The sequence below is a fragment of the Pezoporus flaviventris genome, unplaced genomic scaffold, assembly GCF_033815535.1.
Source record: "Pezoporus flaviventris isolate CSIRO_AGI_PZ_B2104156 unplaced genomic scaffold, CSIRO_AGI_Pfla_v1 ptg000036l, whole genome shotgun sequence".
NCBI lineage: Eukaryota > Metazoa > Chordata > Aves > Psittaciformes > Psittacidae > Pezoporus > Pezoporus flaviventris.
In genome coordinates this window covers 42378665-42438838 of record NW_026892584.1, presented here as the reverse complement: position 1 = coordinate 42438838, position 60174 = coordinate 42378665, and the positions used below count along the sequence as shown (strand labels likewise).

The 60174-nt window shown below is 40.6% G+C and overlaps 2 protein-coding genes across 2 annotated transcripts; both read right to left on the bottom strand.

The window, feature by feature from the left end:
* Window positions 1-11463: 11463 nt before the first annotated feature.
* Window positions 11464-13229, bottom strand: SIVA1 (SIVA1 apoptosis inducing factor). Its single transcript, XM_061464149.1, has 4 exons — window positions 13096-13229; window positions 12747-12944; window positions 12178-12328; window positions 11464-11707 (listed from the first exon to the last, which is right to left on the bottom strand). The coding sequence occupies exons 1-4, from the start codon at window positions 13211-13213 to the stop codon at window positions 11650-11652; spliced, it is 525 nt and encodes a 174-aa protein (XP_061320133.1). The 5' UTR covers window positions 13214-13229; the 3' UTR covers window positions 11464-11649.
* Window positions 13230-27687: 14458 nt separating this feature from the next.
* Window positions 27688-54008, bottom strand: ADSS1 (adenylosuccinate synthase 1). Its single transcript, XM_061464153.1, has 13 exons — window positions 53703-54008; window positions 40649-40751; window positions 39203-39265; window positions 38399-38449; window positions 37997-38063; window positions 36810-36917; window positions 36372-36453; window positions 35299-35425; window positions 33972-34126; window positions 32677-32801; window positions 30658-30755; window positions 29363-29512; window positions 27688-27866 (listed from the first exon to the last, which is right to left on the bottom strand). Exons 1-13 carry the CDS (start codon window positions 53883-53885, stop codon window positions 27814-27816), a joined length of 1365 nt encoding a protein of 454 aa, XP_061320137.1. The 5' UTR covers window positions 53886-54008; the 3' UTR covers window positions 27688-27813.
* Between the last annotated feature and the right edge of the window lie 6166 nt (window positions 54009-60174).

Genomic DNA, 60174 nt, shown 5'->3' with positions numbered 1-60174 from the left:
AGGATCCTTTGGCTGTTCCGGAAAGGCTGCAGTAACAGTATCACTCACTGTCAGGCACTTTCATCTCTGCTTGGTTTTGGTGGTTGAAGCTTTTGCTTTCCACAGCGTCATTCCCAAAATAGATTCCTTTAATGTTCTTTTCACCTGTCTGACACAAGTCACTCAGAAGTTGTTTCTCATGCAGACTGGAGCTGCCAGCTCCCTTAAGGTGGCTTGCACCTGGAGCTGCACATCTGTACCCTGAGGATTTGCATATGTTTCCAGTTTGCCAACTCTTAACGCCGGGTTGACTTGGGTGTCCTGACAGAACTGAATCCAGCAGCTTGCCACACGTCAGCTGTGCCTGAGCGAGAGCCTCAGCATGGCTGTGGGCACAGTCTGTGCTGTGGAGGCTCCTTACCATGAAACTGGCTTTTTAATTCAGTGAAGTGCAGCTCTGACTTTCGAGAACTGCAACACCTTTTCCAACAAACACACACAGGCCTGGAGATGATACAGCATTTCAGTGACTTTAGCTAATGATCTTTTCTAATATATTTGATAAATTCCTCCAATGGTTTTTAAAGACTTTATGGATGTGCAGAAAGATAAAAACATAAGCCCTTTAATGACCCTTAATAATGAAAAATGGAGTGATACTATTTTTAGGCTCCTTACCATGGTTGCAGCATATAGTAAGCTTTCCATAAAATATGTTCAGCTGCAATTGTTCCTTATTCCAATATTATTAGGGGAAGTGAAACAAAACAGGACAAGAATACCTGTTGACTGTCCAGTCATGAGTATAAAATGAAACTGCAAAAACAAAGTGAACAAGGTCACTTGGTGTAACTGCAAAGTTGCAGAGGAAGGGAACTATAAGCAAGCAAGCAGAACAAAATGTACTTATTTACACAGGTGATGTTGTCATAAATTTGATGTGTAACTAAGATAAAGGGATTAAACTTAGTACCCCTTTACTTGATTGTAAAACTTGAAATTGTGTTACCTTTCCAAAGTTTTACTTTCTGTGCTCATTTGCTCAGCTGTTAAGGAAGTGGAGATCAAAGGTGGCTGCTTGTTGTTTAAAATGGATTGACTGTTTCTAATTCTAGTAAGCAGCTGAGTTGTGATGAGGGTGATGCTTCCTGGGCAGCCCAGTGGTTTTCCAGGTAACACTGAAAAACACCTGTGCTATGTCAGAGCAGGGAGAGGTATCCTGACATAGGATATCACCAATGAAGTTAATGTGTGTGATGCAGTGTTGCCTGGGGTTCTCCTCTACAAAGGAGTCACTTCAACGTGCTTTTCAGATCACTGCTGGCAACTCTGTTTTTATTATCTATCTCTGAGTAACGAAAAAATGCAGGTGCATGTTACAAGAAAGGAAAAGTCAACAAGGATACTTTTGGAATATAAAGAAAGCCCTAGATGTAAATACGCGTATTTTCCTAACGGGTTCAGCTGAATTTTCACAGCACGGAGATGCCTGTGTGCACAGGTCTGAGGAGCATATGATATGGGTGCGCAGGCTGGTGGAGGCCACGGACACCCGAGGGCTGCTGGAGAGGAAGGCTGTAGCAACACAAAGAAGCTTCCAACTCCCCATCTGGAAAAATCCCCCACAGGAGCACAGGCAATAGCAATGCCATCTGTCCGTCTTCTGCAGAGCAGATCTCTCCTGGGAGCAGAAAAAAAGCTGGCACATGAAGGTGGGCTTTCACTTCCCTTCTGCATGGAGGTTAGATGCAGATTGATGGGTGTTACCTGTAGAGACCAGGCTGCTCTATTCTGTCCCCTCTCCCTTTTTTTTGAATCAGTTTTGTCTGAATTCCAGCTCTTTATTTTGCCTTACGACACTCCTTTCCCTGTCTCTTCCCAGCAGCCAAGGAACAATGGATACTTTCATCTGCTTCTCCCCTGCCTTCTCTGATTCTTTTTTATGCCACCTTAGCCTGTTTCTGGTCTTCTGCAGTCCCTTCTAAAGGGTGTGTTATAAACTGACATAATATCCCTTACAAATAATTATTTTCTCTTGGGTAGTGTCCTGATGCTGAATGCTCATTGGAGACTTCAGAGAACCAATATACATCGAAGCTCCATTTTAAATAGTGCAGGGAAGCTGCAAGACCCTCTTTCCTGGGTGTCTCAGACAAATGCAAATATAATGAGCAACAGGAGGTAGGGAAGTCTCCCATCAGCATGCAAATGTCCTGGCTATAGCCTCCAGTAGGGGCCAGAATTGTGCCTGCTGCTGGCCTGGGTGTGGTGGCAGTCCTAGAAGAAATGAAACACTAAAACCAATTGAGTATGTGACTTCAGGGATGGATGGATTATCTGTACTCAATGAGATGTTAGTTCAGATACTAAAGCTCCTTAATGTAGTAAAGCTAGGTGAGTTTAATTTTTTCACCTGATCCAAACCTATAGGATGACTTCACACTGTCTGTATACATTCTCAAGTTTTCTGTATTTTTGCATGAAATGCTGGTCTAACCAAGGGAAAGAGCATGAGATTTGAAGTTATTTCCTATTCCTATTTTTAGTATCAATCTGCTGCAGAAGCACAACTAGAAATCACTAGGGTAAGAAGGAGATAACTGCCTAGCACCTTTCATCACACACTCTTATGTCTTTGGCAGAACTTGAGGGGAGCCAGTTGCTTAAAAAAGTCTTGCCAGATGTCTGGCATTTATTTCCATTCCAGGGTATCCCTGAATTTGCATGGTTTTACCAGCTGATAAACATAAGAAACCTGGGGAAAGCAAAACAGACCATTTCTCTGTCCTTTCTCTAACTTATCTTTTCATCATGGATTATTAACCTAGCCAGAGTTCTCTATAAAACTACAGTTAAATCCCTGATAAGACTAAAAATTGCTGATGGAAGATGTTTACAAAGTCTTTTCAAAACTCTTAGACAACTCTTTAAAATATGGGGAACTAACACCAACCTTCAGCATCCTCAAGTTCACTACCTCAGCCTGTACATCCCAAGACCTATTTAATCCACTTTTCTAGTGGTGCAGAACACCTGCAGTCCAACTCAACAAAATTGGCTAAACTCCTGGAACACAAGACTTAACCATATCCTTTCCCATCCTACTCCTGCTGAACCACTGAGGCTTTCTACCCCTGGCGCTCATCCCTCGTTATCCCCTGGGTACCCACTCATCTGATTTTCAAAGAGGAACTGGGGGGGAAGTCCTGCCAGGCAGCTCTATGGAAGTTGCCCAAGAAGTTTCAACACCCTACTCCTGGATGATACCGTCCTATCCTACAGTTACCCTGCTTGGCTCCAGCTAGTCTGCAGATGCAGCTTCCAAATACAATGGAGACAATATAACCTCCATATTGCTCCCTTCCCCTTATTTAGGCAGCTAAGTGAAACACAAACATGGACTCCAGAAATTCTTTTGTAATGGCCTTGTGTTGAACACTCAACCAAAGCAATGGTTATCATTAAATAAGGAATGACAACACCAAAGCATAACATATATTCATATGCAGGACAAGTTCCTCAACTGTGTAGCTCAGTTTGCCCACTGACACTAGGCTGATTTACACCAGTGTAGGGCTTGGTGTTGGTGCAATCAATCAGCTAACTGCTAAAAATCCAACAATGAAGCGACACAGTCGTCTATTCAGTGCTACTGCAGCTTGCTAAAACTCTGAATGAAACGTTCTGTAGAGTGTGCAGAAGAACAGTACATGAACATTGGAACAGGCTGCCCAGAGAAGTGGTGGAGTCCCTGTCCCTGGAGGTATTGAAAATATATGTAGATGTGGCCCTAAGGGACATGGTTCAGTGGTGGACTTGGCAGTGCTGGGTTTACTGTTGGACTCAATGATCTTAAAGATCTTTCCCAACCTAAATGACTCTATGATAGCAAATCTTTCAATAAACGTATTCCGTTGTCAAGAGTATATCCGCAGCTAAACAAACCAGACTTAACCAGCTGAAATGAAATACTGCTAGAGATGGGTTTAAATATAGACTGGGTCAAAAGCACTTGAAGGGCAGTTCTACTGCTGTGGCAAACTGACTCTCAGTAATATGAAATGCCATAGGGAATGTGTCAGGATAGTTTGCTACAACAAACACGCACACAGCCCAGCCTACTGAATTTTTCTGGTAATTAATGGTAAAAACTTATGTGCAATCTAGATATTCCAAAAGCTTTCTGCACAGTAATGAAACTTTAGAGCACATGACATTAAAATAAGTATCAAAATAATTATCTTAAATTTATGTCACACCTTCCAAGGAGCTCAGTTCATAGCACTTTTGCTTGTGTGGCATCTGACCAGATTGTCAAAAACCATTCTTAGAGGGTACTGCAGGGTACTATAGCTTAAGTGATTCATGCATGCAGCTGTTGGAACTGCTTGTTGGGTTGTGAAAAAGCTCAGGGTGCCAAATGCTGATCTAAGAGAACTCAGATCTCCATCAGCCGTCTTGGCTTCGAGTCGTTACTGAACAACAGATGGCAGCATGAGTTAAGCAAACTAAGAAAATATTCTAAGTTAAAAGCCTCACAAGAACTGAAATTCTCAAGAAAATACAGAGAACAAGTGCTGAAGTTTGAACTAGTTTTCCTGTCTAAGGGATGTAGGCCACTAGACTTTAAAGGGTTGTCTCATTTCTAAGTGTTTCTGAAGCATTCATAGTTATGAAAGCTTTCATTTAACTTGGGCAGAAGAGACTACGTGTGAAATTAGTATCACAGACATCTCAGATACAGCTCAAAGCCACAACATTTGTGTATTAAGCTATACTTGCACTGTAAAACACAACCGAAGACAATACCTGGCACTAAGGAAAACATGAAAGAATGCCAAAACACAGCATTTTGCAGTAAATTACAAGCACCAGCAGTGATGAAGGGACAGCATCATGAGTTTCTACCACCTCTTCAGCAGAGCAAGGCCAGCACTACTACAAAGGCAAAACTTTTGGTTTGGTAAGGTGAACAGAACTGCACAACCTCTTGCTGTATATCCATTACAGGTAGCATCAGAAGGGACAAAGTCAGTACAAGATGTAAGAAGAAAGGTTACAGCAATGATCCTTAAAACAAATACATGGATACATGAAAGTGCATGGAGTAAACAAAGAGTGGAATACTTGTACCAGTGAAGAGGGAAAGTCCCTCTAACTTGGTTTACAGTAACTTCTAGATCTTGGTCTCACTTAAGACAGTGCACTCCAATATAGGATAGGTGAGGAACAGATGTTTTCAGGACTTGGAGATGCTTGTGTTCAACAGTGCTGATATGACCTCATATTAATGAGGCAGTTTTCAATAGGATAAGAAAGCCCTTGCATTCATGTGAAAATCTGACCTTCTTAAATACACAGGCATCTCCAACTGGCTCTGTTAGTAGCAATACATGCTACTACATGCAACTGAGACCAAGTTCTCTCATTTTCAGAGAGGTGAGTCCCAAGTTTCTAAGCTTGTTTTTTCTGGGTTTAAAAATATTTCAAAATCTAGTTTCGGCAGTAAATAATCTCGCTATTATAGAAAGTGAAATCAGAACAATCAGATTACTCATTTAGTGAGTTATTACTCAGCGCCAGAAAGTGGAGCATCAAGCTCCTAAAACAAAACTTGCTGGGACTGAGATACAAAATTGATGCACTTTTATGTAACCCACTTGTTTGAAAATACTTTTTTCTTTAGGCTGAGAAATCTATATTCTGCAAAGTGCTGCACTCTACAGCTCAGCCCACCAAAACACTTAAGGATATGAGTAAGTTCCATCATATCAGTAGTTCTAGCAGAATAAACAGGATGTAAGAGTGGACATACTCAGACCACATATCCTTTTGCCAGTTCCTCATTTCATGAGAAAAATCAATGCTTAGGAGAACAGAAGATTGCAGCAGGTGTAAGTGCTGAAGAGTTTCAACAGTACTATAAATTCCTAAGTGTGTTCAAAAGCACCAGCCTTGCAACCCCAAGAAACATCATAAAATACTTTTGCTTTTGATAAACTCTGAAGGCCACAAACATGTCCCATGTGTGAACTGAAAGTCACCAGACTTTCAACCCAGCATCATCCAGGGATTGGCTAAGGGTCTGCTCTGTCCCATTGTTAAGGTAATCAGCAGAGACATCCAATAACATCAAATTCCAGTCACAGTCCCTGAGCAATGCTACTGGTAATCAGGAGCTGGCTGAGTTAGCCCTTTGTATCTGACAGTCCAGCAAAGCTTCTACTCACCTTACAGTTCACTTGTCCAAATCACACTTCACCAGTAGAGCTTCTACAACAGCACTTTTGGGTCTGTGTTTAAAGCCTTGCTAATGTCAAGGTGAATGAGATCCATTTTTCTCATTTCACCCAGTGCTGCTCACAACAGTTAGCTTGGTCAGACATAATTTGCCTTGATAAATCTTTGTTGACTGTTTTTAATTATGGTCTTGCCCTTCATGTGCCTGGATGTACTGCTGGACACAGCGCTTGTGAGAATTCACACTGTGATCTTCCTGCAGCCTGTAGTTCCTCAAATTGTTCTCATCAAAGAATAGCATAACCCTCATCTTCTCTCAGTCACCATGACCATCCCCCAGTTGCTATGGCCATTCAAAGGTGACGGACAGGAGCCTTCTACTGACCTCAGCCTGCTCCCGCAGCACCCTCCAGCACATTTTAAAGTCCAGCTTTACAGTCCTGCTATTGGCATAGCAATCACCAGACTCTTCCATATCCTTACAAAAAGGAAGTTGTGCATGATGTATTAATTCAATACAACAAAATGTGGATGTGGAATGTGGGTGTTTTGGTTTTGGGAGCTTGGGGTGGGGGGGAAACAGTTGTTAGAGATATTTTTTTTTCCTTCTTCAAGTGTGATACAAGTTACACATTGCCTGGCATATAAATACCATTGTTTACAATACTGATACCTTAAAATTCAAAGACAAAATTATGTGATCAATTTGTATTTATACATATGCTTTACATTTTGCTTTTGTCTCCATAGACAGCAAAACGTTCCATTTTGAATTTTAGGCTTTATTTTATGAATGGTACACAGTATTTTAGATAAAAAAAAAATTCTGGTTTGGAAACATCTGGTTTGGACCCACAGACTTATGAACAAGGGGGATAGTTAAAACACCCCCACCCACCAGCTGTAAGAGTACCAATCAAGCTGTGAGGTCTGGAAAAAAATAGGAACTTGCGTAGCAATCTACACAAAACTAACCTAGCGATGCCACCCTGTGGCTATAAAGTGAAAATTCTACTGAAAAGCAGGATGAATGGTTAAGTTTTATATTAAGTCTTCTGCACAAGGAGCTGCTGGCAGGTTTTGGAACTTTAGTGCAAGTTTAAGAGTATATGTATGTAGGATAGATCAAAAAGCAGTAGCTGGTGGTACTATGTGTTTTTTTGACGTTGCTGTGCAGGTTATCAAGCGGACATCTACCCCTACTACTTACAACTGTGTGCATCAGGGAAAGAAGAAACAGAAAAATACCCATATTTTAAAGTAACTAACAACTGAAAGAAAAGGGATCATGATTTCAACTATTACATTTGAGTAAAACAATGTAAGAGAATACAATTAAAAAATCCTAGTTTAAAGTAACTCCTACAATCGCAAAATGCTTAGAGAGAAGCAGTAACATCTGTCACTAGGTTTTAAGAGAAATCATAACCATGAGAGCTAAAAACTTATAAAAGTGTAAACTATAATAATTTGATTCCAGCTGAGACTTTTCCTAAAGGAAAATACCAAAACAAAAGCCCAGAATACACAACACTAGCAAACACCATGCAAACTTGTATTACAATGGTAGCAGTTCAAAATGTAATCAACTATAAAAAATACAGTACTTTAATATTTTTCAAAATAAAGTATCTATACAAGAGTTATGTATGTAAGTTGAGATAGTCATTAAAATATAGTGTCTCATCACTTTCCCTCTACTGCAATTTTATTAATGTAAAATAGAAAGTATGATTTAGAATTATTTTCTTTCAATTTTCTATTCCCAAGCAGCACTGGCCTTTGAATTCCAGAGCTCCTATTTATTTTTTTAAAGAAGCATTAACATTTTCTGAAGCCTTTTGGCTACTTTTTATTGATTAGCCAATTTGCTTCAGTACGAACAACACAACGTTCAAAGCTCTTTTATCTTGTCCTGAAAGATTCAGTAATGAAAAATCCTAAAGAGAGTGCGAGAAACAGCACAAGGACACTCAACAACAGGGTACACATGGTCTTTCTCAGCCTCATCTGCTCTCATGAAAAAGCTTTCTGGAAGAAAGATGCTGTCTTGAAAGAGCCTCCCACCAACCCCCTCATTTCACATTTGCAAACCTACAATACCCAATGTTATGCTACCCAGTCATGCTATACAGTCTTTGTGCAACTGTAGCAGTTTTGTTCAGCCCATCTGTAGAGTGTTTCCCTTCGGTGGTTTGAGGCTTTCCTTCCTCTGCTTGGACAGCCCCACATATTTTTACAACAGTTTGGGAGTTAAGCTTAGTCTGACAATCAGTGGCATCTCTGTAACCATACATTTCTAGTGTTTACTTCCATATTAGGCTTAAAAGAAATTGTTTTATAATGACCAGATCAGTGGACTTCCTTTCAGGCATAAAACTGTGCTCTTTCAGTCTTATTTCACCAGTAATGAATGATAAACAGGCCTCAGAAGTTTCTTATCCATCTGTAAAACCATTACTATAGAATGTTTTCACCCCTCAATATGCTGGCTCCTCAGATGACCTCATTCCCTCTGAACAGCAGGCAAACTTTGATTTTTGACACTCTGAACTGAAAATAGGAAGGGAAAAACATATGATGATAACAACAAAGCACAGTATAAAAAAACAATTTCCTTCTCAATTAATAAGCCAGACAACTTCTCTGGCTCCCCTATGCAGTCCTAGGAGTACCCAATGTACAGCTCTATGACCCGCGGCAAAGACAAGGCCTTGCAAGTAAAAGTTAACTAGACAAAGAGACCTCTTCCCTTTCATCAGTTTCTATTTCTGCAGGCCATATAAAGATTTAAAATCGTTGCCAGTCTTACATTCCATTGTTTATCTAAGAACTGCAGGACTAGCACAGGAACTTTCCTCAATAATATTTGAGTCGTTTGGGAGACACAAGCACATAAGAAGCAGTTTTTCACACCTTCTGAAGCCAGAGAAACAAGTGAGCTGGTAACCAGTAAAAAACATTTCTTACAGTACGATGCACCACCCCTATGCAAGAGTTGACAGCTGTTTTGTGCTCCTCCTGCTCTGCTCCTCCCAGCCTCTAACCTTTCTCTTCCAGCCCCCCTGCACCAGGCATCCTAATGAACAACCATCTTTCAAGGGGCAGGCTAGAGGATAACAAATAAGAACTTTAAGCCATGGAATCCATGTAATTGAGGACAGCTTTCTATGAAATACAGCAGTGACTAAATGAGCCAAACATCTATCAACTTCTTTGAAACACAAATTATTTGTAAACAACATGTCTCATCTCCTTGGAAGCCTAGAAGCAAAAGAATATTTTCAGTCTCTCACCCTCGGGAGAGAATGAGAAAAAGCAGACACATACTTAAAGGCTTCGGTTTGAAATATATGCTTCACTGAAAAACATTTCTGTTCATTGCTTAAAGCTTCAAATGAATCAAAGCCAATTTTAAAAATTCTTCTCTAAAATTAACATTTAGATTCAGTAACTCACAGATTCTTCCCATTCATAAAATTCAGCTTCGTATTTTAAGATGATCACCACTGGAATAATGTTTTTATATGCCCTATGATAGCTGACAGCTGGGAACTGCACAAGAGATCTGCCACCATCCAGACTTGATCTATTAGCTTTGAAAAGACAGACAATACTGTGGAATTACTGCACACTCTGAGTAATACTTTAGGCTCACTTGACTGACTTTGACTTTCTGTTTGCCAGTTTTAAAGGTGGGGATAAGATACGTTTTACAGTTACTCAAAATCAAGACTTGAGTAAAAACTAGTAAACTCTCCCATTTCAAAAGGCCAGAAAGCATGCAGAACCAGGAAACAAGCCAGATCCATCAGTCAGAGCAGGCTAGCACACAAATGGCTGACCCAGCAGCGATGCAACCCCTCTTCCCTCAGGAAATCCTGAAGTGCAAAAATGCTTTTAAACTGTTGCTGTATAGTTATACAAAGTATTAAACTGGGGCTAGAAAGAATGTCAACTTACACCTCCATTGTGGCAAATACATTCAAAGCCATCAAATATGCAGCTATGAAGAGGTACCAATAATCAGCAATAGCTATCATCGTACTCTGCTAATGCATTTACCGTTCCATCTTGTTATAGCTGCAGTATTCTGAAACGTAAAAAATACCCGCTGTGCTTCCAACAGCATGCCAAGTAAAGATGTTGCCACAAGAGAGGTCAGTCTCTCAACTTGCACTGCAAGGACCTTTACCACTTCTTCAAACAGAAATGGCTACAGTAGGGGGAAAGAGGTAAAAGGAAAGAAGTTACTCCACATAAAACGTACTCACAGTTGAGAAGACTGGGAAGCATACATGACAAGACTTGACTTTGGGAATTCAGGCAAATAATTTTGGAAAACAGAGCATTAGCCACACGTACCATAAGAATTTCTATTCCCCCTCTCTCCCCAATCTGTTCTTTTCCTACAGTGTGAAATCAGCCATTTAAGACATTTTCCCGAGGTAAAGATGACTGCAGTTGTCTTACACATGGTTGGCTTGCAAGATGAAGAGTCCAGTGCTTTTATTTTTAAAAGCATAGGAAAAATAATAAAAGAAAATTATTTTGAGAGGCTTTCCAGTAGTACTTAATGGTTGTTACTCCTACAGCACAAACAATACTAAGCAAACCTGTCTCTGCAGTGATACAAAAGGAAAATAAGGAATGATCTAGTTTATGCAGATGTACACTGAGTGCTGACCATCTTTCAGACCAGTCCAGGAGCTACCTCTGAGTGAGTTTTCAAGAAAAGATGAAGTTTACAATGTACATAATGAACTTATCAAACAAGCTACTTTCCAAGAAAGTCCTTGCATAAAGTGTATGGTAAAATTAGTCTTTAACATTCAATTATTGAGAAAAGATATTTTGTTGCTCCAAGCCTGGTGTACAAAGTTACCATGGAAAGAACAAGCAAAACTATCCAAACTTGCAATAATCCTAAGTTGTTTGTGACAGTTAAAAAAATTCTAACCAGAAACCAGCAAATTTTCTATTTGAAAAAGCCTGGCTGATTTTTCAAGCTCACAAAGAAAGTGGTGTGTGTCCAGAACAGATTTACCTGCAAGCACAGAAGGAACAACGGATTTCTATTCTGATCCCACAAAAGTGGGTCCTAACATGACCAACAAATGGAGAGACACTGGACAAATATTCTGAATTCTGTATCACATAAGGTGTATCACCAGGCATGAGCACAGAGTGGCCCCTTCCAGATAAGCACATCAAATTAGGAAAAAGGAGAAAGTTGACTCAAAATAATTTGGAAAGCCTCAAAATATAAAACTTTATTTAGCCACAATATAAAGAAGTATAGTATAAAGATATAAAACATAGAAATTTCATAATTAATTCACATGCTAAAAGGATTAATAGGCCAGCGGCAAGGAGGAGACTTCATAAAATGTACAAACATCTCAGCCATAAAGGCCATTTCATCAAGATTCAGACTTGAAATATTGAACAACCACTGCAGAGAACTTGCTCTCCCACATCACCATAACTAGGAAGGAAAAAGAAAAAAAAAGGGAAGTAAAAAGAAGCAAAGTCAGTGTCTCTACTGTTTCTGGAACATCAAGAATGCCATCCTATTCCATTAACACTGTAACAACAGGACTCCCACACATCACACTCTGTATTTCTTGATATTACAAAACTTAACAATGATGGCAAAAATTAAGATTACTACTTGGGAGTGCACTCATTCATCACTGGCCAGCATACCATATTGCTGGTGGGAAAGCAGATTCTCAAACATTTAAAGGAGAAGCTAAACTTGACTTGCACCAAGGCTGATCAGACCATTTCACAAAGACATTTTATTTCCCAGAGTTTCAGAGTTTTACTGCTTCATGAGAAGAGCTCAAATCCTTTGAGTGGATGAGCCAGGTATCTGCCAGGTCCTCATATGCTACAGACAATTTTCAGAGCATATATAATTAAAATTAGCTTAAAGATTCAAAAGGCACTTACTCAAGAGTAGAGCACAAAGAGCAGATAACTGTGTTACAGCAGCTGCAGAGGCTGCTGCAGTTCTGGCAGACAAGCTGGTCACATTGCGTACACGTTTCCTTGGCATCAGTTCTCACACAGGATGAGCAGGCTTTGGAAGCTCTCACGGGTGCTTGGGAAAGATACAATTAAGACAAGATGTACTTCACAGCAAAACACAGAAAGCACCTGGAAGTTCTAAGGACTGCAGAGCGTGGCGTTTCCACTCAGCGTTACAGCTACAGGCGGCAGCACTCTGCAGAACACACCTGGAGGCACCAGCACAGCGCTCACTACTTACAACTTTGTGAGTTCCTTTCCTGCTCAACGGCAAGACTGCTGAAAAATTCTCAAGCGCTCATTCTCAAGCAGTCAATGCAACAGCCTCCAAAACAGTTAGTGAAGCTCAAATTTAACAATTTCTTTTTAATAAAGGACCATAAAGAAAAATAACGGAGAGACACCCTCCCCCCAACTCCACGACAGCCCAGCTCACTCAACATCACAGCGCAGCGCAGCGCCGGACGCCTGTCCGCAGTGGGGCCACTCACCTTTCCCGGCAGCTACAGAGCGCCTCAGCAATTTCCCGTCATGGCCGATGAGCAGCTGCCCGCTCCAGCGGCGCCCCGCACTATCGTGCTGGGCCTCTCCGCCCGGCTCCACCGGGCGGGTCACTGCAGCGGGGCTGGCGGGCCAGGCGCCTTCCATGTACGCCTGGGCGCCCCTGAAGAGCAGCCGCCGGGTCCTCTCTGTGGGGGGAGAGGAAAGGAAAGTTAGGAGCGGCTTCTCCCCATCACCACCCGCCATCAGGCCCGAGGGGAGGCGGCTGGAGGCCTGCGGGTACAGGCCGGGCCCCGGGGCCGACAGCTCCGGCGCTCTCCCTCAGTGCCGCCTCCTCACCAAAGATCTCCCGCCGATACTCTTCGCCCCGCACGCCGCGGCTCAGCTCGCGCAGCCCCACGCGGGTTTTCAGCTGGACCGGGGCCGCCTCCCCGAAGGGGCAGGAGCGCTTCGGCATGGCGGGCCCGGCCCAGCACGGCAGGGCACCACCTCCCACGGACCGCCCCTCTCCGTCGCGTCACGGCCAATGGCGGCGCGGCAGCGGGCGGGGCGAGAGGGCGGGCGAGGGGCGGTGGAGCCGCCTCAGGAAGCCAAGACCAGCACTGCGCTGCCTGAGATATTCAAGGGTCGGCGCCGCTCGGATCTGTTCCCCCGGAATTTTCTGTTCGCTTTTCTGTGCGCCCTGTCCGTGGTGTAGAGAATCCGGCTGGACAAAGCAAAACATGGTTTTGAAACTCGGTTTTGTCAATAAACTTTCTCCCCCCATAGGTGTTTCTGAACTCGTCTTCCTTTCTGCAGATCCTGAGGGTTACGCCTGTGTTCAGGCTCACCTAGCTCTTCCTAAACCACCGGTCAAAGTTAGAGCTGCCCAAATGCCACAGAACCAGCGAAAATGCGCACAAGTGGAAGAATTCATTCACTTTCTCTAAAGCCAGCGAGGAGGCTGGAGAAACTCCAGCTGGTCAGGTCTCCTCAGTACCTGCCAGCAGCGGGAGCGGGTCCACCACTCAGTGCGCAGTGAGGTTTCAGGGACTGATGCCCGCATTCCACTACACCACGGGGCTAAACCCCGAGACTTTCTGCGGTCACTGTGCGACAGGGAATTACTGCAGTTTATTGGAACTGTCTCCGCAGTGAACTGGTGGATTCCTCAATGTCAAGCCACTTAAGACTTGGCTGGACAGGGTGCTGGGACATGCTTTGCCTAGAAAGGTTGGGCCAGATAATCCTTGAGGTCCTTTCCAACCTGGTATTCTATGATTCTGTGATACAATTAAATGGCTATTTATAAGTAAGCTTTCTATAGCAGTCTAGGCATTGTTTCATGGATTAAAAGCCTCACGTTCAATTCCAAGTCACAGTCAGCCTGGTTACTGTGCATATTTTGAAAATACACAGTTTTTCTCTGGGCAAACAACCTTTAAAACTGGTGTTGATGTCCCTAGTGCGATATTTTGTGTGATTTGAAGAACACAGTAAGTCACAACATCTGTATTTCTTCCAGAGAGGTTTCTGAATTCAAACCTTCACCTGAATTCAAACCTTCACATGTATGCATGTAAAAGTCACAAGCAAATACAGGAGTGATTTTTCCATCAAGGAACACCAAAACCACATTTCATCAGCACTAACTTCTGAACTGCTACTAGTTTGCAGGTAAAATCACACCGATTTCATACAGGTTAATGTTATTTTATGTATTTTCTTTTTTTTTCTGTAGCGCCTCTCAGCCTAGCCTTGTGGTCTGTGGAGTAGAGTGGAAGCTCATGCACAGCATTGACAATCCTTTCTGAGCTCCAAGTCTTACTCCTTCCACACTTCCTTTAGCTGTGAAGATTTCTACTTCAACTTTTTCTGCATGTACTTGCAAATGCATGCTTAAAGATGTTCAGCAGACAGCTTCCCACTGAACATTGAAAACTCACAGTCGTTTCGTCCTCTCTAAGGAAATGTCTTTGTGAATATTCATTAGACATAAACTCTGCTCTCCCTGAAGCTCTCTCGGGAATATGCATGAATATGAAGGGAATCTCAGTAAAGACAGAGGGCAGCAGATCATGTGTTTCATTAACAATGTCTAAGATAAATGTGGATGGAACTCGCCTGTCTGAGAGCTGTATGAAACACAAAGAAAAAAGTTGAAAGTGCTGTTCTGCTTGTGAAGAAGGAGTGTTCTAAAACACTCATCTCAGAATATGAAGTAGATTTGAAAATGAGAAGCACATGCTGCAGCAGTGCTGCTGGTGCTGTCACCAAAGGGTAAATTTAAGGTAAATTCCCTGAGGGATGACTACATTTACATGTGCCACCACCACCCCACTGCAGGGCAGGTGCAGAAATCTGTTGTAGCTGACTCAGCCTCAGGTGGTGACATCTCTCAATCTTAACATCTGTTACTGATCAGCTATTTCCTATTTGTAAGATATGAGGGCAAAATAATTCTGTCTAGTCTGTACCAATGTACCTCAGCATTCTACAGGGGGGAAATGGCTCATCTGCCAGTCTGTTGACTTCTTACCCAATAGAGTGATTCTGAGTATTTTATTACTTTCATAGCAGTAAGCCTTGAGGAAGATCCACTGGTGATTTGGAAGCAGAAGAAAGGCTGAGATGTGATTTGGCAAAGCTTGCTGGCATGGAGAATTCACGAAAATTAATGCTGACGATTTCCCAGGTTAGTTAATGAGATTGCATGTTACATTGCACAGCTTCTGAATGGGAAAAAGTAACCCCCAAAACCCCAAACCAGTAATAGTAATTGTGAAATACGATGATTTTGGTTTATCCTTGAAAATGCCTTTGTGAAAAAAAGCAGAGAATAAAAATTACAGTCTTTCTCTTGCCACTTTGCTTCTCTTGTGCCTGTGTGAATGTTACAGACAAATTACCTGGTTGATAGCTTTGTCAGTCACAGAACAAAGAAAAATTAAATTTCATTTTTTTCAATAGTTTCTACTTCCAGTAAACAAATTTAAAGAGCAAAATGGACTGTGCTCTCTAAGTCTGTCTTTCCTTATTTATTTCTATCAGCGCCTCAAGAAAGTCAGGGTAGACATAGAAGAACTCTGGCCATAGTTCAGCTTCATCACTTTTAGCAGTTTAGAGCTCAGAAGTTCTCCAAGCCAAAATTTCTGTCTAGATCTTAATATTTAATAGTTGCCAGTATGCTTGTTCTTCACAAATTTGTCCAGTCCCCTTCACAAAACTGGTAACGTTTCATTTCTTTTACTAGCAAGGTCTGTAACTGTGTAATGTTATTATTAAAAAATGCTTCATCAGGTTTTCTTCCAGTTTGACACCTGTTAATTTCCTTGGGGGCCTCCTATATCTAGTTTTATAAAAAGTAGCAGGTAGCAATTCCCTATTGACTCTCTGCATAACATCCATGACTATAAAGATCCCTCCTGTAACATCCTCCCTCATATTTTATTCAAGCCAAAACATTTTATTATGTTGAAGCACTCGTTTGCACTCTGTCCCACCTCAGATCCCCTGTGCTACATCCCAGTGCATGGCACAGGAAGCCTAAGGCATGCACTGGTGCTCTGGAGAGCGACTGGGGTGCATGGGAAGGGATAGAGGGTGCCCTGAGAGCTCTGGGCAGAAGGGGACTGGATGTCTGAGAACTCCCTGCAAACGTAGGCTGCAGGGTATAGATAGCCTCACTCCTTTTACATACCTCCCATGGTCTCTTAACATCCTTCCTGAAGCTAGGTGGCCAGTGCACTGGCTGTGGGCATGCTGTGCTGGTGGACCACACAAATCCAAAGGTGTTTTCTTCTTGGTCCCTCCCGTAGTAATTCCTAAAATTTTGTCATTTTGATTACTACTGAAGTACCAAACCGGTGTGTTCAGGGGACTATTCATACATGGTTCACAGCATCACTCCCCTGATCACTTAGTTCAGAACTCATCACTGCATGTATATAACTGGGGTTATTTTCCCCCCATGCATACTGCTTACTTACACTGCCAATTTATTGCCTGCTTGGTATTGTAAGAGCCTTGAAAACACACAGCTGTAGTTCATCCCAGTTGGCTTTCAGATTTTACTTTTAACAATAATGCAGCAAATACTGATACCTCACTGCTCATCTCCCTTCCTCAGAGTACTTTATGCTGAGTTGCCAGCAGCTTTCCAAGTTTACCAATAGTCAGGAGTACACCAATCCCTTCATAAGAACTGACATCACATTCCTTTTGCACTGAGACCAAGTTAATTAAATATATCACATTCAGACCTGAACTACAATAGAATTTGCCTACAAAATTTAGAGATTTACATTTTAAGTACTCCACTAAGTGATTACAGATGTTAAGATTTTTTGTTTCTGAACCATCTGTAAGACAATTATAATAAATGTTTGCCTGTCAGCCAATGCTTCCAACTACTCCAAAATATAATCAGAAGTAAACAAGCAGACTGGAGTAAAAATCACAGACAGTGTAAATCACAGGCATGGCAAACCAAGACTGGATGCTTTCTTAAAAGGAAAAGAACTTGCAAGCTTGTAAAAGAGCAAATTGAGGAAAATTATGCCTTCTGGTTTAGACAGGGTCAGACAAAATATCCACAATGGCAGATTTGTGAATCTAAATATTCATCAGTCTCACTTCTTCCCCTCTATGCCTGGCTCAGCAACAATCTTTCTCTGCTTACTATAACAAGTGTTCCATTTTAGGAACAGGTGGCAGATAAATAGCAACCCAGGAGATTATACCAGGTTTTAAACTGCTCAAAATGCCTAATAGTAGGTTCTCATAAGCATCAGAGGGGCCTTAAAAATCATTTACCTTTCTCTCCACCTTCACTTATACCAAAGCTCTCCCCTCCCTGTGCTTGTAGTAAAAATTCCCCATATATTCTATTTTTTCATTATTAGGCTATTTAGAAAAAAATCAAAACACCATGCCTAGATATGGGACTGTTTCTCACACCACTTCAAGTAAGGCATTTCCTTAACAGAATCATAGATTCATAGAATAGAATCACAGAATAGTTAGGATTGGAAAGGACCTTAAGATAATCTAGTTCCAACCCCCCTGCCATGGGCAGGGACACCTCACACTAAACCATCTCACCCAAGGCTCTGTCCAACCTGGCCTTGAACACTGCCAGGAATGGAGCATACACAACTTCCTGGGCAACCCATTCCAGTGTCTCACCACCCTCAACAGTAAATAACTTCTTCCTTACATCCAATCTAAACTTCCCCTGTTTAAGTTTGAATCTGTTACCCCTTGTCCTATCACTACAGTATCTAATGAAGAGTCCCTCCCCAGAATCCCTATAGGCTTCCTTGACTGGGGAGGGACTCTTCATTAGGGACTGAAGTGATAGAACAAGGGGTAACAGATTCAAACTTAAACAGGGGAAGTTTAGATTGGATATAAGAAGGAAATTCTTTCCTGTTAGGGTGGTGAGCCATTGGAATGGGTTGCCCAGGTAGGTTATGAATGCTCCATCCCTGGCAGTGTTCAAGACCAGGCTGGATGAGGCCTTGGGTGATATGATTTAGTGTAAGGTGTCCCTGCCCACGGCAGGGGGGCTGGAACTTTATGATCTTAAGGTCCTTTCCAACCCTAACTATTCTATGATTCTATGATCTTTATAGTCCCCCTTCAGATACTGGAAGGCTGCTATGAGGTCTCCACGCAGCCTTCTCTTCTCCAGGCTAAACAGCCCCAACTTTCTCAGACTGTCTTCATACGGGAGGTGCTCCAGTCCCCTGATCATCCTTGTGGCCCTCCTCTCAATTTATCTCAATTTATAATGATTCCTCTCAATTTGTATTGATATAAAAAGAGTGGATTTTGGCCAACTCACTGGTTATTTTCTACTATTTTAATGCTAAAACAGTTAAAGGAATGTTCTAGAAATTCTTTAAAGCAGAATATATTATATTTGCTGATGAATTGGGCTGTGGAGCTACATGCAGGCTGTGCTAAATCAGACAGAATACCAGGACACACACACATGCTCTGTCACAACTAGAGTAAAGCACTGCACCCCATGTTCTCAGTCCCACTGTACTCTTTTTTTCTATGCTCCGCAATACGGATTCCAAGATTAAAAAAAAACCAACTCCTTGAATAAACCTGTTTTTCCTAGAATGGCTCAGGGCTGTTTTGTTTCTTCTGTACCCTTTTCCTATAGTGCTGTAGCTTGTCAGCCTTAAGAGACAACATGTTTATAACTCAGATCAAAAGACTGCACCCAATTTCAGATGTTATCTGTTTGCAACTGCATGTCATTTCACCCTGAATCATTAGCAACAGAGTTTGTGCCTTCATCTTGATGAGTTGGTTCACACATCAAAAAATATTTGGTAAGCCAGTGATGTGCAGGTTTAAGGGCTGGCTTTTGAACTATGCTGCTAAGCCAAGGTTCTGCCATCCTGGCATGGCAACCCAGTGCTCGCTCTTAAATTAGCACGATGTGGTTGGATTTCATAGCATGTTTCTACTCTGTGAGCTATGAGATAGACCAGTTCTGCTCACTGGATCAAAACTCTCGACGGTCCTGCTCACACTAGAGGGCACTCTCAAGACTATAAATTGTTTTTCGCTGTTGCAAAGATTTTACTGTTTTGACAGCAATGTGCAGGGTTTACCAACACGCCACTTTCTCCAGGCTTTTCTTTTATGGTTGTTGTTCCTGGCCTGTCCAGTTGTTTGCCTTCATTTCTGCTGCACACAGGTTTCTCTTATTTTGCCTCTTTCCAGATTATTTTAATCTATCACACACACATCCCACACCCCCCAAAAGGAAATAGAGCTGACAGTGTTAACTGCCATTCCTGACCTAATGTGGTGCCTCAGTGCTCTGGTTTCTTTCTCTGCAGGGTACAATGTTTTCCATTTAATACTAGGCAGTTGTCCTAAGAATTCTTATAATCTGTGTCCGAATGGTACTATTCCATTATTCAATGTAGATTTACCAGGGAGAGGCTGTAGGTACCTCTGCCCTTTCACTAGCCCCACACAGTACAAAACATCCTCTCCCTCACATGGCATGGAAGGGGCTGGGTAAAACCTTCCTCCCTTCACACCGCAGCTGCCTCCAGCCCTGGTCTTGTTATTTTGCTGTTGAAATGAATCATTGCTTCTAGACAGCTTTGCATGTTGTGCCTCGCATGCTTACCTTAATCCATCCCCTAAAGAATCTCTTTAGGTGGAATTAACTCAGGATACATCCATTCAGCTCAAGGGGACTGTGTAAGTGTATGCTGGCAGAGGACTTGGCTCTCTACACTCACCATGTCTAACAAACAATTCCCCAGCAGAAGCCTACAAAGTGTGTTTATTTTAAGTATGTGTGGCTGTATTGTCAGTCCTGGATAAGGAAGGTATCTGTCCAGAAAACAGAAACTGCACAGAGTCAAAGCACGTTCCCAAACACTGCAGGAGAACATACCACAGCTACAGGGACCATCACTAGGGCTATGTGGGAATTTTCTTAGAACAGCCTTTTTGGTTGAAATCTATTTACACTGAAAGTCTTGAAGGCACTCATTTTCTTTGCTGAGCAGTTCACATGAGTGGTGTGGTATAAGCTATAAAAGTAATGTTCAGTCAAGGCCTAACTTCCAGGGTGTCAATTAATACAGTGAGGCTTTTTTATGCTGCAGGCATGTATCCCCAAATGGAAATCATCAATACATTTTCCGTAGGGCTCAGACTTCCATCAGCACCAGCTTTGGTATTTTAATTTTGTAGTCTGCTGCAAATCAATCTCTAATATACAAAATGTCTTATGCCACTTGTAATGCCTTAACTAGCTAACATCTTTTATTTCTCTCACTTAAAAGTCTTTTTCATGCATATTAAAATGCATTTCAAGGAAAGACTCACTAAAAATATGGAGGTAAATGCAAAATTGGGTAATTTTGCATTTTACCCAATTTTGCATTTATGCAAAATGGATGTAAAAACAGATTGCTCCTGAGTAGCTTGGATAATATCTGATTTTATGGACAAAGGAAATGCAGTGGTTATAATCTATTTAGGCTTCATTAAGCATTTTATATAGAAACATACAGGAAATAATTACTTATTAGTTAGGTATTAGTATAAATTAAACAACTGGATAAAGGGAGATGGAATAGCTGATGCCGATGCAAGCAGTGCAGCACTACAGAAAGAAATACAGAAAGCAGTTGGTGATCAGGACCCAATATCCACACCACTGATGGAGGGCTGTTTCTGACCAGCTCTTGTCTGGTCCTGTGGACTCAACTCATATTACCATCTGGAGCATAACAGGGCACTGCTGGAGAATGTCTCTTGCTCAGTTTCATCCAAAAGGAACCCAGTTTCCACTAGGTGCACTACTTCATAGTGCGAACAAAGCATGGAACAGTGACAGCAGTCATTGCAGAGCAGGATGAAGCCACCACAAGGGCATAGCCTCAATGACTGAACAACTGGAGGAGAAGAAAATTGGAGTACAAAATGCAAAATTCAAAATTTGAATTGCATCGCCTATTTTTGATGCTATAGGGTGCTAATTAATCAGTAAAACTGTAACCGTAGTACTGACATACATGTGTCTGTGCACTGGGACAGTAGCTGGTTTTATCTGTAGCAAGGAAGATTCTTGAAACAAGATTGTCACACCATCTTCCCAGTTCTCATTTTCTTCTTCACCCATTCACTAAGGACACAATCACAATGGATGCTAGTGGACATTTAACATGAATCAGTGGTACTACTCACCAATATGAGTAGTGGAAAATACCTTCCCCTCCATTTCCTGGCCATATCCTTCTGGTATAGGCCTGCTTTATTCAAGATGTAAATGTATCGCTGCCTTATATTCACCCTGGCATCTGCTATAAACCCAGGTCCTTTTGAGCAGAGCTGCTTATAAGCCAGGTGCTTCTGTCTGTACTGGGACATGGGGAACCCTGTGCTTTTTCCTGAGTTTTGTGAGCTTTCCACTGCCCAGCCCTCAAGCTTATCAGTGTCTTTGCCATTTCTTGTCAGCCACTCTGGAATTCAGAACTCAAAGGACAGGTTTCCATTCATGGCAAAGCACTGCACTATTTTAGGAATCTCAACGGAAACATAACTTTAAATACAATACATTTGTAACAAGGAGTTTCCTCATCAGAAACAAAGAATATCATGAAACAGCTTTTCATGACAGTGACTGGTAATACACAGTATCTCCAAGTTTATCATTTTGTCAGACTTCCCAAAGATTGACACCAGGAGCCCTTAAATAGGACCATCTCCATTTACAGGCCAGATGGCCTTCCACAAACCTCAGCGGCAAGCACCATTTCTATACATTTAAAGAATTAGGCCCAGTTAGGATTAGAAGTTTTGCTCATATAGGGGAGAATGAAGGTAGATACCACCACTGTAAGGGCACATATAGCTGATGTATTCTGCAGTCCTTAAGAAAACATGACTCCAGTGCTCCTGCCGAGGGTATTTTAAGGATTTCAGCAGCCACCTCAACTGTATGAAGTGCTCTGCCACTTATCAAGCACTATAAAGGTGCCTCCTGAAAGCTAACACTGTTGTCTGAGGCACTGTTTACAGGCCTGTAATGTAAACTCTGGTGCATGTATTCCACTTCTAAAAGGTGATGCTATGTCAAAGGAAGGGTGCATTAGCTCAAGGCTGCAAAAATATTCAAATAGAAGAGTGTTATTCTTTTTTTCATGACAAAGACATTTCCTCACCACAGACATTTTTACAGACAGTGTTAAAACTGGTACTGTTTCCATCCACTAAAAGATGCAGCTGCTGGCCAAGATCTCCTGTGTTAAAGGAAGCCATAAAGTATAGACAAGATCTTTTTCCCTGTCTGTTTTGGGGGTTCTGGTATTGGTTTGTGGCTTGGTTTGTTTGGTTTTTGTTTTTTTTTCTTTTTTCTTGCAGTCACATAGAGCTGATGGGCAGTCTCTACTCCAGAAATGAACAGGTATTAATAACACCTGAAGGCATTTTAAAACAACTGATTTCCTGTTAGTATACAAGAGATTAAAATGCAAAAATCTTGAAATCCTTATATACACTTTAATGCCTCACTCTATGGCTGACATCTACATGAATAAATTTTTATGTTAAATCTGAGCAGTACATAAGGGTTCAGCCAGCCTGATTCAAGAGTAAAAAGCACTCCTTACCAAAGCTTGTGATGGACCTGTGATTTGGGAAGGAAAGGACCATCTCCTACCTCCCTGAAGCAGGCTGTACACCACCACTTCTCCCACACCATGAATCTCGTGTAGCACTGTGGCAGTCAAGCAGGCTCCATGCCTCTGGCACCCTTTTTTTCACTGGCAACACAGATCTAATAAAGAGACAAAACCACAACTAACAAACTCACTTGAATTAGTAGCCAACAAATCTACTCCCCTGACAGAGTGTCTATACAACAAACAGGACTTTTGTAAAGGTAAGATAGCTGGATGGATACAAAGGAAAATAAGAAATACTAGTTAATTAGCAGAACAGTTCTCCTACAGCTCTCAGACAATGCCCCGAGTTGTGTATTAACCTGCCATCATTTACTGGGCAGTGTGTTCCAGGCTCCTTCTAAAATGGATGAGAAAACCAGTGATTCCTATAATGGCTTCTGGAACCCAGACAGTATTTGTCCGAAGTCCAGGTTTTGGAGGTGGCAATTATTTATCTGAGCCAGTATCTACCTTTTCTTTCTAGCCTAGTGCTAGTTGATAGAGTTATATGGAATTCACATCAGCTGTTCTGAGCCAGCTGATGTGGCAAGAACATTTTTGCATCAATTAGAAAATGTGTTTTTTTTTTTAATCAGAAAACCACTGTTCACTCAGGTGAGATAATGACAGACGACTAACCATGAATTTCCAGTGGTAGAGTTGCATTCCTGCTCCATTTGTAAATGGGAAAGTGCGACAGAGTTTATAGAACATGTTAAAAAAATGCCAAACACTAAGAATCTGTAGACAGAAAGAAAATACCCATTCATTCAGTAATGCTGCTAGGTCTTTTTTTTAAATCTATGAAATACTGAATCAGCTTTTTGTATTTAAAAAAAAAGAAAAAAAAAGAGAGAAATAGAGAGCAAGCAGTTACTTTAAATTGGGTTTAATATCTCTTTCAGGACAAAATAAACAGGTGTGGATCCAAAATTCATCTGAAAAAATCTGCGTAAGGTGTAATTATAGTTTGCACATTACTATGGAAATGCTTAGTTTTCTTTCCGTTTATAAAGTGCATTATGCCAGAACTGTAAGACCATATACAGCAAATTAAAAATTACAAAAGCTTCAAAATCCTATACTGCATGTATTAGAAAGCATACACTTTACTATGAAGGCCATACTGCAAGGGTAAGTGTGAGAAAATATGTCAAACACATTAATGTGCACGAGTGAATCAGTAAATGCTAGTTTTAAAAAACTATAATCTTTACCACAAATTATGCCACTTTGGTAGAAGTTTACCCTTATTCTTCCATCCTGATATTTAACAGGATGATGCATCAACTGGTTTTAGTTGTTATTATTATTGCATTTGGCTGTGGAGAAAGAAGAAATCAAGTTTATCACAGTGATTGTTATTAAGATAAAATTCCAAACAATACAAAATAATACACACGGGAAATCGCAAAAATGAAAGCAAATTTACATAAGAATATTCTTATTAAGCACTGTGTCACTCAGTAGATTAAAGAGGTTTTTGATAAAAGCCTAAACTTACCCCCATTTAACTCAATGACAACACATAGGAAATTCAATAGGAATAGAGCTTTCATTAAAAAAATCTATGCTATGAAATGAAATGCATAATATTATTTTTACAATAACAGAGTAAGATAATTGCCTATTACATCATGGCCACTGACAATGTTACTGGGTTTTTGATGAATCCTTGAATGCAAAGCAGGCAACATGGACTTAATGGAAAAATTACTTAATAGAAAATAAAAAGATTAGGTGAAAAAGAACAAATAATCCTGTGAAAATTAAGCTATAAAACCTAATATTTTCAATATGCCAAATACTTCATTTAGAGTTGTTCATTTATTCCACTTACTCAGCACACTGAGTGGCTTGTTAGTCATTGCGGACTTTGCCTATAAATCAGCCAGAGCTTAAATATAGTGGCTGCCTCCTAGCACAAATGCATAGATGAAGATGGGGCCAAGAAAAGGAACATGTCTAGATCATCCTGTAAACAAGTGTCACAAGGTTAAGCCATGTGAAAACAAAACTTAATTACTGTACCTCCAAGCATCTTTATGCTTAAATAACCTCAGCAAATGAAGCACATTTCACAGTGCTTGTAGCAATTACCAGGCACCTTTCAGAAGTGCTTTGCAAACATTAAGAAAGGTCAGAAATCTCATTGCTCTTTCATTTGAACACCCATAAATTCGAAGCAGACAGCTTCCTCCATGTCAGAGCAAGGACTGCAGGGCTTGACCTGCAGGCCTCCAAAAAGCAGTGCAGAAGAGGTGAGGGGGTATTCCTAATTGCTATTTTACAGATTGAAAAAACAGTAGCAGAAAGATTAAACCACTTGTCAAAGCTGAACAACAATGGAGTTGTAGCTGAATTTAGATTCTTAGCTTTGGGCTGGGGTCTTTTTGTGTCTTTTTTTAAGAGATAAAGGTATCTCCTTGTGGCATAAAGCCACAGCCTGTGCTGAACTGGGGTATAAAGAGACTGCTCTGCAGCTGGAGAGTGTAAGAATTCTGTGTTACAAGCAGCAATACATCAGTTAAATGTAGTGCTTGTACCCTTACTTTTGTAATTACTCCTTGGCACAAATGGGTTTGAATATTAACTGTTATTTAATACTGAGTGAGAAAAGACAAAGGGGATGAGTATGACAGAAGATATTCCAGGTAGGTTTTTCTTTTTCCCCCATCTTGGATGCAAAGAATGTCACCACTTTGTACCCCTGGAGTTATCATCCAAGAAAAAGGGTATTTTCACATACTACATAATGGCATTACTGCGGTTGTGATGCCATTTCCACAGCCCCTGGGAATGATACAAAAATATTGTTCTAGCTCTCTGAGACACATACAGGAAAAGAACATTTACTGTGAAAATTCCGCAGTTAAGGAATAACTCTATTTCTAGTGTACTCTTTTCCTTTTACAAGAGATAGGCCTCTTTTGAGAGCTCTTGGTGTATGACTAATATAAATTAGAAGATCCACAAAGAAATCCAAATGTATTCTTGACAGGTTGGGCAGAGAACAAATTCAGAGCAGCCCTGCGGAGAAGGACTTGGGGGTGTTGGTTGATGAGAAAATGAACATGAGCCAGCTTCAGTGTGCGCTTGCAGCCCAGAAAGCCAACCGTATCCTGGGCTGCATCAAAAGGAGCGTGACCAGCAGGTCGAAGGAGGTGATCCTGCCCCTCTAACTCTGCTCTCATGAGACCTCACTTGGAGTATTGTGTGCAGTTCTGGTGTCCTCAACATAAAAAGGACATGGAACTGTTGGAACAAGTCCAGAGGAGGGCCACGAGGATGATCAGGGGACTGGAGCACCTCCCGTATGAAGACAGGCTGGGACAGTTGGGGCTGTTCAGCCTGGAGAAGAGAAGGCTGTGTGGAGACCTCACAGCAGCCTTTCAGTATCTGAAGGGGGCCTATAAGGGTGCTGGGGAGGGACTATTCATTAGGGACTGAAGTGACAGAACAAGGGGTAACATGTTAAAACTTACACAGGGGAAGTTTAGATTGGATATAAAGAAGAAGTTATTTACTTTAAGGGTAGTGAGGGACTGGAATGGGTTGCCCAAGGAAGTTGTGAATGCTCCACCCCTGGTGGTGTTCGAGGCCAGGCTGGACAGAGCCTTGGGTGATATGGTTTAGTGTGAGGTGTCCCTGCCCATGGCAGGGGGGTTGGAACTAGATGATCTTAAGGTCCCTTCCAACCCTAACTATTCTACGAGCCTATGATTCTGGGACCTCTCCATGGCTTCTACGTGTCCCAGCCCTGGCTGCCACATGTCATCCCCTTCTATAAATAGGCATTGCGTTTTCCTGAGAAAGGTCAAAATGTGTGAGGGGTGTAAATACTGCAGCAGTCATCATTAAGCCATGCATTGATTTATTCTTGGAAACCTAGATGCTGTGGAAACAAGTGTGCCTTAGAGCCACAAGTCCTGTGCCCCTCAACAGAGAACTACAGTAAAACTTCGGAAATTACAGTCACTCCACTTGCAGGAAGGAAAGCCTCAGGTTGGCTGAGGAAACACAGAGTACTGCCTCAGCTCCACCCTCCCATGTGTTTTGTACCCAGAGGAACTCTTCCTTCCACCTTCACTCAGTCCTTCCCTACTGCATAAAGACTGCACATCTGGCAGTCTCCATAGGGACTGTCTGTCAGCGCACAGCATATTTGAAAGAATTATTAGACAGGTCAACTTTCCCCAGTTTGGCCCCTCTACAGATGTTATTTCAGATATGGGGATAGGCTCTGTGATAAAAATACTTCAGCTGCACTCCATTCATTTTAGGGCTGTTAAAAAATCATGATATAAAGATTACACATAACTCTGCTTTGCTTTGTGCAGTCAAAAATTAGAACACCCATAAAGCTCTCTAACAAACTTCACTGTATTTTAGGTACTGAAAATCTGTAAAATTCAACAGTATCTGTCTCATTACTGCCAACCTAGATACAGAGACATTTTAACATCTGAAGTTGAAGAACAAATCCAAGCTTCACAATCCTAAATTTACCCAAGTAAGTACTGGAAAAAGGCTTAATACTGGTTTCAGCAAGAAGAAATAACTCTATATGGATGTAATATACTTTCAAACAGCAACATGACTCAAATTTTTTAAAAATATTTTTCCTTATTTTGTTAATAATATTTATCCATTTTGTTTTAGGTGATGGCCTCCAAGGAGATTTTACACCAAATTTACTGAGAACTTAAGTAAAATGCTACAATACAGAATATGCGTTTTGTTTCTATTTAATTCCTAGAAGAACATGTTGGTTTTAAATAGCATCTCCATTTAAAGAGGAACCAGTAAGGAACAGATGAACTCCAAATTGTTCTTCTCATCGCAGAAGTTCCTTCTTTGTTTAAAATAGCTGGATCATTGACTCTCTTGATTTTCCAACTCCGACCCATTTAACTAGGGAGCAAAACACATTTATTAGAACAATTACTGAGAGAAAATATTATAATCAATGAATTGAAACAATTTTCACCTTTCATCACGCTTCACTACAAACTGTCCAGTTTTGTGCTGAAACAAAACACTAGGAAGTTTTACTGTCAAAAAACACTTTACTCCTGCTGCAGTACCTGACTAGAAGTGCAATACTGAAGTTTGAAAGCATGAAACAATTGTATCATAAACACAAAGCATTGCAGATGGAAGACCTAACAGAAGGTCAAGCATGTATTTTGCAGGTTTCACTGTCACTGCTTTGAGTGATAGGATGTCTATCTAAATCCCTGAAGAGAAGAAATCGAGAGCTCTGCCAGGATGTGAAGTTTTCTTGATATGGAGAAGGAGATAGTGATGCACATGTAGTATAACATTGTTAAATGTAAGGCTGCAATTAAAAACATTATCCAGCCTGAGCAGCCACCTCAAATATCATACTATAACTGTTTCACTACAGTTCGTGTAAGTGGAACATACTTTAGTTTCTATAATATAGAAATTACATTATAGAATACTATAGTTTCTCTAATCAATTGCCCATTGATACTATAGAATTGACTGTAGGCAGGTCTCTTTTAGCCATCAAACCCACCAAGGTACCCTGCCTTCACACAGAAAACCAGAGAAATAAAATAAGGGGAGCTTTATTTTCATATCCCATTGCCCACATCTGTGTCTATGATCACACACGGACTATTCACCAAGTTTCAGGCTTCCTAACCCATGAACAAGACTGGAATTGCCAGAGTTGTCAGTATCCTGTACTCCCTAAATGCTACCTTTGAGTGCTTTATGGAAAGCAAAAGCACACATGCCATCTTTCTAAATTTGCTGCTGTGGAAATTCCTACTATTCATGCCATACCTCCTCGCACCTCTAGAACTCCAGCAATTAGGTTTGAAGAAAACTGGGTGGCTTAACCTTTGGAGTTTGATTATGTTAAGATTCTCACTTTTCCAAAGTGGCAGAAGTGGGCTAAACAATCTTACACCCATTAAGCAATAATCTCCTTATATGGGTAAGTATGGAAAAGAGTTGGGAAAAAAAAAAGAAAAAGGGAAGTCTGATTCTATGTTCAACAGGGATGCAAGTGCAGGAAGTGAAATTAAGAGATTAAGACATTGAACTAACTGCACTGAAGCATGGTAGGCAGATCCCTAAGTTTTCACTCACACAAGGCAGCAGTTTGCCAAGAACAATACATGTTTATCTTTCCTCTGGTTAAATCCTTGTCAGACCATCTTGGAGCTCTCTGCAACACTGCAGACCTGCCTGCAAAACACCCAGCTTTGCTACTTTTTGGCAAGCTGTCGTTTACCATCATCAGCCCATCCATAGGCAGCTACATTGCCCCCCTCCCAAACCAAGCCACTCCCCAACTAAGGACTTGAGCACTTTTATACAGCTGTTCCCAACTGCTGTGGCATCCTCATATATACATCTACAGAAAGATCTACCTGGCACTCCAACATGATTTTCCACACAGCGGATGTAATTCTGGGCCTTGGGTGGGAGGTCCTCCCACTTTCGTGCACCAGTCGTATCCGTCTTCCAACCAGGCATTGTTTCATACTCTACTTCCACCTTCTGTAGTATTTCCTGATTAGCTGTGGGAGAACATTTTTGTCACAGCTGATTTTAGCTACTTCACCTTAAAAGAACATACCTAAGGTACTTGACCAACAAAGTCTTTTGACAACATTTAAAATCTCATATATGAATAAACACTATTTCTACTGGTCAGTTCATTCATTCATAATTTAAGATTAATTTCTGTTACTTAGGAAGGTAACTGTGACTCAGGAGGATCCAGGAATACAGTTTTCTTTTCTAAAAACTGTAGGATGCACTCTATGTTGTCATAAGATTAGAGTCTCATTTTTGAAGAAACAAATTATTTGAAGTTTACAGGAGTTCCACTTTTTGGTTCAGGTTTGCACATAATAAAATATAAGTCCTCCTGTAGACAAGGCACTACTGTCTCAAATGCTTTTATCTTTTTGGAACAGTAGTAAATCAAGGTTGCTAAAAATTTAAGTATCTGCAAGCTTTTCCATACAGGAATTGCCCACAGCCAGGAACCACCATGAGTGGTGGGAAAGCCAGCTGCTGCCAGCCCTCCCCATGCCCCTAGAGTCCACATCCTAGCAGGACACACCCTTTATCTTGGCACAGTCTGTTACAGGTATCTTGAAAACATCATTAATGTAAGAAAATTACATATTGCCACATCTTAAAAGTTGTGGTAATCATGTTGATAGGCAATATATATTTTCATTTACTACACTGTTGTTGCTGTTAATTACAGTTATATGATGGTATACCATAAACAGCTTTATTCTGCTTGTATCTGTCTCATTTTTGCACAGCTTAGTCACTGCTTTTGATTTTGCTTTGCTTCATTCAAAGCTTATTGCCAATAATACACAGTCACTGATTCAGTCTTGCTGACTTTCAGATCCCTGGTGTTGCAAATAAAAAAATCTAATAGGACAAGGCACAGAGCCCCTAACAAAAGATTTCATTTGCTCTGAACTTCTTGTCAGCATATGTACAGATGGAAGGTGAATGGAAAATACTAATGTACTGATACAGCACCCTTTATACTCATACTACAGTTCCACAGATTTCTACAGGAGGTCTAACATAAAAGAAATCAAGACTGATTTTAAAAAGCAAACAGGTCTTACCCATCAGGTGTGACTTAACAGGCAGGAGAGAGAAAAATGATCATAGATACCTAACAACATACCTGGAAAATAAGGAATTCTTTTTCCACCCAGTTTGTAAGCAACACCGATTTTAATTTCATCAAGGACATCAAGAATATCCAGTTTTGTTAATGCCAAACTGTACAGAAAACATAAGTTAGTTACACCCATGATGGAACGCCTCTTTAATCCTTTACACCTGTCTTTTTCATATACATACCCTCCCCCCCCCCCCCTTCTAGTTTTGTACTCACAAGTCCAACCAAGGCAACCCAGCAAGCAGAAACACACAACTAAATTAAATTATGAATGCTGCTAATTGAATTAACACCTCTGGAACGAATACATATCTGAGTTACTAAGAATTCCAAATGCTTCGCTGGTCATACAGGTGCGGTGTTCAATTCAGTGCATGAAAATGCAAGCCTATTATGTAAAGTGGCACTTAACTGCACTTGGTCTGGGTGTGTATGACAGCATGTCACTTTACATCACTACTAGTGATTATTTCTGTTACTCCTACTGATTCAGAACAACTTTAAGACAGACTTATTTACTAAACTGCACTTTCAAAACAGACTTCACAAGCATAAGCTGGCTACTAAATCACATACATAGTTCAATAGGAAGGACCCCAGCCTGACTTTCAGTGCCTGGGCTGTGCTACCAAGGTTGTCAGTTTAATGAACCTTTTCTCATCTTGTGAATGAACACAATGGAACACAACAATGGAACCTCAAGAAGACAGTGCAGTATTCACTGATCAGAATAAAGCTGCATTTTAAAACTGGTCAAGACTAGTGCCTGATAAAAATATGAGTAGCTAAGGATTTTGACAGGTAAGTGCATAACAGCCCATGCCATATGTGCTCAATAAGTATATGATGAATGCAGTGATTAAATGAAAAGACCTTTTGGGAAAGAAGCAGTCTCTCCATGTTTTTTAACTGTCACAGTTACCAGAGATGACATAGTTTTGTTGACAGAAGTGCAGTAATAGAACTGAAATGGGAGGAAACATAATGCCTTCCTAACACTATTTCCACATAAACTAGAGCTGTGAAAGTTAAAAGTAAATATAAACCCAAGTAAAAAAAAATATTTCCTTTCTTCTGACAAACTAATGAACAAAGACCTCTATTATTTTGTAACATGAGTAGCATAAACAACTATTAAGTCTCAGTTTATAAGATATTTAAATGCCTAGGCTCATGTGTTTGCATAAATAAACAAGTTTGCCTGAATGCATGAGTAAGTCTACACTTCATGTGAACAAAACTGCAATTAAAGGTTTGCAACTTTCTCTGAAAATATAGATTGGTAATTAGTTATAAATAAATAGCTTGTGTCAATTATTAGCATTAGACAAAAGCTAGCTTGCTAGCATTACGGTCTTGAACAGTTCCTTTTAAAGAACCACTTTTCCTTTAAAATGTCAATTTAATATATAATTTTAATTACAATAATTTATCAACCAAGTAAGTCACTCAGTCCCAAAGAATATAAATCTCAGCCCATTAAATGCATAATTTATAATATATTATATTATAACTTTGCAAATAAATAAACCTGTCAGGACCAGAACGAAAGCTGTGCCACCTGCTGTACACTTTGTGTCATCCTGCTCACGTAACTTAAAGAGGTAGTGGTTCCAAAGGATGCAGAATTGTTCTAACAAGTATGCTACATTTCAGGCAACCAAAGCTCAAAACCAGTAGGTTTTAAATCACGACATAGGTCAGTATGAATGCACTGTATCAAGAACACTGACAGAAAACTGATACATTGACCCAATCTACATCAGCCATCTGATATAAGCAAAGTGAAAACACATTGAAAAAGAACTGCTGCTATGATGTTGTAAAATCACTTCATTTGAAAAAAGTCAAAGGAATTAAATCACTATTAGCATTAAAATAATTTGCAGTTGCCCACTGTGAATTATTTTATTGCTTAAAATGCAACACTTTACTGGACTTATATTAATGTTACCTACATATTTATTCTGTGAAGCACAAAATTATCGCTTCCAAATGTAGCGCAAAATCAGTGATGCTTACGCAGTGAATCCGTTGATCATATGAACATATTTCAAACTGACAAGATCTAACCAGCCACAGCGTCTCTTTCTGCCTGTAGTTACTCCCCATTCATGGCCACGGGACTGTAAAAGATCTCCAATTTCCTAAAATAAGACAAAAAGAATACTGATGGCATTTCATTGAAAAATAGCAGAAAATGAATATAAACAATTACGGATGAATAGCAAGAAAAATATAATTGTTTAATTCCAAGGCCTTTTTGTAGGAAAAATAGAAAAAAAATGAAGTTTTATTAAGAGGGGACTAAGGTGAAGAATAAAGCCCTTCATCCACAGGACTTATGTATTTCAGTCACTAGCATTTCCAAAATACTTATTTAATATGACTATTTCATGTTCCAAGGAGATATGTTTCTTCCTTCTTCCTCTGATTGGAAGATTTCCTTGATGGTACAGCCCTGGTTTTAATTTTGTTTCCATGTCCCTTCTTCATCTGTTTGGCAACTACTGTTTTTTTGTGAGCAAGACTGTAAATGCTTGGGACAAGACCAATGCTTGTACAATGTCCAGGTCAACAGACTCCTTGACCACACCTATGGCTCTCAGGTTCTACCACAGCATGCAACTGCCAACTGCTCCCTTCGGATTGTCAGTGTTTATAATGTGTTAAAAATGAAGAAGAAACTTTACATTCATGATTCATAAAACTAAAAGGTATCACCAATTCACTTGAGCCACTAGAGAAAGGATTTTCATAACTAAATCCTTAAATTAGATTCAGATCACTGACCTAGCGACTGTTGTGTGCATAGCTCATAATCAATACCCTGAGCTTTCTAGTTTCTTGAAAATATTGGACAATCTAAAAGAACCAAAATCTCTTCCCTTCTTTGTATTGACCAATTTGTGATTGACTGGCTGAAGCACACATCACGCTTATTCTACAAATCACACAGAACACAGGCTATCAAGCACAGAAGTTGTATATTGTAATTTAAGATTTCCTGTGATGCACTGACAGTTCCACTCTACAACAAACTCTTACCACTGAAACACACCTAACAATATTACATAAAATGATGAAATCTGGTTTCACATCATTCATTACAACAGAAGTGTGGTCACTGTAATATAACATCATCACACTCACGTTTCTCTCCTCTGAAGAAAAATACCTTAATGTAATTCTCTTCTTGAGTGACTACTCGGCATTATTATTATGGTACTTGTTTATCACTGGTTTACCTTTACCCTATTCCACTGTCCTTATTTTTTGGCTACTGTATATATCACATTTTATAACATTAAACCTACATTAATCTGCTCAGTGGGAAATGCTCCAATTCCCACCCGAGTAGTATATGCCTTCACCACACCGTAAACATCACCAACATGCTGGGGAGGAACACCAAGTCCAGTGCATACACCACCTACAGTGCAGTTCGATGAAGTCACAAAAGGATATGTGCCTGTCAGAAAAACACAAGAGCACAACCCTGTTTCAGCAATGACAAGAAATAAAGATTGCTTTTTCCTTTGTGAATTGAAAGGAGATTTTCACCTGCATGTTTGGCTTTAAAGCTAAACTGAAACAGCAGCCAGAGAGTAAAACGAGATCTCCTTAATACATGTACCCATTTTGCTTTTAAGAGAACATATAAAGCTGTTCTTCCCCAAATTGCTTCCTCTTGTTGTGAATAATACATACTTAGTTTTCTAAAGCTCCACAGAAACCCTTCAAAATGAAGGAGTTTTTCCATTCAAATAGCTGAGTCATCCTGGCAATATGTATAAGCATATTATTAGTGAGCAAGAAATTCACACAGACAAATAAAACACACTACTTTCCTACAGTTTCTTACAATGAGTTTTCAAGTATGCGCTATCTATTCCAATGCGAAAGCTTTTCTGCTTTCATCCTTTGCTACTCTCACTGAGGACTGCCCAGAAGGGAGAAATTTAAAAGCATCTGAATACTACTTAGGCACTGGATCTATTATAGAACACTGCTGCTGTGTAAAGCTTTTTTCACTGTCCTGTGTATCACAGAAAGTATTTCTGCTACATCCACAGAGAGCCTGGTCACAGGCTGACATTCCCAGCGCCCTACACAAGCAGCTCTGAATATCTACAGCAAATTTTCTAAGTCTTAAAAGGCTATTCACATTCTCTACACTGTGACTCTGGGTTGGAGAACCTCTCCAGGTCTTAATTTCATTTTCATGGAGACCTAAGTGGTTTAATTAGACTCTGGGTAAGAAAGCAGAGATCAGCTGAAGAAGCTAGGCTTACAGGTTATCTGCACCAGTTTAATCCTCCCTCCACTGCAGAGTAATTATCTCAGCAGCACTGCAATGGGTGACTGGAATGTATGGCAATGTGAACACACATTTAGAAGTAACAAAGAACATCTGGAATGCAATTTCAACTCCACCAGAATAAACTTCAGTAAAAAACAATATCTAAGCACTTAATCCTGTTAATGATACAATCTGTGGCTTACTGTGCTTTACTTCTGGGTAGATCTGTTCCTATTAAAGACTATTTTGTTGCTGTATTTTCCTGCTCTTTGCAAAGCTGATATAAACACAAATCAAAACCAATCTCCTACAAGTTAAATTAAGTTTAGAATTTAACATACCAAAGTCAATATCAAGTAATGCTGCATTGGCTCCTTCAACAAGAATCTTTTTTGGGGAGCCATGAAGAGCTTCGTACATAAAATAAATGCCATCTCGAACCATGGGTCTTATTTTTTCAGCATATCCCTGCAAATTTAAGTAGAAATGTTAGTTTCCCCAGACAACGGCTGGATGCAGAGAACACTGCTCACTTTTGAAATGCAAAACATACAAATAACCCTAACACACCAGCCTCAATTAACTATGTTTTACCTGAAAAATACAACCATTAGCTTGTATTTCACTTAAAAACCAATAAATGTATTGAACAACTCACATAAGAAAACATGACTTGTAATGGCATTAGAATCCTGTAATTTCTGTACAATTTCTATTCACAGAGATGTTGTAAACCTACCTCTTTTTGTTAATAAGACTCCATGTGTTTACAGTCTAGACACAATGAGAGTGGACTTAGAAATAGTTCAAGATCCAGAAGAAAAAAAAAGTCAAAACCGCTACTCACAAATACTAAAAAGTATCTTTAAATGTAGTACCCTACAACAAGCACCAGCAAAACTTGGGAAAGGTAAGACTTTTTTTAGCATCCTCCTTTACTACATATTCATGAAAGATGTTTTACGAGTGGCTCTTCAGAATTCATTTATAAAAACACATTTTTGAAACACAGCTTCCACAAACAATTCTTCAGTAAGCATGGAAGTCTCTCAGACAGACTACATCAGTCATGGCTGGAGACTGTTAACCAAGAGTGCCACCCTGTGCTCTCTTGGCTACTTTAATACAACAGTTGTTTCATGTCAAAAAAGCAAAGTATTACAGGGGAATTAAATAATAAAAAAAAAATCATTTAAATGCACACATTAAGAGAACATTCTATTACAATGCACAGGTACTGCTTATTAAAAGGCTTTGTTATAGTGAAGATACACATTTTTCATTTAAATTGATTAATTAGTTTAATAAATAGGAGTTCTGGTTTTCATAATTTTTACTTTTAAAATTAAGTATTACTGTTTTCTTCTATATTTTCCCTGAAACTGAACAAATATTACAAGTGTTAAATCCTTACCTTTAGCTTTTTCAATTGTCCTTCTATATCTATTTCCAGTGTGGGAAACATTGACTTGTACTGTTGTGCCAGATTTTTAAATCTGTAAAATATTGAAATCATATCTATGAAGAATATAGTTACTGCTCATAGCACCTTTGGCAAGAACTCAGTTTATGTTATATAAGGATATACTCGGAGCTATACAGAGAAAACACCCAGAACTTTGATACCTCAACCACAGCATTACCTAAAGTACAGAATTACATTTTAAACTGTAAGAAATATTGTGAAGTACAGGAAATAAACATACACATTCTTTCCATTTTTTTTTGCTCCTTTTAGACAATTTATATACAAAATTCAGACACATATTTAAAAAAATCTTGTTAAAAGCAAGTTTGTCAGCCAAAATGTATCACTCTTTGACATAATATTTAGAAAGTAAAACAGTTGTACCTTGAAGAAAATTCATCAAAGTCAGAAAGAAGGTCACAAATTCGAAGGCCTGTGCGTGCAGCTTTGGAAGAATAAGTTGGTCCAATTCCCTTCTTTGTTGTGCCAATACTAATTAAAGATAAACCCCAAACATGTAATAAATATATGCAAAAATACGCTTTATGTTAGGTAATACTATTAAAGCTCTTCAATATACCATACACTGGGAAAGAGGTCTAAGAGAGAAAAAAAACCAACTAAAGTTCTAAATAGTAAAAGATACAGCCATTTTCATGCTTCAGTAGATTTGCATAAATATTGCTAATGTTCATTGTATAGAGTAAAGCTTTAAGCCTTGGGTCTGGCTAACACAAGCTTAATTGAAGCTGTTTGTATATCCACATATTATAAGGTCATAATGGTTATTACACTATCCTGTGGTATTGTACATCCCTTAACACAAACAATAGGAAACAGCGGTCATTTTCGTATTTCCACAGTTGCAGCACTGCCTATAGTTGTAAACAACAACCAGTTGAAACAACAAATCAGTTGCAACAATTAAACTGTTTCCCTGTCCCGTGCCTATCTGAGAAATGCATTTTAGAAATACAGTAATATTGAGATCTTTATTTGTATGCTAAGTTTGACTGAAATTGTTCAATGGATCAAAAACTAATAGGTTAACAGAGAGAAAAAACACAGTACGTTCAGGTAAACCTTCACTCTTTCAGAAACCAGATTAATGAAATACGAGGTTACACACTGCGCTAAAGTGTAAGATTAAAATTAAAATAGGAACCAGTATCTCCATGAAGCACAAGTGAATATATGATAAAAGATTACAAGCACGGAACCTAATCATGCCACTTCAGAGCTGATTCAAAAGAGCATCACTAGTCTGATATCAAACTGGATTGAAAACATCATTTTAATGGAAATGAGTTTTGAGAATTTGGCAGGAATTTCAAAATGTCTCTATATGTTGCAGAGAACTAAAATATGGAAATATGGAGAAATTCATACTCCACCTTTTCAGTAATACCTCAGAGTTTGTTCACTAACGTAAGCAGGAGCAGAAAAAGTCACAGAAATAGTAACATTAGAAAGGCTCTTTTGCGATACATTGCCTTCCTGCTTTCCAAAATTACACTGATTTTTCACATTTGCTTAATTATTAATGAAATGAAAGTGCTGAAAATACTTACTTTTTTCCTTCTTGTGCTTGACGTTGCACTTCCTGGAGCCCGTCTACAGCCTGGTGGAAGTCAAACACTGCAATGGAAATATAATGGACAGAGTGGAAGATCAAAGGAGAAAACTGTTCTTTCACAGACATTCATAATTTCAAGACAAAGTGCCTTTGTTATCATTGACAGTCCACAGGCCTCCTTGTGTGGAAACAGAATGAGTATTACTTAAACATTGTGAAAACATGTAAAACATCACTCTTTAGTGGATACAAATTCCATTATTATGCTTCAGATAGATGACACATAAAGAAGACATATTAGATCAAATACATGACTATTTTGTGGAGTAATAATGTAATTTAGCACCATGAGCTAAGCAAACATTTATGAGATTTTCCCCCTTCAATCGTGACTTACCTATATGTGCTCTATCTGATATAATCAGTCTTTTCTCCCAATCTTTCAAACCTGTCAGAAGATAAAAAGTAGGATTTCAGATGCACTGATTGATCAAAATTTGTTTTTCAATTTTTCTGTCTTCTACTTTATATAGCTTCCTATTAAGAAGACTGCTGACAAAATGGATAAACCATAAGTGAATATCAAATATCAGCAAAGTTTTCATTAACATTATTTTATACTTTTTCAGCTTTCTCATTTTTGGTATGGACAAAGATACTCACTACTTCTTAATGCCAGAACACTGTGGCTTACACATGATTTCTTTTCTGGAAAGATTCTTGTCTAACTTGCTATACAATAAATCAGTTAAACTCCATTTGTGCCTCCGAAAATAGAGAATTTATATATATAAAATCATAAAACAATATAAGATGTGAGGAAACTCTGAAGGTCATCTGGTCCAAAGGTTTGCTCAAAGCAGAAGCAACTGAGTTCATACTCTGGCACAGAAATGGAGACACAGAAACTCTGGGTTAAATCATCTCATTTTGATGTCAAAGGAAGCTTTGCCACACTCCTTAGGACTTACATTGTATCTAATATGGTATCAAATGCCACAGAACTCCCTAAAACCCCATGAGAAGATAGCTTTTGAAAATCTGTGTGAATACTACAACACGATTCCATGTTTTAAATAAAGTTTTCCTCAGTATTTAAAATCCAGAATGTTATTGCACTTCATATTTATGGTCAGACACAAAGGTTTAAGAAAACCCTCAACCTGGCTGCCAATTTAAAGAAAGATTAAGAATTACAAACCTTTCTTTTCATTCTTTTCAGCTTCTTCAAACAGGCCTGGTAAATGTATAACCACTCCATTACCTTTGGGAACACAAATGGTTTATTTTAAAGCAAGAAATAAAATATTCATTCGTAGGATGTAAGGCATGTAAACACCTGCTGTCCAAAACTGCATTTAAAAGGTGAGGCTAAGTTTCTCACATTTTTCACAAAGGATAAATCCTCATTTTGGTGAGGCACCTACAAACCTAAAAAATCAGAAAAAACAGAGCTTGCTTGTTTCAGATGTGAATGCCGGGCGTGCTCCAAAGCCAGCTGAGGTAAGCGGATTCTTGCCTTTGTTTGTGGTGGACTTTGCACCACAACTTCAGCCTCAATTGTTCACTGGTAAAAGCTCAAAGAAGTCCATGGCCTTACACCACTGACAACCCTATGTGACAATATTTAAACTTTCTACAGTATTTGCGTATTTGTTTTAAACTCAGCTCAAACTAGTGCAATCTTCTCCTTTTGTAGCTTTTGAGCTACAATACAGAATTCAGAAGCAATATGGAGCATTACTGACGAGACATGCAGGATTAGTGCTGTAGTGGGCTGAAAACTGCTGCTGTTGGGAGCATCAAAAATATATTCAAGAGCCTATCTCAGCCTAAGTTTAGGATGGCTTAAGTTATAGTTTTTACTACCTGACAAGGGAAAGGAAGACCATGCTCAGCAGAGAGAAAAAAGTTTAATACATTTCTATCATCCATTCGGAAATTAACAAACAGAACAAAACTTAAAGTCCATGACTCACTGACACTCTAAGTCGTTTCTTGCACATTCTGCATATGTTTTTTTCTCTCAGAAACAAACATAATTTTGGGCAATAAGAGGCTTAAATTTGCCTACGACTTAACTATGAGTTTAAAGTCCAGTAAGCAATGTGAACTTTTTTATGATGCCATCTGCGTCCAATATCTTTACAGCAAAATACAACATCACCATAAACAGTTGGTCATGTGAACAAACAGGAGACTGTATTATAACCTTCAAAGCACACCCCTGTATCTTGTGGCCTATTTCCAGAAAACTGGTAAAGAAATACCAGAGATAAATTATGTTATTCATTTAGCCTAAGTGCTGGGGTTTGCATCCTCAAAAAACAGCATATGTACTTCTGAAAGTATAAAAGGATTGTGCAAGTAGAGGGTGGGATCCAAACCTGTACCATAAAGGGTGAGAAAGAGTAACATGGTAGAAAGAGGGGGTTCTTAGTTCCAATTTTCTAGTAGCAGAAACTAAACTGACACTGAAAGTAGCGTAACTCTTCATGTTAAAGCAGATGCAAAAGAAAAGTCAAACAGCTGAAGCTAAACCAAATCTGTCAGCCAAGTATATGTTTTTCTTTGCTGCTATAAAATATGGTTGCATCTACCCACCGTGTAATGTTATTTTATTTAGTAAGTTCCAATATTGACTTACCAATAAAAGAAATTGCCTTTGGATTAATGATGCCACTAGGAAATAGGTGAAAATCATATTCTTTCCCATCAACAACCACAGTATGGCCTGCGTTATTCCCACCCTGCAACAGAAACAAATACCTTAAGATTAATGGTCTTATACCACCACTCTGAAATCTCAGCAGATGATTTGACAAAATCATCTTCTTTTATTTATACATTCATATCTTAGGTCACTGCTTTCTCCATCTTACAGTTTCCTGAGATGCTGTAGTATCGTAAAAAGGGCTCAGAAAGGACAATTAGAGGACTGAAAGATTTCAGCAGGACTGTGTAGTATCATGAAGCAGGACAATACCATGGAGTCAAGGCAGAACTGGGGCAGAGCAAGAATAAATGCAGGAGTGGCAGAAGAACCTAGAAGAGAACTAAAGCTTCTGGGAACATAACTGCACTGAACTACTACCCATGGAGTCCTGTCTTCGACGTGCCAATGCAAGCCCATGCCTTTTCAGGCATCTTCTGTACATGGTCATTTCTCTGAGTTTAAGCCTTCAACACCAAGTAGTTCCTTCTGAGTGGAAGCTCTTCCTGCTTGCCTACCCACAAACAGCTACTGCTTTTCTACGTATTCCAGATGGAAGTTCTATATAAAGTTGGGAGCATGTGTAGTCTTTGCAGATTTGTGGAATCTCCCCATCAAGGGATGATCTACTTTTTGGAGTCTCCTACAATTCACATGTTACACAAGTACCTACGAGACCTGAAAATACGAGCTGGTATTTTCCTCAAGAAACTGATTTTTTGTGAATGGCTTTAAAAGAGCATAATGAGACAACACACAAACTTGGGAAGAGGTGAGTAAATCAAGGTCATGAGGTGATTTGAACAGAAACAGTAAAGTTTAAAAGTTTAAAAATTCAAGGTCCAGTTTTCTCAGCATGCTTAACTTTTGCTGCTTTCTGTTACCATGTAACTTTTTCTCCTGATAGGGTTGGGAAACCTGACTACTTGTCTGCTCTGGTGCTACAGACCTTCATTTTCCAAACAATTACAAATCTTTGTGGATTTGATATGAGGTCTGAATGATGTAGAAGTGTCTGGAATGAGGGTATCTACTGAAAGGAGAATTGAGACTGTCACTGGTAATTTGCAAATAATGAAGAATGTTGGCTGAATACAGGAAATTATATGAAAACACTAGGAAAGGTCAGTAATTGATAAAAATTAATAATATAATACATGTTCTTCCAGAGGTTCATTTACTCATTTGCTCATTTCTTTGCATGTGATATACAGGAAAATGGCAACCAACATTCCTTTCAAAATGTAGATATATGCTGAAACACAACATTAAGAAAATAATAACTATGGGTTATAAAAATAAAAATCAAGCATTTTTTAAGGAGGGGGATGGAGCAAAACACTAGAAACATGCCTTTAAATATGACCAAAGTAATTCCCATGCGCTGGAAGACGTGAGCTCAACAATGACATTTAAACAGACAACCTGCTAAGAACAAGCTGAGTACAAGTTGTAACAGAAAAACTGGTGCATGCACAAATCTCACTTGATTTAGCAAACTGATGGGTATCTCATCCTTGGGTTGGGAAGGACTCTTGTATGTTCTGCTAATGCAGGGTTATAAGTTGTCTGGAGAATCCAGAAGCAAGCAGAACCATCCTATGTACTTAGCTTGCCTCCCAGACACAAGAAGCCAGTTGCAGAAACCTAGATCTAGTTGAAGATACTGAACTAGCTAGCAGGCTAATAAATCAGCAGGAAAGTACTTCACGTGATATTTAAGAGGTCTGGAACTGGACAGACTGCACTGGTTGAAACACTAATTTATTTTATTATAGAGGTATCAAGTTTGAGAAAGAGGCTTGTGATGTCTTCTGAGACAAGCTGGTATGTTGTCACTTACACTACAGTTAAATTATGCTTTTCTAAATCAACATGAGTAGAAACAAATGAAATCAGGCTTGATGACTCAATTTGAAATAACAGCACTCCTAAATTATACTCAGAGGTCCCCCTGCACTGCTACAGGGTGAGAAGGTAGAGAATTTGAGAGTAAAGTTGAGTGCAGGAAGAAGGGAGGAAGGGAGAGATAGATGTTTTTAAAACTCTAGGCTTATTTCTCATTATCCTACTCCGTTTTGATTGGTAATAAATTAAACTGATTTCCCCAAGTCAAGTCTGTTTTGCCCATGACAGTAATTGTCAAGTGAAGTCTCCCTGTCTTGATTTTTACTCACAAGCCTTTCATTATATTCTCTCCCTGTCCAACTGAGTAGAGGAGTGACAGAGTAGCTTTAGTGGGCACTTGGTGACCAGGGTTAACCCACCACAATAGCCTGCAGTGGAAAATTAGTATTCAGCCTTCTGAAAGTACCTACATTGCTTAATAAGTCCGTTTTTTATTAACTTCGAAAGTGCTAGAAGTTGAAGCCCTATTAACAGCATTAATATGTATAACTCCAATATATTTTGCCTCAGGAACACTTTACTACCTTGTGGTGCTGAAAGCTATGCCTTCTTTTTATTAAAACCCAGCAGACCACCAGCAATGTGGTTTAAATTCAACAACCTAAAATGCCTGTCATTTCAGGTTCAAAACAGACTTCAAGTTAATAGAAATAACTGCAATATGTTGTTTTCAAAGAGTTAAACAACAGGAAACATAGTAGACATTATTTTCAGAGCACAGCATCCAATATGGTGAGGTTCAGGTTTTTGTCTTTAATTATTTTTAAAGAATATTTAAGTTGGACTCAGATAAAAACTGGATTTTTCTGGAATATTTTAATCTACATTTTCAGACTTATAATAATAATAGTGTAAAGTTATATATTGTCCCAGTACCAGAAGGAGCTAGAGGAACTTAACACCCTGATGGTTTTTTTTGTTCAGTACATTAATTTTAAAAGAAAATGCATTTCCAAGCTTTTTACATGCTGATCTACTCATGACATTGATTCTTCTACTGAAGTAATGTACTTTGGTTACTATTCCATAGTATGTGAAACAAGAACTATGTCAAGACACTGAACTGAGAAGCTATTGCATCTTACCGGTGTTAACAACTGTCTGCTGATATAAACACTATCTTTCAGAGGATTAACAACGATTATGAACAGGTTGGCAGAGGACAACACATAGTCTTCATCTCTTTAGTAGAACTTACAAAGCAGAAAGAGAAACAAACATACTTTCCAAAGAGCTCTGCCATTTAAAGGCTGGCCTTTCGTTCTGTATTACTTTTTAAAAAAAATCATTCTCTGCAGTAGAAACAACCCAAGGTAGAAATAGAATTTGTATTCAGAGCAGCAGTGAGGCTGTTCAGCACCTGCAGCAAGCACTCTCTTCCCCAGCTGGCCTCAAGATACCTGTTTGAATATGAATGAAATGTGCCCCGATGCTCAGATGTGTTTCTGCTTGCTCCTGCCAGCCAGGTAGCGTGCAGGAGACTACATTCTGCATGTGTCAAGAGGATTGTTTCCAGGTGCTCCACTGGTTTCCACTGGTTAGCACATCCTTCATTTGCTTAATGCTCCCCACAAAGCCCAAACATAACTGAATTAACTAGACTGATACAAAAAATCATCAGAGCACGTGCCTTAAAACCTGATGACAGTTTCAAATTATAACTAGAGGATGAACACAAAGCAGGTGTGTTTCTGATGAGTCCCACAGTGGTCAATTCACACCCTCTTCCAGCTAGTAATGTTAATCAATGAAATTGAGAGAAAACAGAAATTCATTCTTGAAGATACGAAGCCAGCACAGCAATCATTTGAGCACTGTACCAGAAGTACACAGCAGTCTGAGCTCCTTAGCCAGTTGGCCTATGCAGTGAATGTAAACATGTCAACCAGGTTTAGAATAAATTAATTAGAAACAAAAAGATGGGCTGAAATCTGGATTGGAGATATCTAGGCTAGGAAGCACATAGAGGCGTCTGAACACAGTTGCAGTGCTTGCCAATATGCCTAAGGCAAACCTTGCATGTATAAATGGGAATATCAAGTAGGAGTAGAGAGATTGTATTACCTCTCCTTTTGGCAGTGGTGCAACTGCTACTAGAATACTGTGTCCTTGGTACTCGGACAAGATTACAAAATGATCCCCCTCTGGCATTATAATCCATGAATTTATAATCTATGAATTGGAATACCAGATACAAACCAGAAGTTTGAGAAGTCTGCATGTGAAAACCAATAGTATGATTCAAACAAATGCTTTATTCCTGGCAGTGTTCAAGGCCAGGTTGGACAGAGCTTTGGGCAACATGGTCTAGATGAGGCATCCCTGCCCACGGGAGTTTGAACTAGATGAATTTAAGATCCTTTCCAACCCTAACCATTCTATGATTTCTGTCTATTTCTCTTCATTGTAAGTATTTCACCTCTACTAATTCCACCCATCAATTAAGCAAAACATTTCCTGAAATTCAGCTACATCTGCAGACCAAATACCTCTCATCACAGAATCATAGAATAGTTAGGGTTGGAAAGGACCTTAAGATGATCTAGTTCCAACCCCCCTGCCATGGGCAGGGACACCTCCCACTAAACCATGCCACCCAAGGCTTTGTCCAACCTGGCCTTATAGAATCATAGAATAGTTAGGGTTGGAAATCATACTGTCAAAGAGACTATAAAATGAGTTTTCTTATCTAGATTGAGTAACTTTCTTCCATTTACAGCATTTCATATGTGATTCTGAATAAACAAGAAGGAGCATTGTTACATAAACTGCTTGTTCTTTCTCTTCACAATTTAATTAACAGTGGCTATTTCTTTCTAACTTACATTAGCAACTGACTGGAACTAACTTGAGTAAAAGTAGATATTCAGTGTTACCAGCATAACTGGCTTTGACATGACCTTTATAATAATACAAATCCATTGTCTTTCTTGGTGTTTCTCTTGATCTACACCATTGCAAATGATCTTAGAACATCACTGGTTTAAAAAAAATAAATAAAATCCAACACACAGATGAATGCAATGCACCAAGTGCTCTGACCACCAAGGCCCTCAGACACCATGTCACAAAACCACCTGCGTATTAAAGGTTCTCAGATGACTGAAAGTGCTGTACATTACAGCTGTGAGGTTGCTGCCATAGGTTCTAGTTATAGCTTCCTTTACTGCAAGCTTTTCCTTGCCATTTTCTCCAGTTAACTCTCATCTGATAGCCATCAACTCAGTCCCAAGAAGTGGATCACAACTTTTTTTTTTTTTTAAGTTAGCCATTGGAAGGAGCTGGGTTACAGAATAATCACAAGTGTACTCAGACCAGAAGACCTGAAGGAGCAGTGATTTTTAAAGTGACAGTGGTGACAAAGACGTGGAATGAGTTGCAAGTATTTAACTCCTGACAACAACTGTCATCGGTCAAATCTAGTTTTACCTTCCCAAAGAATATGCTTGCAATAAACTTCAAGAAACACTCTGCATAGAACTGCTATATCCAATTCCTGCATCTGGTCAAGTATGTTCCTTCAGTATTCCTTGTCACGTCTCACAGAATAAGCAAAATCCAAAGGATCCCACCTTCCTATTTAAAACAGTGATCTCTTCAAAAACTCCTGAATTCCCATGGAAAGAGACCTTCTAAAGCCTATTGAGACAATTAGTATGATTATAAATACAAACACTCCTGAGAAGAGCTGAGCAAAACTTTTGACCTTTTAAAAAAATATGTAAAAACATTTCTTGCACAAGTATCAAAAACTGAAGCTTAGATCATATTTTCACTAATAATGTAGTATTTTTCCTTCATGACAAATGAAGAGTGGCCCTAACTTATATGGATATATTGGTCTTCCTAAGTGTCTGGAAAATGCAACTGAAAAAGCCAGGTCTAATTCAACTCAGGTTTCAAACAGCAGTCAGTGTAGGCAAACTAGACACTGAAACTCAAGTTATTTTCTCTCAAACAGAATTCAAAGTTTTGTCAAGCCACATAAAAGCAATCTACTACAACAGACCACAGCAACAAAACACACACTTAACTCCAGCAGAAGATGTAAAGAAAGTAAGAAAATCAAGTTATATTGATAGAAAATTCTATAGTGAAAAAAAATTGACTCATAATCCTAAAATAAAGAAAAACAAACATGAAAAACCTAGACATGTCTGCTCATCTTTAGTCCCCTCTTCTGAAGAGGCATAGTCATGCCCCTGTGGGAAGTAATATGATCCAAGGATATGAACATTACTTTTCTTATATCTGTAAACAAGTTAACAACAGCTAGTGAGTTACAACAGGAACGAAATAGAACAGATGTCATTTCAGCTTAATTTTCAGCTGCTTTCTTCTGATGCTTGTAGAGGATAATAAATTCATCAGGCTTTATAAAGGGGATTGAAAATTAAGCTTGCTTTCTTATGGAGATTTGGAAACTTTAAACCTGACCTTCTCATACAGTATTTATAATCCTGGTGGTCCTGAGATGATCTCGCTGATGTCCAAAGGAGAGGCTAGTTTAAAATAGCAATGTCACTATGTTGCTTTAAAGCCTAAAATGATACAGCATAGGATGTAAGTACAAGCAAAATGAAAACTAAAATTTGGACAAAATACCTTACAAGCAACAGATTGCTGCAATAAGGTTTCATTTTTTTTTTAAAGGGTGGAATTCTGTATTGTAGGTAAGGAAACTACTCACACTTCATGAACCCTCCCCTGTGTGGAATAGGAAAATAAATCTCCTTGCTTTTTTGCAGCAATCTTGCAAAAGAATTACTTAAAGAAATGTGCCCATATGAATGTACACATTCTGTAAGTGGGATTATCAACCTTCCCAAATATCGGAGAAATCAAACAGTCCTGCAGTACTGCATACTCATGACTCCAAGGCCACCAATCTCTTCACTGAAGACTGTCAAGCACTAAATCACTAGGAGATTAAAGTATTTACATACTATTTTATTCTGTAGGGAGAAATTATACTAAATATGAGGGTTAAACCTCACTGAATGGAGAGCAACACGTTACATACATACATACAGAGAAAAACAGTATCCAACAAGCACCTCTAATGCATAATCATCACAGAACACTGCCCTAATTTAACACCTGCTGCACACAGTTCCAGCAGCCCATGATCAATAAGGACAGTCACAACAATGTGTGGCTGCTTTGCCCTGCCATGTCAGCCATACAGTAGAGGAACAAAGCACCCTGTCTTGTACCTAAACCACTAAGAAAAACCTCTCATCTGGCATTTCCCCCACATCTCATGTTTATTATTTGATCACTTGCCCATGGTATGTTCCTTTGCATTCTTCAAAGTTCCACTTCCAATATACATGGTATTTACTTTGCACTAGAGCAAGGAAATAAGGAAACTAGCAATGATACCAATAGTTATTTTTATCTTAAGCTTTGGGCACGTCCCTTCACTCTTTGATAGATTGTCTCTAATGTTGCAATGGTATCTCAAGCCGAAAAACACTGTTATGCTTTTCTTACTGGTTAGCCCCTCTCAACCTCGTTAACATCCACTACATCAAGAAAACAAGCCACTCAACACCCTTGGTGTATGACTTAATTAAACCTCTCAGGTTCAAATGACTGTGAACCACTTAATGACAAAAGACCTTAACAGCAAGATTTTCTGGTACCTTTTTCAACCTCCTCAGCTTTTTTTCCAGTATTAACATCAACTATAATTTTTGTCCATCTGTCTCAAAAGATCAGACAATCCCTTTTTAAAGCCAAAAGCAATTCTTAACTTGAAAGCATACTGACTTAGGTAGAGGAAATATTTTAATAAAAAGTGACTGCATACTTAGTGAAAAATGACAGCACATTAATATGAGCAACTTAAGAAATCTAACAGCTCTTCTTACCGCAATCACATTCCTACAATTTGGTGGTGTTTCTTCAATGCCAGTTCTTAAGGGAATGCTCATAACATCAGACAGATTGTTTCCAGACTTCCAGAAGGCAGAAGTGTCACAGGTCTGGCACATGAAGCATTGTCATGGGCAACACTGGAACAGCAGTGCCAAACAAAGGCTTGAAAAATCTGAGAACCTGTCTTGGACGAGTAACTGCTGCTGAATCGTTGCCACTGGTTTGGGTATGAAGTGCAGGAAAGACATGCATTTGTGCCACAACTGTTAGAGCAATCTATTTGGTAACTGAGATCAAACGCACTGCAGCAATGGTTATTATCACAGGGGCTCTACTAATTTACCAGCAGTATTTTCTGTATCTTTCACATTGAGCTTTTGGAATATCTTTTTCTCTTTCCTCTCCTTCAATTTGTTTTATCAAATTGTTTATGAAGCATTTTTTTATAGTGCTTTTGGATGTTCTGTTGAAAAACAATTTATTGCACAAGAAAACTTCATCAAGAAAGACAGAACTGCTTACTCTCCATTACAACAGGAACTCATAGACATTTTTGGCACGCGCCTGAGTTATAAAACAGAAAGTGCCTCATGAGTAATTTACTATTACTGGCAAAGATGCATAGTACTTGTCCTGCCATATATGACAATGGACACTATTTCCTTTTCCATTCACACCGATACAGAACTGTGAGGTAAATGTTCAGTGAAAAGTTGCTACTACAAGTGTACCTTACGTAGTCACAGCTTAAGGAAACAGCTAGAACTGTATGAGCACTAGCAGTTCTCAGTGAACTGTGAGCTTACTACAGCAGTTCTATATACACCATTTTGGGAACAGATTAGTTTAAGTGGTGCCTCTGGAGGCACATCACCTCAGCAGTTGTGACAGTTGCCCATTTGTCTGATCATACTCCAAGACACGTCGGAGAAATTATCTAATTAAAACCCAGGCAGGTAAAACCAGCCACAAGCTCTAGCTTTGACGGTAACCACACAACAACATATAAGGTGACATGAGAAGCATACAGCTGGAATGAGAGCTGCCACTGAAGAAACCACCATCTGAAACCATGCTTTGAACAATGCCAAACCTCTCTTCATTAGTATGGTATATGCAACCAAATTACTAAAACTTACATTAGGACTTTTGCTTTATGACAACATGCTAAGAAGCTTGGTAAAAAACAAACTTCCTTCTTCAATATTCTAACTGTTAAAAGCTTTAAACAAATGCACAAAACCTGTCTTTGAAGGAAACGATAAAATGAAACATCTGCAATTCAACTCTTTGATTATACTCTTTCCTGAAAAACATACCAGGAATTAAAAAGTACTGCAAAGCATAATGTGACAGTTCTATGCCCCAGGAGGCCACAATAAGAAACAAATATTACCCTCTGTCATTTGCTCCTGAATGCTTTTGCTTGCCGAAAAGGCAATCTAGAGAAAAATGTTCCTGATGTTCTTCATTAATAACCTGAACTTTCACAAACCTACTAGATCCTTAACAGCCCTAAACTGCCTGTTGTTAATATTTAGAAATACCTTTTCTTCTTGTTCATATGGGTATGTGTGCCCTTATATCTGGTATTTTAACGAAAGCAGCCTCTGAAAAGTTTTGTTCAGCATCATTACAAGAATATCCATAAATATTTTAACTTTATTAAAACATTATTTTTCACAAAAAATGCTTCAGGTATACAGGTAAATGAAATTAAACTACTTCAGGTGAGTAAAATTTCATATTCAAATTGTGTCACACATTTCACTTGCTACTAAAAAATAGGTGAATTATAGTGTGCACCCAACTCGTTTGGGCTTAGACTGTATAATCAAAGTACTGTGAAAGACTGAAGCAACGCAATCAACCAATTGAGACTCTTCAATTAATGCAAAATTTAATTCTGCAATCTCAGGAAAATTAAAGTGGCTGGGGATTTAATGCAGAATTTTCTTTATTTAACAGATTTTGAAGCTTCCCTTGTGTCTGTGAAGGACTTCCTATTCCCATTTGCCTGCTTGCCTTTCCAGTACCGGGAGAAAATACCATTTCATTTCCCTGTAGCAATATAAATGGCACAGATTTTTCTCACAAAATTAACACACTAAAAATACATGAGAAATATTTAATAAAAAATATTTCCTTTCATAGAAAGATATAAAGAAGAAGTTCTTTACTGTGAGGGTGGTGAGGCACTGCAACAGGTTGCCCAAGGAAGTTGTAAATGCTCCATCCCTGGCCGTGTTCAAGGCTGAACTCAGGACACTGCCCATCACAGGGGGGCTGGAACTAGATGACCTTAAGATACTTTCCAACCCTAACTATTCTATGGTTCTATGAATCAGGAACGACTATTTTGAGAAAGCTCTTCAAACTCAAATTTGGCCCTGAATTTAAATTTCTCTTCAGGAGGAAATACAAAACAAAAACAAAATAAACAAAAAAAAAAAACACAACCCAAAATCAAAAATAAAACCAATCTCTTTAAAATGATAGCTCAAGGAGTATCTTACAGCGATGAAGAATTAATCTAGACAAGGCATTGTTTTAGAAGACACAAACATGCCCCTTTCAGACATTCATTTTCTAGCTTTACCTGCTTTCGTATTGCTGAGGACTAAAACAAGCTATCAAGCAGTGTTTCCATTAATGTCTTGGAAAACAGAGTATACGGGACATCAGGAAATAACCCTGTTAATCACCATATTCTAAACAACAAAAAAATTCCTGATAGAACCTTTTCTGACTTTTTCCTCTACAGTTCCTGATAAACAAGATATTCAGTTTTTCTAGTTTAAGCAATGTCTTCTAATACACAAGTGCTATTGCACTCTGAAAGTTTTTCTTAGTTTCTAGGAGGAACATGAACCAAGCAAGGTTCTGGTCCAAACATTAAGGTTTTTCATGGCAATACACAGCATTAATGAAGTCCCTCTCAAACTGATTAAGCTTACAAGTGAATGACCTACAACTCATCAGTACTGTTCACATGCTTTAAACAGATGTGTGTCTTCTCTAAACCTTAATGGCCCCATCTGATTTCTCACAGAAGCAAAAATCATGCACCATCATCTACTTGCATGATTGGCTTTGAAAGCATGAAATACTGTACTATTAAAATGGCATCTTTTAAAACAGCATCCTCAAAATTGCCAAATGCACAAACCCCTCATTAAGTATTAAAAAAGCCCCACTTCTGAAGTCGTATCACTGTTGCTACTCAGAAATAACTTGCTACTTGTATTTTGTCTTTCAAATGTTTTATATTCTTTCTTAAACTCTAATCCTGAAGACACTTCCATTAAATCAGTGTATCTGTAATCCTGCTGTAGTCTCATACAGTGTGTGTGTGCACATGTATTGGTTAACACAGTTCTGAGAGTAGGGAGCAATTCTAGATCCACCTGCCTTCCATCCATACCACTTTCATCATCAGGCTACAGAAAGATGATCTAGATGTGCCCAGCAGCCTATTAAACCATGAGCCACTAGCCTGCTGTTAACAGACACCCTTCCAGCATGCTCATGCATGCATACACATGCGAGTCCTGCATCCTTCAAAGAGGCTGCACCTGGGGGCCATGTTTACAAATTAGTTCTCTGGATGCAGAGCAAATCCGGCTTGAAAGCAGCCTTAGGGCATCTCTCAAAAGTGGGTCTAAAAATGAACAATATGACTTCTTGCAGAACTAGCAGTAATCCCATGAGAAAGCACCATTCCAATGGGGCCTATATGAAATAGTCCTCAGCTAAAACATTTAGTTTTCATTGTCTCACCAAAGCAATTATGAGACCTGTCTTTAAATTCCTAGCCACACATTACTGAGGGAGAAGTGGGAAATAAAGATGGAAAAGTAGCTGTAGTCCTCATAATACATATTCATTAACTTCATAAACTTCTCCCCAAGGTGACTGAAGAACTTGGGAGTTTAATGTCCTAACTGAAAATACTTCCTCCACCTTCTAAATATTTAACTTGCATGACAACATTTATTTACATAACATACTTGATTACACCAATGTCCTTGGGTTTATCAGTTAGATTCAAGGATATCTGCATCTTTTTAATAGCTATCACATCTTTAAAGCACAATAAATTTCATGATACATACCAACTGAGCTGACTACTCATTAATGTGATCTCCCAGGGACAACTGAGCAGATTACTAGGTGTACTGGTCTAATATGTTCATAATTAATGTTTGAAAACAGTTCTTTAAAAAGGTGAGTCTAATTTGATTTATAGTAGACAAATAAGTTTTAAGAATCTCTGCATTACAGTCAAAAAATACATATAAGCAAAGCATGTAAAATCATAGAATCGTAAATGTTCCCTGTTTTCATCTAACTGTTTAAATCTTGTACTTTTACATAAGTTGCTTTTTCCATTTTAATCACGCTCCACTTTGAAATATTCTTAGGATAAACTTCCAGGCGTCTTGCGGGGAACACTACCTGCCCATCCCAACAAGCCCCTGTTGTAAAACTCTGGAAAATTCATGAGGTTTATCAGCAGCTGGTCCTCAAGCCGGCTCATAAGTGTGTTTTCCCGGAGGACCAAGCGACCCAACAGCCTCACAAGCAGCGTCACATCCTTGCAAGCCGCTGACCCCAACCCATGCCCTGGGGCTTTGCTTCCCGAGGCAACCCAGCGCCGGCGAGCACCCGCAGCGCGGGCCATCTGGCCCCGGCCGCGGCAGGCCCCGGCCCCCGGCAGCACCGCCCCTCGTGCCCACGCCTGCCGGCACCTCGGGATCCCGTGTCGCTTATCGTTAAGGGTCAGCTATTTATATTTATAGTGCAGGGCTCTTTCTTTTCGAGTGGCATTTCGAGGCGCAGCCTCCAGGGTTGGGAGAGTGCGGGGGCACACAGCTGCCCACCGGGTCGCATTTGTGTCCCGCCGTTCGCTGCGGGAGAGGGGCAGAGGGAACAGAGAGGAGTAAGGTGCGGGGAAGGGACTAAATACCCACAGGAGCGAGGAGCGACACAAGATAGAAGCTGGCGGAAGGAAACAGAGCTGGAGGGGAGAAATAGGGGGAGAGAGAGAAAGGAGCACCGGAGAGAGGGGACCCGGAAGGAGAGGAGGGCGCTGGGCCGAGGGGAGCGCGGGTAAAGCGGTGGCCGAGAACAGCGTGAAACGCAGGGCAGAGAAGCACCGAGGGGTAGCGGCAGGCGAAGCCGGCCTGACACCCACCTGGCACCGACACACAATGTCCGACTCAGTGGCCAGCAGGTCGACCACCTTGCCCTTGCCTTCGTCCCCCCATTGCGCCCCCAGCACCACCGTCACTTTGTTGCCGCCCGGCTCGCTGCGCGCCCGCTTGAGCCCGCCGCCGGAGTGGCTGCTGCGGTCGTTGGACGCCCGGGTGCCTGACATGATGGGTGGGAGAGTGGCTGGAACGGCCGCCGCCGCCTCGCTCCCCCGCCGGCGCCAAACCCTGCCCCTGCGCGTTTCCCGCGCCGCGCCGCCGCCGTCGGCCTTTAACGGCGCCGCCGCCACCCGCCCCACGCGGCGCGCTGACGTGAGGAGCCGGCTGCCCCGCCGGGCTCGGCCGGCCGCCACCGCGTTTACACGCCGCGGTCCGCACGCACACACGATCGGCACAGCACAGACACACGGACGGTCCGCACGCACACACGCGCGGTCTCTCCACACACACACCGAGCTCCAAGGCACAGAGGCTGTGAGGCACGTGCAGTCCTGAGGCACGCGTGTGACACAGCCACCTCAGAGGGACATGGGCCTGTGTCACCCTCAGACCGACATGCTTGTCTGGGGCATGGGCCTCCGGCACAGATGGACAGACAGACCGACAGACAGACGTCGGGGTGGGTCAGCCGGGGCTGCGTCACTGCTAGGAACGCTCACACAAGGGTCTGAGGCTTGTGGCTGTGTCACCTTCAGGGGTTGGAGGCACATGGCTGTCATGGAGGGACACAGCACACATGTCCGAGGCATGTGGCTGTCACTGCAGTCTGAGGCCCACGGGGCTGTGTCAGAGGGACTTGCAGACACATGTTGTCCTGAGGTCTGTGACTGTCACTGTGAGACACATGAGCAGTGCTGACAGTGACAAGACAAATCTTTGCACTGGTCTTGGGCACAGGGGGTGCGTCACTGTGAGACACACTCAAAGTCCTGAGGTGCATGAGCCTGTGTCACTGACAGACAGAGACAGACAGACACCCGCCTGAGGAGCACAGGCTGCTGCCACTGCAAGACAGATGTTGGTGTGAGGCATTTGAGACTTGCTGTCAGACACACAGAGTATCCTGGCACATAAGCAGGTGCACTTGGGCTGTGTATGTAACAGTGGAGAAGGGCAAGCACGCAAGCAGCTCCGGCACACACGGATCATGAGACACAAACATCCACCCGCTGGCCCCAGAAACATGGGCGGGCGCGCTTGGAGTTTGACAGACACACATGCTACCCTAAAATACAGACAACTTGTTACTAAGCTGGCACATACCCTGTTGACAGGCACATACTAGCCTGTTCTGGTGGCCTGAGACACACAAGACCATTTCAGCCAAGCACACACAGTCACCCACGCATACGCTCACACACTGACCTGAAAAAACACTGCACCATCACTGTGAGACAAATAAGCAAGGCACATGGAGCTGTGTCACAGGGACAGGTTTATGTGCCTGCTTCCCTCACATGACAGGCGAGCAGACAGTGCCTGGCACCCAAACCCCCTTCCCATGCACAAGCCATACACTGGGTTTGATTTTTTTCCATAACATGTATCCTCCAGCTCCAGGCACATAGCACCATGTCCTTAAAACAGCAACTTGAAAAGCATGAGCTTACAGATTAGTCTGAGGTACATGCAACTGTGTTAGTACGATGCATATATATGCCAGCACACACGCGCATGCACAGAAGCAAAACACCACTAGAACATACGAGGTTGCAGCTTCAGGCAGGTGGAACTGCTTGCACACTCCTCCTGGTGAGTGCATGCGTGTGATTCCTACCAAGAGAGCAACTGACAGAAATTCAGCATTTTCAAGTGACATATTCCTTCTTTTACTCTGTGGCTTGGATGAGATGCCGTTGATGTATGAGATCACACAAACATGTTGTCTATGCAATGGTGAAAACGCAGAAGGTACTCATGCAATCTGTTACTCTGGTGTAAGGATGAAAAGAAAGTACTGGAATACCTGAACTCCTGAGAAATAAAAATCCAGCAGCATGCGCAGCTCATTTCCAGTATGCATATGTGGGCTCTGTATGTGTGCAGTATGCATATACACAAGCATCTATACATGCTTATACACAGACATGTATATGTATGTGAATATGCATATGTGGGCTCTGTATGTGTGCAGTATGCATATACACAAGCATCTATGCATGCTTATACACAGACATGTATATGTATGTGCATATGCATATGCATATGTGGGCTCTGTATGTGTGCAGTATGCATATACACAAGCATCTATGCATGCTTATACACAGACATGTATATGTATGTGCATATGCATATGCATAGGTGTGCATATGTATATGTATATATATATGTATGTGCATGTATAGAAATAGCTTAGAGCACACTCCAGACTTCAGCATTTTGTAAAATTCATGTTGGCAAACAGCAGATATTTGTTCTATTTCTTTTTTAGCATTTGCAGTATTTCCTCTAGGAAAAGGAGGTAAGGAAGATTTAACACTCTGTATTCTCCAGCTGAGTATTTAGCATTGATCTGTGGAGGTGAGAAATACGGAAAGCTGGAGGGGAGCTCCTAATATTTGAGCCTTCTTCCCCCTGCTACTGCAGTCAACTAAATCACACAAAACTTCACTGCTCCTACAAGAGTTATTCTAGGTAGAAATCTCTGCTAATTTGAAGCCTTCTGGCCAATTTATAGCACATGTTCTGTGCTGATGTTGCCATTTAGTTTAAATACTACTTCCTTTCCTGTGTATGCATTTATAGAAGGAATTACATCCAGTCTCTGGTTTTATTTTGCTCAGCAGAAAAAGACAAGTTTTTTACTTTACTCTGAAGACTGGCTCTCAATTTACTCATTGCTGTCACCTGCCTGCCCTACACATGTGCTGAATTTGGTTCATGTTTCTTAGACTCATAGAATTGTAGAATAGTTAGGGTTGGAAAGGACTTTAAGATCATCTAGTTCCAGCCCCCCCTGCCATGGGCAGGGACACCTTACGCTAAATCATATCACCCCGGGCCTCATACAACCTGCTCTTGAACACTGCCAAGGATGGAGCATTCACAACCTCCCTGGGAAACCCATTCCAGTGCCTCACCATCCTAACAGGAAAGAATTTCCTCCTTATGTCCAATCTAAACTTCCCCTGTTTAAGTTTTAACCCGTTACCCCTTGTCCTATCACTACAGTCTCTAATGAAGAGTCCCTTCCCAGCATCCTTATAACCCCCCTTCAGATACTGGAAGGCTGCTATGAGGTCTCCACGCAGCCTTCTCTTCTCCAGGCTGAATAGCCCCAACTTCCTCAGCCTGTCTTCATACGGGAGGTGCTCCAGTCCCCTGATCATCCTCGTGGCCCTTCACTGGACTTGTTCCAACCGTTCCATGTCCTTTTTATGTTGAGGATACCAGAACTGCACACCATACTCCAGGTGAGGTCTCACAAGAGCAGAGTAGAGGAGCAGGATCACCTCCTTCGACCTGCTGGTCACGCTCCTTTTGATGCAGCCCAGGATACGGGTGGCTTTCTGGGCTGTAAGCGCACATTGCCGGCCCATGTTCATTTTCTCATCAACCAACACCCCCAAGTCCTTCTCCACAGGGCTGCTCTGAATCTTTTCTCTGCCCAACCTGTAGCTGTGCCTGGGATTGCTCCGACCCAGGTGTAGAACCTTGCACTTGTCATGGTTAAACTTCATGAGGCTGGCATCAGCCCACCTCACAAGCATGTCAAGGTCCCTCTGGATGACATTCCTTCCCTCCAGCGTATCAACCGAACCACACAGCTTGGTGTCATCGGCAAACTTGCTGAGGGTGCACTCAATCCCACTGTCCATGTCAGCGACAAAGATGTTGAACAAGACTGGTCCCAACACTGATCCCTGAGGGACACCACTCGTTACTGGTCTCCAGCCGGACATTGAGCCATTGACCACAACTCTTTGTGTGCGGACATCCAGCCAGTTCTTTATTCACCGAGTGGTCCATCCATCAAATTGATATCGCTCCAATTTAGAGACAAGGATGTCGTGTGGGACAGTGTCGAACGCTTTACACAAGTCCAGGTAGATGACATCAACTGCTCTACCCCTGTCCATCAGTTCTGTAGCCCCATCAGAGAAGGCCACCAAACTGGTCAGGCAGGATTTCCCCTTAGTGAAGCCATGCTGGCTGTCACCAAGCATCTTGTTGATTTTCATTTGCCTTAGCATGCCTTCCAGGAGAATCTGCTCCAAGATTTTGCCAGGCACAGAGGTGAGACTGACTGGTCTGTAATTCCCCAGGTCATCCATTTTCCCCTTCTTGAAAATGGGGGTTATATTTTCCTTTTTCCAGTCATCAGAAACTTCACCTGACTGCCATGATTTCTCAAATATGATGGCCAGTGGCTTAGCAACTTCATTTGCCAGCTCCTTCAGGACCTGCGGATGGATCTCATCAGGACCCATGGACTTGTGCACGTTCAGATTTTTAAGATGGTCTCAAACCAGATCCTCTCCTACAGTGGGCGCAAGGTCTTCATTCTCACAGTCCCTGCATCTGCCTTCCAAGACTTGGGTGGTTTGGTCAGAGCCTTTGCCAGTGAAGAGTGAGGCAAAGAAGTCATTCAGAACCTCAGCCTTCTCCAAATCCTGGGTAGCCAGTTCTCCCAAGAGCTTCCTGAGGGGGCCTACATTCTCCCTCATCTGTTTTTTATTTGCTATGTACTTGTAGAATCCCTTCCTGTTATCTTTAATACTCCTAGCTAAGTTTAATTCTAACTGGGCCTTAGCTTTCCTAACCTGGTCCCTAGCTTCCCGGACAACATCCCTGTACTCTTCCCATGCCACCTGTCCTTGCTTCCACTTATTATAAGCCTCTTTTTTTCATTTGAATTTTCCTCAGCAGCTCCTTATCCATCCAAGGAGGTCTCCTGGCCCTCCTGCTGCACTTCCTTCTGGTTGGGATGCAGCACTCCTGAGCTTGCAGCAGGTGATCCTTGAATATCAACCAACAGTCTTGGGCCCCTCTGCCCTCTAGAGTTGTATCCCATGGAACCTTCCTAAGCAGATTCCTGAAGGGGCCAAAGTCTGCTCTTTTGAAGTCCAGGGCAATGAGCTTGCTGCACACTCTTCTCACTGTCCTGAGGATCTCAAATTCTTGAATATGGACAGCTAAACTTTGTACACTGTGGTCCACGTAAAGTTCCCTACTACCCTCTTAATTAAAGTCTTCTTTCAGCTGAAAATATCACACTGGGAGACATTCCTGGACTTGTCAAGTTTCACATATGTAGTGAAAGTTAGCTCCTCTCCCACACTTCTTAACTGCACTGCTGGTACCTCACATACTTAACTCTTTCGAACTGCTACCTCTTTCTGCCATTGCACATGCATAATAGAATTCCTTGGTATTTTGTGTATATACTCACAGCCAGATGCCATGTGCAATCTAACATGGCCTGAAAGATAAGCCCTCCAGCTCAGGTTTCAGAATTTTGCATTGTAGAATTTTAAACTTTGCTTTTATTTTGACCATTATTTCAGTTGTCAGGATGGAGGGTTACTGTGAGGTCTTTAAAACCGTTTGGTTCCTACACATCAAATATCTGGCCACAACTTCTCAAGCATGGAGACCTCATAGCAGGACATGGAACTGTTGGAACAAGTCGAGGGAAGGGCCATGAGGAGGATCAAGGGACTGGAGCACCTCCTGTATGAAGATAGGCTAAGAAAGTCGGGGCTGTTCATCCTGGAGAAGAGAAGGCTGTGTGGAGATCTCATAGCAGCCTTCCAGTATCTGAAGGGGGGTTATAAGGATGCTGGGGAGGGACTCTTCATTAGGGACTGTAGTGATAGGACAAGGGGTAACAGGTTAAAACTTAAACAGGGGCAGTTTAGATTGGATATAAGGAGGAAGTTCATTACTGTAAGGGTGGTGAGGCACTGGAATGGGTTTCCCAGGGAAGTTGTGAATGCTCCATCCCTGGCAGTGTTCAAGGCCAGATTGGACAGAGCCTTGGGTGGCATGGTTTAGTGTGAGGTGTCCCTGCCCATGGCAGGGGGTTGGAACTTGATGATCTTAAGTTCTTTTCCAACCCTGACTATTCTCTGAATCTATGATTCTATGATTAGCTTTATGCCAAGCTCTTTGGGCTTCTTGTCCTGGTGCTGGCCAGTCTAGTGATGCCCAGCATCCCAGACTAGTCGAGCTTGAACTTGTTCTACCTGACACAGGAAAGGACAGCACTGGACATGTTTCTCTTCACAGCCATGCACTGACAGCTCATGGACGTCCTCTGACAAACTTCTGCTCTGCTCTGTCATTTCCTCAATCATTTGCAGCCAACCTGGTCCTATGCAACAGAAATTCTTGTTAATGACTTAAACTTCTCTTTATTTGATACCTTAGCTGCCTTTGTAATTGTACTTACCCTACACTGTGTACCACACTGAGTGTCTTAATGAAGTCCACATCTACTGCGTTTGGTCTGTC

Coding starts and splice junctions, on each gene's coding strand:
- SIVA1 (XM_061464149.1), bottom strand. CDS start 13,213: ATGCCGAAGCGCTCCTGCCCCTTCGGGGAGGCGGCCCCGGTCCAGCTG. Junction 12,945..13,095: donor GTATCGGCGGGAGATCTTTG/GTGAGGAGGCGG, acceptor CTCCCCCCACAG/AGAGGACCCGGCGGCTGCTC. Junction 12,329..12,746: donor CTCTGTAGCTGCCGGGAAAG/GTGAGTGGCCCC, acceptor ATCTTTCCCAAG/CACCCGTGAGAGCTTCCAAA.
- ADSS1 (XM_061464153.1), bottom strand. CDS start 53,885: ATGTCAGGCACCCGGGCGTCCAACGACCGCAGCAGCCACTCCGGCGGC. Junction 36,454..36,809: donor TTTGATGAATTTTCTTCAAG/GTACAACTGTTT, acceptor AATATTTTACAG/ATTTAAAAATCTGGCACAAC. Junction 27,867..29,362: donor AAATCATGTTGGAGTGCCAG/GTAGATCTTTCT, acceptor TTTGCTCCCTAG/TTAAATGGGTCGGAGTTGGA.